This window comes from Benincasa hispida, chromosome 3 (assembly GCF_009727055.1).
Source record: "Benincasa hispida cultivar B227 chromosome 3, ASM972705v1, whole genome shotgun sequence".
Taxonomy (NCBI): domain Eukaryota; kingdom Viridiplantae; phylum Streptophyta; class Magnoliopsida; order Cucurbitales; family Cucurbitaceae; genus Benincasa; species Benincasa hispida.
The window spans coordinates 71969655-72040699 of NC_052351.1; the positions used below are offsets into that span (position 1 = coordinate 71969655).

The following is a 71045-nucleotide window of genomic DNA, read 5'->3' on the forward strand; positions in this document are numbered from 1 at the left end:
AGTTTTTAAATCGTATACCCGGTACATGATTAGTCCTAAATCGTATATGATTAGCCCTAAATCGTGTATCTAGTAAACGAGTGTCAGTCTACCGTGGCAGTCATGCAGCGTTGACTGAGGTAATCGTGTACCCGATACACGATTACGTTAAGTCATATACCGGGTACATGACTTCCTTCTCCATTAAACCGCCACGACCCTCTTCTTCCTCCATCCAAAAGCCTTCTACCTCTTTGCTTCCTCTTCTCTATCCACTCTTTGCTTCCATCTTCTCCATCCAAAATTGTCTGGAAACCTCCTTCGTGCTTCTATCTTGCGTGTCCAAACGTATCATTTTACCTCCATTTAACCGTCCGTCCAAAATCATCCAAAAGCTTCTGCCTTTCTTTGACTGTAGTAAAAATATTTCCCTGCATTGTTTTCCAATATATAATTTTCATATATATATCCTTTTGTTTGCATTTAGACTGAATTTAATGTGTAATTTATGGATCCATGATTTATTTGTTGCGTTGAATCTAGAAATATATGATTATGTTTGTCTATTTGTTTGGCTATTTTTTTGTATGATTAATTTATTGAATGATGATCTATTTGTTAGGTTGAATCTAGAAATATATGTATATGTTTATAAAAATGAAGATTGGTTCATATATATATATTATTTTGTTTGCATTTGGGCTGAATTAAATGTATGATTTATGGATATATTATTTTGTTTTTATTTGGGTTGATTTAAATTTATAGTTGATGGATGATTTAAATGTATAGTTTATGAATCTTAGATTTTGGCTGATTTAAATGTATAGTTTATGAATCTTTATTTGGGTTGATTTAAATGTATAATATTTAGATTTTATATGTTGAACTTAGAAATTGGATTTTGTTGGGTTGACATATTAACATTTTTTTTTTCAACTATAACAGTTGAAAAAATCATAATAAATATGTCAGATGCGTCATGAAGATTTAGTTATTCTTGAACCTAGAAATGATGGAGACAGTGACATTGACGTTAAATTGATAAATTATTTGGAAACGACAGTAGTGGGGAACATAATCTTGAGTTGGTACCGTCGTATATGTTCACCCAAATAGATTGGGAAATTACAAACATGTGAACTAGGGTCTACTTTGGAAGAAAGGAATATAGGTGTAAATAATTGTAGTTTAATCCAGAAAGAAATTGTTTAATACTAAAGAAGATTTATAGCTTCCTATAAAAAATTATTGTGACAGAACACTACGAAATTATTGTAATGGAATAAAATCAAGATCTTAGGTATGTGAGATGTAAATCATGGAGTGATGGTTGTACTTGGAGGTTACGGGCATGTCGGCATAAAACTCATGGGATATTCAAAATCACCAAATTTCAAGGGGAACACTCATGTTTGTTTTCAAAATTGACACAGGATCATTCAAATTTTATGAATATCGAAATCCAAAATTTGGTTAAAGTTGATCCTGGGTACACGTAGCCCTAAAGCAATTAAAAAACAATATGGATATAATGTTAATTATAGACGGGTGTGGCAAGCCAAGAGAAAAGATTGTTGTGTTTGGTGATTGGGAGAAATCATATTCAGAACTTCCATATTGATTGAGTGCTCTTGTTCATTACAACACGAACAGATTGGTTTTTCCTTCCCTCTGATGTGCCAGATACGACTATTTTTTGTCGAGTTTTTTGGTCCTTTGATCCTACAAGAGAAGGGTTTAAACATTGTAGGCCATTAATTCAGATCGATGAAACTCATCTCTACGGAAAGTATAAGGGAAAATTATTGACAGCCTTAATGCAAACGGGCATATATTTCCCCTTGCTTTTGTTATTGTTGAAGGTGAAAATTCATCCAGTTGATCATGATTTTTGTGAGCATTGCGTGAATATGTTACCCAAGAGATGGTATTTGCTTGATAGACATAAGGGCATTATTGTTGCAATTAATAATGAGGAAATTGATTGGAGTGAACCGAGAGCGTACCATCACAATTGCACCCTGAATGCCTTGAATATTTTTCATGACTTGAAAAAATGGACCCAATCACATGACAGTGGGTACCGCTATGGGTGGATGACAAACAATGCAGCTGAATGCATGAATGAGGTTTTCAAAGGTGCTAGAATGTTACCAATTACTTCTTTGGTTAGGCTAACATTTTATCGCACAAAACTGTATTTTGAACGTCGAATACAAGAAATTAGTGAAACATTCGATCGTGGGGACATGTATACAGAATATGCCCTAAGAAAACTTTAAAGATGGGAAAAACGAGCATCTGCGCATAAGGTGACATCTATTGACAGGGAAAGTCAAACTTTTGAAGTACAAACTGGCATAAGTATGATTAAGCTACCATTGTTGCTCTCTCTCGAAGCTTCAATTTTCTTCTTTTCATCTTCTTCTTGAGAGAGATATTTTATGTTGTGAGGATTGATTCATTGAGCTAGAGCTACAACTTGTAAATCCACACTATTGAGAGAGTTGTAATTGTGCCCTTTATTTTTACAAACATTTTGTAAGGGTTGCTCTTGATCTCGGAAAAAGAGTTGTTGCAGCGGTTTGATCCTCAACCGTGGAAATGATCGAGTCTCCCAAAAAAAAATTGTAGCGATTCGACTCTAAGTCGTGGAAATAGCCAAGTTCGTAGTGACATACTCAAGAGGAGCTTGGGAAGTGAACGTAGGCTGATTGTGTCGAACCACTATAAAATTCTTGCTGTCAATTTCTCTATCCCTCTCCTCTCTAATTTTGCAATTAATTTGTTATTATATTTTATTGCTTGAAATTAATTGCAATTTTTGTTCTTGAAATTAATATTCATATTGGATTATTTTGATTGGTTGTTCTTGAATTTCTACTTTCATTATCAATCTCGTTATGAAAACCAATTTGGGTACCTTAAAGTAGTATTATTAATTTCTTGATTATTTTGAGTTGAATTTATTTACATGAATTTATTGTTTAAATTACTTGTTAAAAAAAAGTTTGTTGATTTATTTAATTGGACTCACATTAGTAAAATGTTTTCATTAACTTAAATAAACCAACTATCTCAACTTATAGAGAATGAGGAAGCCAATGCAACAACACACCAAACTATTGATAGTCTTCATTTGAGCATAAAGAATTAGTTTGAAGAAACATGAGATTTTAAAGAGTAATGCAAAGTGAACTGAACATCAACTTTAAGACTACCAAAGAGAAAACAAGTAATTGTCACAAAAATACAAGCATTAGAAGAAGGAGCGTTATACATTAAAATAAAACTATGATCTCCTGAGGGATGACATGCAAATAGTCCTAGGAAAAGTTAATCAAAGTAATGGGTAGAAGAGCTCGAGGGTATGCAACATGGGCTAGAGATTTGCGAGAAACCACCTCACCTATGTCTCCCGGATCACTCCTATTAATTTTTAGGGACTTAAGATATTTTCAACATTTTCATTGAATGTTTCCTTCTTTTTTTTTTCTTTTATTTGTTTACCTTCTTTTGATCTTTATCATGTGAAATCATTGTTCTTTTTTTCTTCGTTTCAACGAAGTTCACTCATTTACTCATCATACATTGGTTTTCTTTTCTCGTTCATTTCTCCAACATCACTCTTTTAAATTAAAACAAAATACTAAAATAGTTTGATCACCAAGGATTCATCACTTATATTTTACAAGAAGCAAAGTTAAAGCTATAGAATAAAACTAGAGCAAGGGAAAACTATATGAAGAAATAGAGAGGGAAAAGATGGAGATTAAGAAAGAAAATATATAATATTAAATTCACATCATTTCCAACTAAATTTTAAGTGTAAAACATTAACCTGTTTGTTTTTTGGAAATGTAGATAATTGGAATATCTAAATGTCCAAAATGTTTAACATCATTTAATAACCATGCTTGTTTGATAGTAATATTTTTTTAAGATATCTAGAAATACATTGATGATTATGTTTATTTTGTAGGATTTCTACTTCAAAATATCTTAAATGTACATAATATTTGAAGAATGTTTTTACGACAATGCATTAATTTTAATTAAATGAATATAATGTGAATTTATATTACATATTTGTTTTTATTAATTTAAATTTTTTTTAGAATTAATATAGTTTTAATTGTTTTTCTTAGCAAAATAATCTATAGTAATATAATATTTTTTATAAAATAAATATTAATTTCAATATTTCAATATTAAAAGAGAATGAATACAATAGTTATCAATAATTTATTCTTTATTGTAAAAATGAAAATGTAACATAAAGCAGAGTTAGTATATATCTATATATATACTATATATTCAACCTATATATGTATAAAAAAGGAAGGGTTAAAAAGAAAAAAAATATGAATGTATCAACATAGAAACTTTAAGAAAAAAAACCCATATATTAATATGGTCATCCATAAATTCTAGGATCCCCTCCATAAAAGCCATTCTAGGATGCTCAGAAATCTCTAATGCTCGATATATTACGTTATTGCCAAACAAACGAGATAATCTAGATAATCAATTTATGAGAATGTTGGATTCCCACAAAACAAATGACTCTTAAAGGAGTTTCTTTCATTTGAAAATTTAGTCACTTTCAAATTGCTTTTGTTTCAAAAGCAAATAAGAATTGAAGTAATTTTCAATTTGGAATTTAAGATCATCTCTACTCAAATCTACAAGTCAAATGACAAATTTAATTATAATAAAATGTGGCTTTTTATAGTTTCTAGATTGATTGAACAAAAAGGAATTTAAGTTTAGGTACAAACTAGATACTCTTAAGAATTGATAAATCAAATAGACATAAATCTAAAAATTTATATTAAACTTATAATTCAAACATTCAAAAAAAAGGATTTATGGTATATAATAAACAAACTAAATTCTTGGATCTTGGAAGAAATTAGCGAGTTGAATGGGTAAGATGAACATTATGGGATCTTCGTTTATTTCTCGTCTTGTAATCGAGTAGTTCATTCTTTAGCTTGATAACTTCTATCAATGGTGCGAAATGGTCAATAGATCGATGCGATACTTTTGTGGTTAAGGACCAATTGAGCTTGGATGCTCGTTTTTGTAATCAATCAAGCGTTATTTCTTATTAGGGTTGGCAAAAATCCCCAGGTCCCACCCCGATCGGGGTGGGGTATCCTCGGTTTGACTGGGGATGGGTCAAACTGGAGATCCTAACCGGGTCCTCGGTCGGGGACGGGGCGGGGCGGGACCAAGAGGGTATCCCCGCCCCAATTAAATTTTTATTTATTATATATATATATATTAATTAAAAATATTTTACATTTATATATATTAAAAAAAGTCGGAGATGGGTCCCAAGGGGGACCCGTTTCCTTGACGGGGAATCCCTGTCCCCGTCCTCGCCTTCAAATTGGTGGGGATCGGGGGGAAATACCCAGCGGGAGGGGAGTCTTCCGCTCCACCTCGGCCCCATTGCCAACCTAACCTATTGTTAAAAATTAAAAATAAATAAATAAATAAATAATCTTTACACATGCTAATGCACTCGAAGTTGCAAAAAATTCGAGCGCTAAGCCATAGACGCGCTACAAAACTGATCTTCCTTTTTTCATTCCGGGCCCTAATTCGCTTTCATCCCTCTAGTCTCTGTTTAACTCTTTCCAATTCCTACAGGTTTTTCTTCTCCCTTTTCAATCTATTCCATGCTTTCGATTTCTTTGCCTGTAATTTTCTCTTGATTTTCGGAGGATCTGCGTAGTCTGTACAACTCTTTGTGATTGAAACTTCATTGCACGCAAGTTGTTTGATAAAATTCCCAAGAATCGATGCCCAGGTCTTGTGCAGGGCTTTCTGTTTTTCATTTTTTTTTTTAAACTTCATTCAACGGCTGAGTAAACGATTTTTATGTTATTTTTCAGTGGAGGAGGAAGTAAACTAGTTGTGCAGAAAAATGCTTCCAAAACGGATGAAGATGGCCATTACAGATAACCCAAAGAAGCTTGCCAACTTGATTGATCTCGTAAATCTTCCTTCAACTCTCAGGGAGTTTGTGGGCCAGTCCCAAATTTCTCGTCTAGGCTGTTTCAAGTGTGTGTGGTCATATATCAAAACCAACAATCTTCAGGTTCTTTTTTTTTTTTTTTTTTTCTTTTTTTTAGATGCATATTGATTTTGCTGCTATCAACCTGACAGAGACCTCCCTTATTTAATCTACTTCCAAATATCTGTTGTAGATTCTACGTTTTGTGCTGGTTAAATTATAGATTAAAAATGGGGAACAGGGTAGGAGAAGATTGATCATATGTTTGAATACTCAAGATGAAAGTTATGAGAAACTGATGGTGGGTCAAGGTCGAAGACAAAATACACTCAATAGAACCATCTTTTTGCAAGGTAAAATTGTATGAGAAAGAGGTTACAAAGAGAGTCTGATAGAACCCAAATAGAACTAGAATGATACTGAAACGTAAAAGAGAGAACAGTTACAAGATAACTCAAGTATTCAAGGTACTTGGAAGTTTGGAACGTCGTCCCCGACTCAAGTCAAAACCATAGAAACTATCTGAGCAATTCTCTACTTTCATCCTTTAGCACTCACCTTATCTGTAACTAATCCCCCCAACAGTATGTTCTAATAATATTCCTAACTACTCCTTGTTGCATTGCTATAGAAGATGAGATCCTCTGAACAATTTTTCAACCATAGGGTCACACCCGTATGAACCCATCTCTCAAGCTTGTCTGCCTTACCACAAATGCCAATAACAAATATTTTTTCTTATTAAATAAGACCAAACCTATGAAGTCCTATTAAGGCTCCCAAAGGACAACCTCTCCTTATGCATAAGGAAATACTTAAATTGTATTATAAACTAAAAATGAGTAAGATGGACGATTTTTGTCCCTCCCAGCAAGCAACCCTTCTACTAAACCTTTATCCATGCCTCTCAAAAAAAAAAAAAAAATAGTTCTTGATTTTACTTGTAAAATAGCCTTTTGATTTTTGCACCAGTTTGCGGTACACTTTATGACTCTCCAAATGTCATATGATATGATCTTGGGAAGCTAGAAGTACTTGAAACTTTAATGAAGGAGCACTTCTTTTGACTTAAGTGTTATAAATATGTTTCTGCTGATCTATAAGTAGCTTTCTTTATTCTGATAAAAGGTCATGGATATGTATTTTTCTTGTCTAGGATCCTACCAACAAGAATGTGGTCATTTGTGATGAGAAGTTAAAGAGTATATTGCTAGGCAAGCCCAAGGTTGAGTTAGCCGAACTTCCTGCACTGATTAAATTACATTTTCCCAAAAATCCCAAGTGAGTTATACTTGTAGTTTAACCTCTGGCAGCTCCAGAGTGACATCTTCACATCGCCAATGCTTAGAATGTTTAGCCTCAATTTTGTATAACTGTCCTACTAGGTCTCTTTCTCAAATATTGTCGGGAAATTATTTGACTTAACTCTCTTTTTGTGCCTCATGTCCTTTTGTATATTATATTTGGCTTCACTTGACATTTTATAATTTTTAAATTTTTGTGCATTGTTCTCAATTAACATGGAATTGATTGGAACTTTTGTACACATATGATGGAACTTTAACAAAAGTTCGAACTTGATCCAAAACTTTTATAATGGAAACAAAAGAGAAGCAGCAAAGCGAATGAGGTGAAACATAATTAAACAATGTTCATCCAATCTTTGGTTCCTATGCATCATATCGTTTCACTCTCATTTGCAATCTCTTCTTTGTTCCCTCTCACTACTGCTCTGTACTGCTATACTGCAATTCATCAATATCATATGGAGCTGTAATTAGCTCGTTGAAAGGAAAATAATTACATTTCAATTGCCAAAATCATTTGGAATTGAACACGGTTTATTTGACTTTTGCTACAAACAATGTTTGATACATTTGTGTGTTCTGCTGTGTTGTCTTCATAAGGCAAGTGTTCGTCAAGAAAGATACGATGTTCATTCTCAAATATGGTGATTCCAACACATTAAAAGACTTATTTTCTTTTCCATGTTTAATTCTAATAACCCTAAAAAAGATCTCATATTTTTCTCTCTACCATAGGCCCCCACTTTCTTCCTCTTTCTCTATTACTCTCTCATCTCTCTTAACAAACCTCCCTCTCTTACCCATCTTCTCTGATGAGCCCAACTAAAGCCAACAGTAGAAATCGACGACCGGAGCATGCATCAATGGCAAAGAGAGGCATTCTTCGTCAACATAGACAAACAAAACAAATATGTTACAGATCCAATGAATGTCTAGAAAGTAAGGACAAACAAATCTGGCCCACAAACGAAACTCCAATAAAGGCAACGAGAACAAAACTCCACATATTGAGATTTATATACTATGTACTACATATACTATGAGAATGTAGAGAATGTAGTACATAGTATATTTAGGGGGTTATTTCTACGTTTTATCTTTAGTTTCAAATATGTCTAGATTTTTTTCAAATAATCTAAAGATGTCATATATCTTAATTTATGCCATAATTTATCATGCGTTAACATTATTGCTATATAATATAAGGTATATATTTGTAAAATACCTAAATATATATGTATATGACAAAAGAACCATTATATATGTTTGAAATAACCTTGTATATATACATAAAAATGAAGAAATTCAAAATGAAAAATGTGATGGTTTGGGCTGAAGAAACTCGAAATAGAGATTGAGAAAAGGGAACAAAAGAAACTAGTAAAAAATTTCCTAAAATGAAAAAACAATATATTAAAAAGAAGATTTGCATTAAATTAATATGAAACAACACAAACAAAATCTCCTAACTCATGAGAATGTAGTTATAAAAAATAGAAAATCTTAAATTAAATGAAAGCAACATAAATTCTTGAATACCATTTTATGAAGTCAAAATCAAGATTCTATTTGTCCCATTGGTTGAAAACTAATGATTTGATCCAAAATTGTAGCTAAAATCTCTCAATGAAATAATTCAAATTTTAGGAAATTTATAAAATTTATAAAATTTATAGGGTAGAAAGAACTTTCAATGTAAAAATCCCTATCCCAAACCTATTTTGTGATTTTCATCCTATATTTTATAAAACTGCAAGTTTCATGATTGAGAGTAGTTGCTAAACTGTTTTTTTTTCTCCTTTAAATATTAAACATATAATATTTTATTAATAATAACTTTCAAACCCCAAATTCCAAATTCCCCCTGCTGTCCAATACTTCAACAGAAGAGAGAACCACTTTGAGTTTGGGTTTATCTCTCTTCATCATACAACAAAAACCTGATGATATACATGACATATTGTTACATGATTATACAATCTCAAACAGAGAAATGTTGAACTCAAAGATCTATATGCAAAGCTGAAGCTTCTCGATCCGAATCAGGGTTGAGATGTAACAAATCGGGGCCGACCTTTGCAAAAAATCTGGAGAGGATGAGTCGTGCAATGTTTTCGGCTGCAACAGCACTGGTCTCAATGGTACTGGCTGCATTCTCAAAAGCATTCACATAGTATAGATGCCGACCATCCAAAATAAAAGGTGCAAATACTTCAGGAGCCTTGAAGTGGGGATATGCAGCCCAATCTATCCGAATGGTCTCCTTTCTTATTCTAACAACCAACAACAAGTCATGTGAGAAAACCAAATACACATAAAGGGAAGGAGAATGGCATGAAAGTTTCTAGGTTAAATTACATGTTTTGTCTCTAACCTTTCAAATGTGTATCTATTTGGTCCAAGAACTTTAGAAAACTAACATAATGATAGGAATGCTATGGGAAAATAATTGAAGTATTAATAACATATTAGCAATTAGTTAAGAAGTTTGTTAGGGATGTTTGGTTATAAATATATGGAGTAGAGGAGGAGGAAGCTAGGCAATATTTTTGGAGTATATGTTAGGATGGCTTGAGAGTATTCCCAAGATTGGGAAGGTCCAAGTACCTCGAACACTTGGTTTATCTTGTAATTCGTTATCATTTATCTTTCAGAATATTTAGGCTCTATCACACAGCTGAAACTCGTCTCTGAACTTTAGAAAGTGTCTAAACTTTAGATTATGTATGTAATAGGTTCTTCAATTTTCAAATTGTTCTCTAATAGGCACTTTCTATATTATTTGACATCCTTTAAAACTCATATATCTATTAGTATTAGACACAAAACTGAAAGTTTTAGACCCTTATTAGGTGCACTATTGAACAAGTATAACAGATCAATTGTACTAAAAAATATGTATAAAAAATATGTATAATAAATCAATTAATCTAAAAAATTGAAAATATGTCCCAGACTATTGGATCCAACATTAAAAGTTTAAGACTTATTAGACACTTTTATAATTAAACCTATATAACACGAACTTAAAAAAGTGTAAACACTAAACATGCAATTTTACTAAGCTTTTAACCAGAATAAATCTTATCTACTGCTCATAAAATTTTAGAATCTAGCTGCCTTTAAAGAAGACCCTCCTTTGTGTATAGCTTCCGGGAAAAAATAAAAAAGAGCATTTAACTAACAACACTGTGTCCTCTAGGTGTTCTCTATCCAAGGCCTTTCCTAATTACTCTATTCAGGAAATTAGCCTGAACTGTAGTATTTTTATTTTCTACTTTCTTTTAATTATGGCTTCTTGTAATTTGAGCATTAGACTCTTTGATGCCTTTCTTCTTTCTAGCACAAACTTATCATTTCGACAGAATCATACTTATACTAACCATATTTTTCCTAAACCATCACTCCAAAATGTGCATAAAGTTTCTCGAAAATAATAACATACAAGAAGATACCGAATGTAAAAAACTTGAATCGACATCCATACAAAATTAAGTAAGCAGAATATTTCAGCAACAACGCATTCCTTCCAAGTTCAAATAAAGAAAAACAGAGATAGAGCATTTAGATTTACCTGAAGATCTTATCCAGTAGGGTATCTTCCATTGGTTTACGAGAGAACATCTTGTAAGTCTTATCGTTCTCATCATGTTGCTTAAGAACTGAAATACTTGAAAATTGTACATTGTCAGTTTCTGTTGTACCCACCAACTTTGGAAGCTTTGATGAAGCCTTCAGGCCAAAGTACCCCTTGCACGAAAAAGAGAAACAAAAGCATCAAGACGTTAGAAGAGATGAAGAGAATGAAGATAAACAATTGGAAATAATAGAACCATTCAAAATCTCAAATATACTCACAGGATCTAAGAGGCCCCTAACAAATGTTGTATGAGTATGCTGCAATTCTCTCTTGGGAATTATAATCGGAGGTGTAAACTCAATGTTCAGCTCATCTAGAGGAGTAGCAACTACAGTAATTTCACATGAATAAATATTTCCCTTGTTAGACTTGACCTCGTAATATTCACCTAGGTAAGAGATTGACTCGATTTCTTCTTGCAAATGTAATGTGCTATCTGAGTGATTTATCAGTCTAGCAGCCATCTGCCAGTTACCACCTTCAACTGACCACAACCCTCCACCTGATCCTGCCAACGAAACTGCCCCAGCAAGTCCACTAATAGAGACACTTTGACCATAGTTAATTCTTGTGATAACCTGCACAGATCAACCGACAACATTTAAAAAAAAAAAAAAAAAAACATAAATTGTTCCATCTGAAGCAAAAAAAAGGGCCTACATCTGTAAAAAAAATAAAAAATAAAAATTATAAAAAAAAGAGGGAACAAGAACAAACAGGATCTCAAGCAACAACCCTACATTGTTTAAAAGTTAAACCATAGTTTGAGTTTTATGCCATTCTATACTTGATTAAGAAATATAGTAAGCGGAGATCCAAGAAGACATTATAATTAAAATTAAAAATTGGAAAAAGAATAGAACACTTAAGTCTGGGCTAGGAATCAGAAATTATCAACTTCACAATGACTTGCTTTGCATGCACAAAATAAATGCATAAATAATTCCACATTCACCACCCATAAATTTATTGATCTCTGAGCTTGAATTTGTAAACCAGAAACAAACATAATATTTACATTTAAAGAAGTCTCAAGATAGCAAAACTTCAGACATAAATAAAGAGATGGATTGATTCATTCTTTCGAGTGAGTGCCCATCACATGCTTCTAGGATGATTGTGTGATTTGTAAATTACTAGTTACATGGAACAAAAAAATGATAAAAATATTGACACTCTACATTAAAGGTTAAAATTAACAATGGAAATATTGATATCAGCAATGCCAAGTTTTGAAATGACAAAAACTCCAACAAATATATTATGAAATACATTTGATATTCTATCATAACTGATGCTGATCATATTACTACTGACACCATCGTAATAGCTTAGTGCTTTTTCTAACTTAGAGTGACTTTGAGATGGCTTTTGGGATAACCACTTCTAAGTAGAGCACTCCTTCTGTAAGCACTTTTAAGAGAAAGTTAATTAAGTGATTCTTCTAAAAGAACTTCAAAGTACTTTATACCCATTTTTAGAATCTCAAAATAACTTTTGATCACCAAATCAAACATAATGAAAATTTGAAATTACCTTTCCAAAAGCGAATGGACCTTTAAAAAATGTCACTAACTAACCAAGATTGTAAGCAAATCTATGAGTTACGTTATACTATACGAGAACTATACCACCATGGTGACAAATACCAAACTGATCAAAAACAATTCTCCATTCGAGGCAAATACTGGTAATCAAATTAGTGTTGAACAAAAGTGTCCGAGGAATTCATGCATAAAAATGAATTGCCAAAGGTTTTGGCTTCAAAAGATTGTGGATCAGAATTTGCTTTGAAACAGTTACATAAATCTTTACGGTATGCCATATCAAGACCTCAAAAATAAGAAATCCTTCATACAGTTCTATAAACTACCCCTGATTCTGGTTTGGAACATTCAGACAAAGTCTTGGAAGCCACTGTTAATGAATATGTACAGTTTCATCTCTGCAGCCTTTCAAAGAGCCGATTTTCTCTCCAAATCTAAATGAAATCAACAAACTTCCTTTGTTTCAATTCAAATTTCACTAAGAAATATCAGAAACTCACACCAAGAGAGCCAATTTTAACACGTTTGATAATAGCTGTTTGTAGCTTTTTACATTCAGGGATATACTCGTATCCAGCAGAACAGAGAAACCTCCTCAACCCCCAAAAGCAATAAATCATCATAAATAATGAACAAAAAGAATCTAACTTAATAATTTATAGAGGTTCATGCGAACAAGAAACGAAAGTCAAAAGTACTTACAGTGACAAGCTCTTGTATTAGCAAGCGAGACAACCGAGCATCAATTAATTCCTCATACAAAGTTCGAGTGGTGAGATTGTGCAAACCAGACCAATTAAGCATCTCATTTACAGTCTCAAAGACAGGCCTAGATTCAAAGCCTTCATAGTACTTCGAGAATCTTTCTACGGCGCTCTGCATCATCAATTCACCAAAAATAGAGAATCAACACTAGGGTACTTTGGAGAACCAGGTCAGATCAACGAAGAAAATGATAAAAACCTCAACAAATTCCTCCATTCTGAGAAGCGAGAAGCCGTATCGGAGGAACATGACGAGCTGATTCCATAGCTCCAAGATCTTATCCAGAAAAGGAACCGTGGATGTGAGGCCGCTCGTGAGGGTTCTAAAGACGAACTTGTGGCCGTCCCAAATGCCGAGAGAGAACGAACCGGAAGAGGAAGGTTTCTTGACAGTAAGATTGAGTAGCTCAGTGAATCTCAAGGCGTGAAGATTCTTGGGGTGCAAGATGGATGCTCCGGCCTCGAATGTGTCACTGGCGATGTTGACAGTGGCCATCCGACCGCCGACGATGTTGTGGCGCTCGAATATCCGAATGTTGAAATCGGTGGAGGCGTTGTACGACGGAGCATATTGCCGGAGGAAGTGGGAGACGGAGGAGCCTCCAATACCGCTGCCGATAATACATACAGTGGGCGGTGGTGGTTGAGTAGTCGCTGGCGGAACGGTGAGAAAGCAGAGGAACAGGGAGACGATGATTGACCAACGCACTACGTACATTTTTCCGATGGTGATGGAGCTTCAAGGAAGAAAGCACTTGATGAAGCTTTTTAATTAACTATTTTTTGTTCAGAATTTTAAGAATTGCAATTAATAAAAAACAAATTAAAAATTAAAAAAAAATGTAAATAAGATTGGGGAATTTTTTTTTTTTAAATAATGTTTTTTTAATAAATAAAGACAAAAATAGGATTGGGGGAAAGTATTTCCAAAAATAGGTGTTTAAATCGTGTACCGGGTACACGATTCCTTGGCCACCTGGCACCCCCAGTCTGGCGTGGCAATCATGTAGGTTTGACTGAGGAAATCATGTACCGGGTACACGATTACCTTATGTCGTGTACCGTATGTCGTGTACCGGGTACACAATTTCCACACATTAAAAGCTCTGCCCCAACCCTTCTTCTTCTTCACTAAAACGGACTCTCATATTCCCTACCGCTGATTTCCCTCGCCCAAATCATCGATCCCTCATCGAAATCGTCGATCCCTCACTGAAATCTTCAAAACTTTGATTTTGCTTGCTTTCAGTCCTTCATTTGATCTTCACCGAATCTAGCGGTTCGTGGTTTCTCGATTTCCTATATTTTTTGCTGTCGAATTTTGCTTGGTATATTTCTTTCTCTAGTTGGGCTGATCTATATTTATATGTATGTTTTGGACTGTTTTTGGGCTGAATTTTGCTTGGTATGTTTTTGTATAAATAGTTATAGTTTAAGTATGTATAAATAGTTATAGTTTATGTATGTATAAATAGTTATAGTTTATGTATGTATGTATTTATAGTTTATGTATAGTTATGTATGTATAGTTTATGTATTTATAGTTTATGTATTTATAGTTTATGTATAATTATGTATGTATAGTTTATGTATTTATGTATATATAGTTATAGTTTATGTATGTATGTATAATTTATTTATGTATAAACTATAGTTTATGTTTATTTATGTATGTATAATTTATGATTATTTTATGTATGTATAATTTATGTATAGTTTATGTATAGTGTATTATATAGTTTATATATGATTGATTTAAACTTCGAAAACTTAGAAAACTTAGAAATTAGAGTTTGTTGGGTTGACATATTAACATATTTTTTTTGTCAACTATAATTGTTGAAAAAAAACATAATAAATATGTCGATGCGTCCTGAAGATTTAGTAATTCTTGAACTTGGAAATGATGGAGATAGTGACATCGATGTTATGAATTATTTGGAAACAATGGTAGTGGTGAACAAGATCTTGAGTTGGTACCGTCGGAAATGTTCAACCAAACATATTGGGAAATGACAAATTCAACATTTGAACTAGGGTCTACTTTGGAAGAAAGGAATGTAGGAGTAGATAACTGTAGTTTAATACAGAAGAGGATGTTATTTAATACCAAAGAAGATTTACAGCTTGCTGTAAAAAAATATTGTGTGACGGAACACTACAAAATTGTCGTAGTGGAATTAAATCAGGACCTTTGGTATGTTAAATGTAAATCCTGTAGTGACGGATGTGCTTGGAGGCTACGGGCATGTCGACGCAAAAGTCATGGGATGTTCGAAATCACAAAACTTCAAGGAGAACACTCATGTTTGTTTTCAGAGTTGACACAGGATCATTCAAAGCTGGATTCAAATTTCATGAGTATCGAAATTCAGAATTTGGTTAGAGCTGATCCTGGAGTACCTGTGGCCCTACTTCAAAAAGCCATTAAAAGACAATATGGCTATAATTTCAATTATAGACGGGTGTGGCAAGCCAAGAGAAAAGCATTAATTGCTGTGTTTGGCGACTGGGAGAAATCATATTCGAAGCTTCCGTATTGGCTGAGTGATGTTGTTCATTACAACCCAGGAACACGAGTAGACTGGTTTTTCCTTCCCTCTGATATGCCAGGTACGACTATTTTTGGACGAGTTTTTTGGTCTTTTGGTCCTGCAAGAGAAGGGTTCAACCATTGTAGGCCATTAATCCAGATTGATGTAACTCATCTATACGGAAAGTATAAAGGGAAATTATTAACAGCCTTACCTGTTGATGCAAACAGACATATATTTTCCCTTGCTTTTGCTATCATAGAAGGTGAGAATTCGTCCAGTTGGTCATGGTTTTTGTGGGCATTGCGTGAATATGTTACCCAAAGAGAGGGTATTTGCTTGATTTTTGACAGACATAAGGACATTCTTGCTACAATTAATAATGAAGAAATTGGTTGGAGTGAACCCAAAGCGTACCACCGATATTGTCTTCACCATGTTGCCAGTAATTTCAATACAAGATACAAATCGAAGCAACTAAAAAATTTGGTGTTTAAGGCCAAAAATCAACACTAAAGGCGTAAGTTCATTCAATGCATGAAAGAATTGAAACAATTGCACCCTGAATGTCTTGAATTTTTTTCAGACATTGACTTAGAAAAATGGACACAGTCACATGACGGTGGGTACCGCTATGGGTGGATGACTAGCAATGCAGCGAATGCATGAACGGCGTTTTTAAAGGTGCTAGAATGTTACCCATTACTTCTTTGGTTAGACTAACATTCTATCGCACAATATTGTATCTTGACACCGAAGACAAGAAATCAGTGAAGCACTCGATCGTTGGGATATATATACAGAATATGCCCTAAAGAAACTGAAGAAGTGGGAAAAACGAGCATCGGCACATACGGTGACATACGGTGACATCCATTGACAAGAAAAGTCAAACTTTCGAAGTACAAACTGGCATAAGTATGATTTCTCCCTACAAAGGACAGCACACCCAAGTTTTAAGCTAGAAAGAAGGGACATGTTCTTATAATAAGTGGCAATCATTCAAGATTCCATACTCTCATGTAATTGCAGTTTGTAATTACATGCGTATGACATACCTACCACTTATTGATGAATGCTACAAATTATCCAATTTCAAGCGTTGTTACGAAGGCCGCTTCCATCTAATTCAACACCCAGATTATTGGCTAGAATTATCATTTACAGAAGTTCGTCCAAATGCGAACTTACTCAGAGAACAAGGTCGGCCAAAAAGTACGTGAATTCATAATGAAATGGATTAGAGAGAAGCAAGCCAAAAAGTGCGATGTACAATTTGTAAAAGAGAAGGACATAAGAGACGCACTTGTCCACACCGTACACTTGGTGCTTCATCGTCTTTGGGTCATTAGAATTTTGATTTTGATTTTTTTTTTTACTTGTATTCTTTGTGTAAATAATAAATTTTCATGTATTTGTATTCTTTATGTATTTATAATGAATTTATGTAATGAATTTATAAACTTGTTTTATGTAATTGTATTTTCTTATGTACTTTTTATGTATCTTTTATGTTATCAATTCTATTATGTAATATAATTTGAACTTTTTAGGTAATGGAGCCTAGTCCTTCTAATCTTGTCCAATTGTACCAACAAAACACTCATCGTTCACAGGCAGTATGGGATAGTTCATCCACTACAGTGTTGAGTTGTCGGAGGAGGGAGGCGACTGCACAGAGTACTATCCCATTTGATCATCGCACCATTCTATACGTTCAGGAGGTGGGTTTTCTTGGGGTTGCACAGATTGGTTTCATCCAGCTCGATTGGCACCTGATTACTACTCTAGTTGAGCGTTGGATCATTCCATACGTTCAGGAGGCGGGTTTTCTTGGGGTTGCACAGATTGGTTTCATCCAGCTCGATTGGCACCTGATTACTACTCTAGTTGAGCGTTGGAGACCAGAGACCCACACATTTCACCTACCCTGTGGGGAATGCACTATTACGCTGCAGGATATAGCCGTACAATTTGGGTTAAGAGTGGACGGGCAACCACTGACCGGCTCACTACAGTATGACTGGAAGAACGTATGTGAAGAGCTCTTAGGTGTTCTACCAGAGGATCTGAAGGGATCAAGATTGAGTATCCCTTGGTTGGCATCCCAATTTCCCGAATTACCTCCGATGCTGACGACATCAGCGTACGTAGGTACGCACGAGCATACATCATGCAGCTTATTGGAGGATTTTTATTTGTCGACAAGTCAAATACTCTGGTGCATCTCATGTTCCTCCCATTATTGTCTGATTTCGAGCACGTTGGTCGTAACTTATGGGGTGGTGCATGTCTTGCATGGTTGTACAGAGAACTTTTGTCGGGCTTCCAATGCACAAGCGTTGGAAATAGTGGGACCACTGATACTATTACAAGTGTGGGCTTTAATAATGATTTCCAATCGTAGCACCACAAGTAACAACTACAGGCCCCAGATCATCGGCCACTTAGTGTCAGGTATTATTTTATTTATATATTTATTTCGTTACCATTTTATGTAAGAATATAAATTAATTGTATTTTTTATAATTTTATATGGAGTGATGTATTAGCTGCCTCTGAACAGTTAGCAAATATATTGCTCGTGTACAGGAAAACATTCGACATGCTGACGCCTAATCAAGTAGTAAATATGTATATAAATGAATATTTAAAAAATTTTATATGTATACTTTTTTTTTGTCAGGTTATTTGGACAGCATACTCACAGATTTGGTCATCATTACCTGATTATTGTCGTGATGATGAAGACATCTGGTTGACTGTTAGCCCTCTTATATGCTTCCATATAGTAGAGTGGTATCATCCAGAACGTGTGCTGAGATAGTTCTGATACGACAAACGATACCTTCGTTGTCCTATACACTCCCAGAATTACACCAGATCGATTTAAGGGGCAAGCACGACCAAGACTGGCGTCGAATCCATGCGGAGTATTTATCCTACTGGCATGGATGACGTGATCGTTGTGCACAGGGAGAATTAACAGATGGGTCAGCTGTATCAGATGACTACTTTTCCTAGTACAATTCGATCACGAGGCGATTTATCTCACCAGACGGCACTTACTATTACTACATGGTATGATATTTCAAATTAGACATTTTCCATATATATAATATGAATATTGTTTAATTTTTTTTTTTATTCTACAGAATAATTTTATCGGCGACGTTCAATAATACTTATATACCGGGTACACGAGTTCACTTGACCGATCAACCAGTCGTCAGCTGACTGGATTAAATGGGCTCCTGTATCGGGTATACGAGTATGCCACATAGAAATCGTGTACCGGGTACACGATTTCACTACCCTAGATCTGTTAATACTTTTCCAAAACACCTATTTATGAAAATATTTCCCCTCCAACCCTATTTTTGTCATTATTTATTAAAAAAATTATTTTTTAAAAAAATTCAAGATTGGGGGTTAACTTTAACAATAACGTAATTTCTTAAGGTAATGGCAAAAATAGGGTACATAGTAAAAAAAAAAAAAAAAACTTTAAAAGTAGAATTAAAGGGAAAAGTATTGACCAGCACAATTGGTGCAATGATACACGATTTAGATTTCTTTAATTTTTATTTAAAAAATTTCTTTCTTATTTGATTTAGTGTCTCAAGATAAAAGGTAATTTTATCAATTCTTTTATTTCAAAATAGAAGTTCACATGAAGCTAAAAGTTTGAATTACAAGCTAAAATTATCTCTCAAATTTTCACCTGGTGGTCGTCTTTGTATTCCTCTGGATTAGTTTTGCCTTATTGTCGTTGTTGTCTACAACGAATACGTCTTCGATCAGTGTCAGCAACAATGAGTCGTCTTGTCTACTGAATAGTATGTCCTACATTACCAAGTTTTGTTCATACACTAAACTCAACTCTAGTAAATTGTGTTGTACTAAATATTGTTGTACATATTGGACAAAATTATTATGTATGATAAAAAAATAATACTGAATAATGTTCATATCATACATTTGATATACATAACATAATAAAACTCTTACCATGCAGTAATAGTAAGCGTCGTATGGTGTGATAAATTGCATCTTGATTGAATCGTACCAAGAAAACTAGTCATCTGATATTGTTGGTCCATTTGTCAATTTTCCTTATGCACAACGATCATGATGTGCACATTAGTATTATATATATTTTGCATAAATTCAACGTCAGTCTTGGCCGTGCTTATCTCTCAAATCAATCTGGTTTAGTACCGATAGTGTATGGCACAATGATGGTACTATTTATTGCGGACTAAACTGTCTCAACACACGATTTGGTTGATGTCAAAATAAATCAGCGGAAACTCAAAATAAGGAAAGAAAGATTTTTCCTAACGCCTATCTTTGGCACTTAAGACTTGATCACATAAATCTCAATAGGATTGAGAGATTGGTAAAAAATAGTCATCTAAATCAGTTAAAAGACAAGTCTTTACCTCCATGTGAATCATGTATTGAGGGAAAAATGACCAAAAGATCTTTTTCAAAAAAAGGTCTTAAAGCCAAATAACCTCTAGAATTTATACATTCAGACCTTTGTGGTCCGATGAATGTTAAAGCTCGGGGAGGATCTGAATATTATGTCAGTTTCATTGATGATTATTCCAGATAGGATTATATTTACCTAATATGTCATAAGTCTGAGACTCTTGAAAAGTTAAAAGAATATAAGACTGAGGTTAAGAATCTATTAGGTAAAAAGATAAAAACCCTTGGATCAGATCGGGGTGGTGAGTATATGGATTTACAATTCCATAACTATTTAGTAGAACATGGAATTCAATCCCAACTCACAGCACCTGGTACACCACAACAGAATGGTGTAACAAAAAAGAGAAATCGAATTCAGAAACACCGTATGAGTTATGGAGAGGATGTAAAGGTAGTTTACGTCATACATAATTTGGGGATGCCCGGCACACATGTTGGTGCAAAACCCTAAGAAGTTGGAACGACATTCAAAGATATGCTTATTTGTAGGATACCCTAAAGAAACAAAAGGTGGTCTATTTTATGATCCTCAAGAAGATAAGGTATTTATTGTTGGATTGTATCATCACGCAGCAGAAGCGACAAGGATCATTAAGCACTCTAATTCATTAATTTTGGCAGAAACGAAAGCATGCTCTAGCAAAAATAAATGGGTTTCAAGTCATACCTTTGTAGTCCTCTTGAAATCTCGATTTCCAGCTGCAAAACTCTCCAAATCTTTGTGCAGACCACCCTAAGATCTTCTCCACTATTTTCTTAGTACTCTAGATTGAGTTATGGGACTCAAAATAAGCTGGAATCAAAGAAACTTGGAGAATAGCTCAACAGCAACCCACTTGAAGAACACTTTCTTCAACCAAATTTTTCAACAAAAAATCTTATGATTGCATTGCCTCAAATTCACTCCAATCTCTTCAATATATTGAAGACCATCATGCCATGAGAATAACTGCATGAGATGCAGATCTTGCTTGGGGTAATTGAAGCTAAAGATGGTGGGTTTAGTGTGAGTTACTTGAAGATGATGATGGAAAAACTCAAATTTTATTTTGTGTTTTTCTTCTTCTTCAACTTTTCAAAAATTGATTTCATAAATAAATTTATTTTCTAAAATTGAAAATGTTATTAATTTTATAAAATTAATTTCATAAATTAATTTATCTAATAAAATCAATAAATAATTCTAATTAAATTAATATCAAATATTAAATTAATTTTACACAAATCCAGCTTCATATATTTAAATCATATTTAAATATTAATTCTCCAATTCCGTTTAATTCTAATTTGAACGTTTCGAATTAACTTATCACGCTACTCTAGAGCTAATCCATTTTCGAGCTAGTATGGGGACCGCGTGGACCTACAGATCATGGGCTCCAACGATCCGAGATTAATCGGCTAAACTCATTAGACCAAACTAACCCCCATTTGTTAACTAATAGGTCACTCCATTAAAGCCCATAGTTGAACTCCCCTCACTGTAGATATAATATGTCCACTCGATATAACCATGATTAGTAAGTTAATCCTTCATAGGTTGTTCGTAATAACGGTTGGGTCGAATCTCTGTTTTATCCCCAAAATTACCTTTTATTCCTTAAGTCCCACTGATCCTCTAATGAACAATTGTTTTGTGATTCAATTAATCAACAAAACCAAGTTCCTTTCGGACCAGTGAAAGGGTGGGGCTCTTTGTTCAAAACCCAGAATTAGCACTTAAGGGAACAACCTCTCTAGTATCCCTAACAGCGGGTAGGAACAAATTTCATCTTGCATCATATGTCCCCAACTATATATCCGGTCTTACCCCTAAAATGGGAGGTTATTGAGTCGGCGCTGTTGAGCCAACCCTCACCTATGCAAATCTAAGGATAATTCCGAATAAATAGGAGTTCATAGTTAGCTCAGGATTAAAGTCAAGTTACCTAGGTCATCGCTTTAAAATAGTCAGACTTAAATAGTAAACAACGTTATAAAGTAAGCGTTACTATTTTCGTGGTCCGGTCTTATATAAACCCTTTTGTACAAGGACACCCCCACTCCTCATGTCCCAACATGAATGAATTAGGATCACTTCATTTGTAGCACTTTACAACTCTTTGTAACAACTACAGAGCATGCCGCATCCAATAGTGTTACCAGAATAAGGAACCCAACCTTATTCATATACTATAGATCATTTTGACTATATACTCGAACTTGATCCACTTTTATGTCTCCACATAAAGTTCAAGTACTCATGTAATAGTCAAGGGACTTTTAGGTTTATTGGATTTCTAATAAGCAAAACATTTGTTCAATAACAACTTATTGAATTTTCAGAATAAGTTCTATTGTTTACAAACCACAAGTTTTAGGATATAAAACCCAACATTTGTATCAACAAATGCTATACTCTTAGAGGAAGATCACATAAGAAATCATCATCCTCGTAGTAAACTAGTATTAGATGAGTTGTCCATGATAGAACATAAAGAATGCATGCACAGCAGAAGCGATGAAGTCGACAACGTTCTAATTGCAATAAAAACAAAAATAAGCATGCAAAAGTGATAGAAAATACAACCTTTGAAGACTCCACTGCAAACTTCCTCTCCCATGCACGAACGACACTAGCAACGGTAAATCCCCGCTATTCTCCTATTGAAGAACACGATTGTGGGATTGTTTTGTTAGTGAAAATAAGGGAATTTCACTATAGAAAGAATGAGAATAAAGGAGAGTTGAGGTGGAAGAGTTTAGGTCAAAAGTTGTGAAAGCATTAGTCTTGCAAATTTAAAAAACAAAGCCATTTATAGAGAAAACACATGCAAAATCCCATTTTCCATGTCTTCCACCTCAAACTCTACTAGCATGTAATCTCTAGGTATCAAGCTTGGGAAGTGCCACTTCAAAGTCCACTTAGTTAGTGGGAAAATCCAACAAATGGATTTTTCTACTAACTAATTTTTTAATTAAAAAAATATAAAAAAATTCAAATTTTAGAAGAAAAATATTTAATTAAAACAATTTCAACTAATAATAAATAAATTTAATATTACATATTAAATTGTCTTTGACACCTAGCTTTGATAATCACATTAATCAAGTTTTAGAAAACACTTTCATGCTAATGATCAAGTATACTCTAAAAAATAATTAATCAATAAATTAATTATTTAATTATAAATTATATCTCATATAAAATACAATTTTCCCTAAAACCCAAATTTGAACAAATTCTTACTTCACCTAGTTCTTCAATTTTGTCTGTATTGAGCTAGCGAGGAGACCCGAGGACCTACGGGATCATGGGCTCCAACGATCCGAGACTAACTGGTCAAACTCTTTAACCTAGTTAATCAAATTCCTTAACTAACAAGACTGTCCACTATATCCTGTAGTTGCACTCCTCTCACTGTAGATATATTATGTGCCCATTTGATATAACCGTCATCAATAAATTGATCCTTCACAGGTTGTTCGTAACCTCAGCTAGGTCAAATATCGAAATACCCCTGAGTTACAACTTTTCTCCTTAAGTACCACTGTCCCTCTAATGAAAAATTGATTTAGGATCATAATCACTAAATCCATTCCCTCTCAGGCCAACGAGAGGATGGGGCCCTTGTTCAAGACCTGGGATCAGCCCTTAAGGGAACAACCTTTCTACTATCTCTAAAATGGGTAGGAGTGAATTCCATCTTGTAAATTTTATGTCCTCAATTATCTACCCGATCTTATCCCTTAAATGGGAGGCATATTGAGCAACGACGCTGGACTTACCCTCATCTGTGCAGATCAATGAACAATCACGAATAAACAGGAGTTTATATATAGCTCAGGATTCAGATCAAGTTATCTAAGTCATCAAATAAGTGAAATTAATCAGTGTTAACAGTAAACGGTGTCAATACGTAACAATGATTATTTCGTGGTCTGTCTTACACAATCTCATTGTGTAGAACACCCCCACTCACATGTCTCTACATAAACAAACTGATCACATTGTTTATGACACTTTACAACATTTGTAACAATCATAAAGCGAGTCGTACTCAATAGTATCTCTATAAATAGGTAACCAACCTAATAAAAGTACTATAGACGGTTTAGGCTATTTTACTCGAACTTGATCAAGTTTATGTCTCCACATAAAGTCCAAGTATTCATGACAATAGGCAAGGGTTCGTAGTTTATTAGATTTAAAGTTATTAAACAATCAACAATACTTGTCTGAATAAACTTCACATATATTTATTGTTTACAAAACTACGAGTTTTAGGACATACAACCCAATAAACTCCCACTTGGACTAAAACTCCTAGTGGGTTACAACAAAGTTGAGTGTTATGAGAGAAAACTAAATACAATAAACTAGGGCATACCATACCCACAATTTCTCCCACTTGCCCTATTTATTCTACCCGTAGTCCTAAACTCTTCAGGTGACCCTCGACAATCTTAGCCAGGAGGGCCTTTGTAAACGGATTAGCAATATTGTCCTCAGACGTTATTTGTCTCACAATAACGTCTCCTCTTAGCACGATCTCTCTGATGAGATGATATTTGCGCTCAATATGTTTTCCACGCGTATGGCTTCTAGGTTCTTTGGAGTTCGCTACTGCCGCACTGTTATCGCAATACAAAGTGATTGGCAGATGCATGTCTGGAACAACTTCTAAATCATTTAGAACTTCCTAAGTCATACTGCTTCCTTGGCTGCTTCACAAGCAGCAACATATTCTGCTTCCATCGTGGAGTCTGCAATGTAGCTCTGCTTAATACTTCTCCATACTACTGCTCCTCCATTTAGAGTGAACATCGATCCCGAAGTAGATCTCCTAGAGTCTATATTGGTCTAAAAATCGAAATCAGTATATCCCATAAGGATCAAATCCTTATTTCAATATACGAGCACGTAGTTCCTCGTTCTCCTAAGATACTTGAGAATATTCTTAACCAGTCCAATGTTCATAACCAGGATTGGACTGATACCTACTGACAATCCCTACTGTAAAGCATATTCTGGACGAGTACATAACATTGCATACATCAAACTTTTGACTGTTGATGCATAGGGAACCCGTCTCATATACTCAACTTCTTGAGGTATCTTAGGACAATGTTCCTTTGACAAATGTATTCCATTACTAAAAGGTAAAATACCACTTTTAGAATCCTGCATCTTAAACCTATACAATACCTTGTCTATCTAAGATGTTTGAGACATGACTAGCATTCTGTTCTTTCGGTTTCGAACTATTTGAATCCCAATAACATACTGCGCCTCTCCAAGATCTTTCATCTGAAATTGGGTTGCTAGTCAATTTTTAATATCAGTTAGATATCCTACATTATTCCCAATAAGTAGGATATCATCTACATACAAAACGAGAAATGCTATAGTGGAGTTGATGATCTTTTTGTATACACACGGTTCATCAACGTTCTGTTCAAAGCCATAAGATTTGACTGCAGTATCAAATCTTATATTCCATGATCTTGATGCCTGTTTCAATACATAAATAGATCTCTTCAGTTTGCAATATATGATATTTTACTCCACTTCTTGATTTTGCTCAGTTAAATGTTTTATTTGCTTTACCACAAACCAATAAACATAAAATCCCTGGTTATTTGGATGTAACTTAAGCATGTATGTGGTGACATACAAGTGGATTATATCTTAAGTGATAACCAAAATGGTCTGTAGTATACGGACATAGGAGGAAAACCTTATCCTGGTAATGCTACGAATGCGGCTCGCTTGTGGAATAGTCACAAGGGTTGTGACTTGTCACAAATGGTCTGATCCTGATCATTCGTGTAAGAGATATGCGAGTGGAGGTGTCCTATACAAAGAGTTTGTATAAGACCTGATCATGAAGTGTTAACTTCTCGTTATATAACACCGTTCATGAGAGAGACTTCACTTCACAAGGATGACCATAGGTAACATGACCTCAATCCTGAGTGAGTTGGGAACTCCTGCCATTGAGGGCGGTCATTTTATTTAGATGGGTGAGAGTGGCCAGGTCGCCGACTCAAATCTACCACTTTGGGGATTCGTCTAATTTGGGAGCTGGGAACTCAGCTACACAAGATGGAATTCATTCATTCCCCAAAGCAAGGGTAAATAGATAGACAACTCCCTTAAGGGTTGATTCTAGGGCTTGATTGATGTGGCGCCACACACCTTCTCTTGGCCCGAGAGATGTTCACACATAGTTAGACTATGTTGTATTGTTCATTAGAGGGATCAATGGTACTTAAGGAGTGAGATGTAACTACATGGGCAAAACGGTAAATTGGCCCAACTGTACTTATAAGCATCTGTGAAGGGTCATCGTACTCATGATTGGTTATATCCGATGGACACAGAAATATATCCGTGGTAAGAAGAGTTCAGCTGTTGGTCTTTAGTAAAATGCCTGGCAGTTAACGGATGGTGGATCTCGTGGCTAAAGAGTTTAGTCAGCTATTCACGTACTGTTGGAGCTTCGAGCCACAGGTCCATAAGGTCCCCTTGGCAGCTTGAATAAAGTTGAGAATTAGTTTTTGGGTCAGTTTGAAATGTTCAAATTGACAAGAGGGAGTTCGATTATATATGATATAATTGAACTGGTTAATTATATATAATATAATTGACTAAATGTATGAGATATATTATTTTGGAGGAAATTGGATATAAATATGATTTATATCAAGTAGAGGAGAAATTACTATAGTAGATATATGATATCAAATTATAGGTTAAGAATATAATATGATTATATTCATTATTTAATTAAATAGACGGTTATGAGATAATTGGCCGAGAATTTCTCCTAAATCGTGCGAAAGTGGGAAGATTGAATTCGGTTTTTGTAACTGAAGAATAAAATGAATTTTTTTTTTCATTTTGTGAGATACGCAAGAAAATTGCTCACGATGTGTTTCCAAACAATCGCTTAACGTTGAGAGCCTAAACGATAACGTCCATCATCCTAAACGATCGCACACCCGCACACTAAACGATCGCATACAATTTTTAAACAATCACTTACCTTTTCTAAACCATCGCTTAGCGCATCGAGTAAACCTAAACTATCACTTACTATTTGCTAGATGATCGCTTAGTAAAACATATACGATTGTGTACCTTTTCCTAAACGACAAGCACCCGACTATACGATAGTCATCTATTATCTCCCACTTGCTTGTTCGTTCTACACGATCATTTTTTCCTCCTCCCTCTACCAATTCCATCAAAGTCCACTCTTTGGATTCTCACTTCGAGAATACCGAGGACTTCGAGTGGTGGTGTCGTCCCCGGTTGTTGTTTGTTCGTGCGCTGTCGTTCGTGTAGACGATTGTGGTGCTGCTAAGCGACTGATTGCTGGGCGATAAGGAGCGTAAAGGAGTTCTCTTCCGCTGGATTGAGTTCGAGTGAAGATTGTCTTCAACTGGTACGTTTACTCAATCTGTTGTATTTTAATTTTTAAAGCATGCCCATAATTAGTGTTATCTATTTGTTAGAATGTATGTGTGGTAATTCGATCACAATGAAATCGGTAAGATCTGCATGTGCTCATGGATACTCTTGTTCAAGAGTTCCTTCAGCCTTGACATCCATTTGCCAAATTTAATAATTATAAAAAGTGGCAATGGACAAGAGTATCCTGATTGATTTGACCATAGCAACAAGTGAGAAAGTTTCTTCATAGTCCACCCCCTCAACCTGGGTATAACCTTTTGTTACTAACCGGGCTTTATAGGTTTGTACCTTCCCCGTATGGTCTCTTTTACGCTTGTAGATCCATTTACAACCGATAGGTCTTATCTCATTCGGTTTATTTACAAGTTCCCAAAATAAATTAAAGTACACAGACTCTATTTCAAGGTCTATGGTTTGATCCACTGATCTCAATCAACATCATCCATTGCCTGTTTATATGTTAATGGATCTTCTAAGCCATCATCAGGTATATTGACTTCGATTTCAGTTAAACCCATATAGCGGTCAGGCTGTCTCACAACCCTTCCACTACGTCGAGGCTCTCTCAACTCTTGAGTAGGATGTGATGGACCAGACGTCCTTGATCTATCTACAACTCTTATTGATGAGCAAGGTTGATCAACAACTTTTGTTGATTCATCTGTAGCATTATTTGAAATCTCTTCCAATACTAGTTTACTGTGGGGTTTATGATCTCGAATGTGGTATTCCTCTAGGAATGTGGCATTTGTTGATACAATTATCTTATCATCCTGAGGATCATAAAACTGACCACCTCTCGTTCCTATAGGTTAACCTACAAATAGACATAATTTTGAATGATGTTCCAATTTCTTAGGATTTTGCACCAACACGTATGTCAGGCAACCCTGAATCCGGAAATGACATAATAGCTTTACGTCCTGTCCATAACTCATAAGGTGTTTTTTAAACACTCTTAGAGGGAACGTTATTCAAAATGTAAGTTGCAATCTCTACTGCATACCCCTATAACGAGTTAGGCAACTAAGCATAACTCATCATGGACCGAACCATGTCTAACAATGTTCTGTTTCTCCGTTCAAATACGCCGTTTTGCGGAGGTGTTCCCGGTGTAGAGAGTTGTGACTGAATCTCGTGTTCTATCATATAGTCCTGGAATTTCAAGTCCAAATACTCCCCACCTCGATTTGATCGAAGTGTCTTAATAGATTTACCTAATTGGTTCTCAACCTCGATCTTAAATTCCTTGAACTTTTCAAGAGCTTCAGACTTAAAATGAATTAGGTAAATGTAACCGTACCTAGAATAATCATCTATAAAGCTAATGAAATGTTCATAACCTCCCCGTGCTTTAACACTCATCGGTCCCCAGAGGTCCGAATGCATGAACTCTAAGGTTTCTTTGGCTCGAAGACCTTTTCCAGAAAAAGAACATTTTGTCATTTTTCCTTTGAGAGAGACTCATATGGCGGTAAAGAGACATCTTCTAACTTGTTTAGAAGTCCACTTTTAGCCAACCTCTCAATCCTATTGAGATTAATGTGGCCAAATCTCAAGTGCCAAAGATAGGTACTCTGAGAAATGAGTTGCCTTTTTCTTTGAGTTTCAGCTGTTTTAAACATTTTTATATTATATACAGCTTCAACTTTAGATGGTTTAAACTTATATAAGTTACTTTCTAAGTTTTCAGAACAGATTTGTATACCTCTTTTTGTAATGAACGCTTCATTAAGACAAAAATTTACTTTGTACAAATCTTCCAACAAATAGGAAATAGACATCAAATTTCTTTTATAAGAAGGTACATAAAGAACATTTTCTAAATACAGATATCTATTTCTAAAAGTTAACTCAACAACTCCCACTGCTTTTGCTGAGATATGCTCCCTTGATCCAACCCAGAGACTAATCTCATCATCTTCAAGCTGCCTCTAGGAACTAGTTTCCTAAGAAGAATAACAAACATGAATAGTAGCCCTTGAATCCAATATCTAGGTAGAATCTTCATTCTCCACTATACATGTTTCAATAACCAGTAAATCTAATTTACCTTGTCTTTCTTTTTCAGCTTTCTTCTCGACAAGATATTAGGGCAATTTCTTTTCCAATGCCTATTTTCGTTGCAATGGAAACATTTTCCTTTGACAACTTTCTTTTTACCTTTCTGTGCAGTTGGAGCCTTCCCTTTCCCAATTTCATTCTTTTTCTGAATAGAAAGAAGGGCCAGATTTACTCCTAGAAGACAAATTTTTCTGAGATTTCCTCTTTGAAGTGGAAGCAACATTTGTTTCCACCCCTGAACCTTTATTTTCCAATAAAGATTCATAAATCTAGAGTTCGTTGAGAAAAGTTGTCAAGTTATACTCTATCTTATTCATCATTGCATTCGTTTTGGATCGAAAATAGCTCTTTGGAAGAGAATGCATGATGAATCCAACTTGACTCTTTTCATTCATGACGGCTCTGTCTACTTCTGCAATATTGAAGTGAACCATCATATTCAAAGCATGTTCCTTTATGGAGGTTCCTTCCTTCATTTTGCAGTTGTAAACGAATTTAATTGCGTTATGCATGACAAATGTGGACGATTGTCCAAAAAGGCCCTGCAAAGAGTCCATGATCTCTTTTGCAGTAGCTAACTTCTCGTATTTCTTAGACAATACATCAGATACACTGGCTAAAATATAAACTCGAGTCTTCTCATTAGCTTTGACCCATCTATCATACGCATCTCGAACTATTTGGTTTGTGTTGGGACCAGGGGATGGAGGACACTCCTCTGTTAAAACAAATCGAATATCATCTATTACTAGTATCGTGTTTATATTCGATTTTCAAGTTCCATAATTATCGCCGTTAAGTTTTTCAAAATCTAGTAGTTGTATAATGGATTTCGACATTGCTGAAAAAGTAAACAAATTAATTAGAGAATTGATTTAACTCTTTTTAATCCAATTTATTTAGCAAAAAATAATGTACCCGTTCTCATTATTATTTTGTTACGATACTTCAATAAGTCAAAATAGCCCCCATCGAAGGGTAGTCAACTACTCTTTCACTAAATCAAGACATTCTTGACTAAATACTAATAACAGAATAACTCTTATCTTTATAGTACTTAGTTACCGTTTATTTGGTCAAGATCTTTACTAATACTTAGTAAGTCTTGTAAGTGTATACCCACCACTTTTGAATTATAGAGATCGGAATCAAACAAGCCCTCAAAGGAGAAATAATTGTCTGAAAACAGACATAAGTAACCCTGTAACGACCCGACCCCCTAGGACTTACGTTAGACCGTTACTAAAATACATGCATGCATGACACTTAAAACGACACTTCTTTATGTTGAAATAAATGCTAAATAGATACGAAAGTTCAAAAGCCCTTTATTAAATGCAAATGTCAAAAACAAAATTAGGGTACCCATAAATCATAAAGGTTAATAAATAAATATAAAAAAACAATTCTTACTAACAAGTTCGAACATCAAAACTAACATTAAAGGAAATATGAAAACAACTTTAAATCTCGTTATGCGGAAGCGTAAAAACTAGTCCCAGTGGCTCGATCACGGATTTCACTTGTCCATCGCCGGTGCATCTCTACCCTTACCTGAAACAACAACATGAGAAATGATGAGTATAAAATACTCAGTAAGAAACCCTACTACTGGGGTCAGGCTGGGCATCTATGTCCTCTAGATACCCATTTATGGCACATATACACATGAAAGAAGAAGGAGACTGAGTCCTATCCTATTGTAGTTAAGCATGCCCCCTACCTCTGGTGAATCCCGAAGAAGACACAAACTGGTGAATCCCGAAGGAAACACAAACTGGTAAATCCCAAAGGAATCACAAACTGGTGAATCCCGAAGGAAACACAAACTGGTGAATCTCGAAGGAAACACAAACTAGTGAATCCCGAAGGAAACACAAACTGGTGAATCCCAAAGGAATCACAAACTGGTGAATCCTGAAGGAAACACAAACTGGTGAATCTCGAAGGAAACACAAACTGGTGAATCCCGAAGGAAACACAAACTGGTGAATCCCAAAGGAATCACAAACTGGTGAATCCCGAAGGAAACACAAACTGGTGAATCTCGAAGGAAACACAAACTGGTGAATCCCGAAGGAAACACAAAATCTAAAGGGGCATCTAACTAATCAGTAAGGACAGTCACACGACCTCAACATCAAAATCACCACCGTACGAATCAATGACATATATATAATCCTCGATACCATGGCTCTACCACATACACATATACCTCAACAGCATGTTCTACAACATTCAAGTATGCATTAACATCATAGTTCTACAACATTCATGTATGCCTCAACATCATCAGATCATATACAATCATATGGAAACACATACCACCCCATACTAACATTCAAGTATTTATGTGTATATTTAAACAATTCAGATCTCATGCCAGAACATATTTTGGTTCAGATCATACTATCATTCAACATGCTAACATTTACCATAACATACACTCATCATGCTAGCATACAACTAAAGTCTGGCCCGTGGGCAGTTCCAATAGTAAGATTACTCACCTTAATCGAAATTCCACAGATAAACTCAGACAACCAAATGATGACCGCGGTTTACAACCATTAAATTTCAGTCCAACAATAATTGCGAAATCTCATATTCAAATCCACAATACCCAAAAGCTTACCCAAAGAACTTGATCAACAACCACTCCCAAGATTCGACTCCAAAATCTCCTTCTAACAGAGTTTAAATCCCAATGAACAACGACTTGGAACCTTAAAGATACAAGGGTTAAGTCAAACTTAATTCAGTAATCAAAGCGTGCCCACAAATCAACAATAAAGACCATAATTCTTACCAAAACTCTTGCCGAACGATCTTGAATCCGTTGGACAGTTGCTGCTGTGATTTCCCAAGCTCAAATCTAAAATCAAAATAATGCGACTAATTTAATCCTTAATCCAACTTAGAGGGCATCCAAAATCTTTCAAGAAACCTAACCACCAAAATAGATCTTCCAAAATCTAAGAGTCAAGCGCGGCAGTCAGAAGGCTATAGCGGCGATAGTACGCGATGGTCAGGAGGCTAGAGCGGCAGCGGCATTTGTGGCTAGAAGCGGCAGGCTGAACTAGTCGGATCGAGCGGCAACGACTCAGATGGCTCCTCCGGTTAGCGAGATCGGTGCGACTCCGTCGGCGGCTCTTCGGCTGGGCGAGCGGTGCAACTCCGACGGCGACTCCCCGGCTGGGCGAGCGTTGCGAGATCGGGTTTGGGCAGTGAGGGAGGCAATGGTGAGATCGAATTTGGGCAGTGAGGGAGGTGGCAGCGAGATCGGGTTTGGCTCGTGCGGCAAAGGGAGGTCGTGACTGGTAGGAGGAAATTTGGGGGAGAAGGGTTTCGTGTATGAGGGAGAAGGGATAAGTTTCTTTTTATTTTATGATAATAATAAATAATAATAATTACTAAAAAGGAAAATAGTATAATTACATTTAAATCATTTTCTTAATCCACTTTATACTATTTATTTTCTTTCCTTTTCAAAAGAAAATTAATTCCTGCCATTAATTTTCAAATTGAATTTCAAAAATTGAATAATTTTCACGTCAATACTTAAATTTTCGCACTTATACTTGAAATCCAAAATTCCAAAAATGCCCTCCAAGTAAGGACAATTACTGAATTTCCAAATAATAAAGTTACTGAAAATTACATTATTATTAATAAAAAAATTGTGGGATGTTACATTCCATTTCTAAGGTTCACGATGTTCTGAATCCTATGTTACAACCCTCCGAAAGGATAGTCGTCGCTAAACGACTAGCAAAGGGTCACATAAAGCCAACCAACAAACGCGACATAGGAATCAATGGAAGAGACAGTAGGACGTGTTGACACACACCCTTCACCCACTTACTATGAACTACTTCTCCTATTCACCTTATTATTGACCCGTGCAAACACTTTCCGAAAGAAGGTTGCCGCTAATAGCAACTCGAAGCCGAGCATGGATCTCATGGTGTGAACTCTTAAAGACGTGAGAGCTAGAAATAATATATCTCATATACTATTAATCTCCTACTGAAGTGTTCTATTTTATAAAAGATTGGGTATTTACTTGGTTATTAACTAGCTAATATTAAACAACCTAAGTCTAAGTGATTTTTCCTTAGTATAACTCTTATACCGGGATTAACCTATAAAATATGTCCATAACTAGGATGGATATCTCGTATCCGAAAACTAGCAGTTCGCCCTGTCAATGTCTAGATGATAAACCAATTTTATTACCTTACACCACTTATGCATGCTCATAAAACTAGGGTTATTGACTTAGATGCCAATATGATCTCTAGGTACGAGGTGTTCCGTAAACCGTCAACTTAAGTATCCCCAATCTTAGACAAGATCACCCCGGGTAAGTAAACAACTCTTGTTTTACAAGTAATCGACCTATTCTAACTCTTAAAAAAGGCGATTGAATTGCACCGTTAACCATACGTGAGCATGCATTTTATCTTTGTTATAGATTTTAAAAGTCTAGGTTATTTTATAACAATTATAAAATAAAATATAACATTTATAATCCTAGAACATCCATCTATAACATGCTTCATTAAACAAACATGCTTTAATATAACACTTATATTAAAACCTGGCATGCATATTACATATATTATAACACTTATAACATATAACAAATGCATGCCACATGCTTATTCTATGGTAGGGTTTTTTTAAAAACTATACTGCATACTTTATGCACACATAGTCAAACAATATTATACATCACATGCATAACAAGTAAACAACACTAAAGTGGACCGGTTTTGGCATTAAAAGCAAACCAACAACTAAATTATTACATAATTCAGCAAGTAGTTCCCTCGAACCGACTTCAAACACTTTAAACCAACCCAAAAACCACTCGAACTGGCTTGAAAACACCAAAAACCAGGTTGAACCGATCAAACCGGCTCAACTAGGTCAACTGGACTAGTCCAGACCATCTAGACCGGTTGGTCAACGCGCCCACACGAAGTCAACACATGGAACACGCGGGTCAACGGGGCTGCTGAAGGAACTGGGTCACACGCGAGGAACGAGGAAAAAAACCAATCGAGGATCGAGTCAAGCCGGACCGCCGGGTTCTCGAGTCTGTGAGCTTTTCTCCACCAAATTGAAGTTGTCCTCTTTCCCGAAACTGAGCAATTATAGCCTAAAAATGACTCTAAAGACTCTAGCAAAATTACAGACCCTTTATCATACATTAAAGCTCATATACATGTGAGCAATTACAAATTTCAACAAGAAATTAAATGAAAACTAATGCCAAAACCGTAATGTATCAACTTTAGTCAACCAAACATTCATCACATGAATTAACACCCACCAAAATGCAATAGAACGTTATAAGCATGCTCCGATACCATTTGATGGAACATAAAGAACGCATGCACAACAGAAGCAATGAAATCGACAACGTTCTAATTGTAATAAAAACAAGAATAAGCATGCAAAGGGATGGATAAAATACAACCTTTGAAGACTCCAGCGCAAACTTCCTCTCTCGTGCACGAACGACACCACCAATTGTAAATCCCCACTATTCTCCGGTTGAAGAACACGGTTGTGGGACCGTTTTGTTAGTGAAAATAAGGGGATTTCACTATAGAAAGAATGAGAGTAAAGGAGAGTTGAGGTGGAAGAGTTTAGGTCAAAAGTTGTGGAAGCATTAGTCTTGCAAATTTCAAAAACAAAGTCATTTATAGAGAAAACACATGCAAAATCCCATTTTTCATGTCTTCCACATCAAACTCCACTAGCATGTAATCTCTAGGTGTCAAGCTTGGGAAGTGCCACTTCAAATTCCACTTAGTTAGTGGGAAAATCCAACAATTGGATTTTTCCACCAACTAATTTTTTAATAAAAAAATGAAAAAAAATTTTCAAATTTTAGAAAAAATATTTAATTAAAACAATTTTAATTAAATAAAATAAACAAATTTAATATCACATATTAAATTGTCTTTGACACCTAACTTTGATTAATCACATTAATCAAGTTTTAGAAAACACTTTCATGTTATGATTAAGTATACTCTAAAGAATAATTAATTAATAAATTAATTATTTAATTTAAACTATATCTCATATAAAATATAATTTTTCCTAAAACCCAAATTTGAACATTTCAAATTCTTACTTCACCTAGTTCTTTAATTTTGTCCGTATTGAGCTAGCAAGGAGACCCGATGGACCTACAGATCATGGGATCCAATGATCCAAGACTAACTGGTCAAACTCTTTAACCTAGTTAATCAATATTCGTTAACTAATAGGACTATCCACTATAGCCTGTAGTTGCACTCCCCTCACTGTAGATATGTTTGTTTTTATTTGATATAACCGTCATCAATAAGTTGATCCTTCACAGGTTGTTCGTAACCTCAACTAGGTTAAATACTGAAATACTCTTAAGTTACATCTTTTCTACTTAAGTACCACTGTATCTCTAATGAAAAATTGATTTAGAACATAATCACTAAATCCATTCCCTCTTAGGCCAACGAGAGGATGGGGGCCCTTGTTCAAAACCTAGGACCAGCCCTTACGGAAACAACCTTTTTACTATCCCTAAAATGGGTAGAAGTGAATTCCATCTTACAATTTCTATGTCCCCAGCTATCTACCCAGTCTTATCCCTGAAATGGGAGGCATATTGAGTAGCGACGCTGGGCTTACTTTCACTTATGCAGATCAAGGGACAATCGTGAATAAACAGAATTTTATAGACAGCTCAGAATTCAGATCAAGTTATCTAGATCATCAAGAAGTGAAACTAATATGTGTTAACAGTAAACGGTGTTAATACGTAACAGTGATTATTTCATGGTTTGTCTTACACAATCTTATCGTGTAGAATACCCCCGCTCACATGTCTCTACATGAACGAATTGATTACATTGTTTATGATACTTTACAACATTTGTAACAATCATAAAGCGGGCCGTATTCAATATTATCTCAAGAAATAGGTACCCAACCTAATCCAAGTACTATAGACGGTTTAGGCTATTTTACTCAAACTTGATCAAATTTATGTCTCCACATAAAGTCCAAGTATTCATGACAATAGCCAAGGGTTCGTAGTTTATTGGATTTAGAGTTATTAAATAATCAATAACATTTGTCTGAATAAACTTCATATATGTTTATTGTTTACAAAACTACGAATTTTAGGACATACAACCCAACAGTCCAGAAAATCTACAGATAAATCGACAAGAGTTGTTGATCAAGTTGGTCCTTCAACAAGAGTTGTTACTCCATCACATCCTTCTCATGAGTTGAGAATGCCTCGACGTAGTGGGAGGGTTGTTCAACAGCCTGACCACTATATGGGTTTAACAGAAACTTATGTCATCATACCTGATGATGGGCTTAGAGGACCCATTTACCTTTAAACAGACAATGGACAATGTAGATAGAGATCAATGGATAAGAGCCATGGACCTTGAAATAGAGTCGATGTGCTTCAATTCTATTTGGAACTTGTAGATCAACCAGATGGGGGTAAAACCTATTGGTTGCAAGTGGATGTACAAGAAAAAGCGAGACAAAACTGATAAGGTGCAAACCGATGAAGCCAGACTCATGGCAAAAGGTTTTACCCAAAGAGAGAGGATAGACTATAAAGAAACCTTATCTCCAGTTGCCATGATTAAATCTATTAGAATACTTTTATCTATTGTTGCTTTCTATGATTATGAAATCTGGCAAATAGATGTCAAGACAACCTTCTTGAATGGTCATCTTGACGAAAGTATTTACATGTCTCAACTAGAAGAATTTATTGAACAAAGCCTGGAGCAAAAAGTTTGCAAGCTTAATAGACCCATTTGTGGATTAAAACAGGCATCTCGATTCTGGAATATAAGATTTGATACTGCGATCAAATCTTATAGCCTTGAATAGAATGTTGACGAACCTTGTGTTTACAAGAAGATAGTCAACAAGACTGTAGTTTTCTTGGTCTTTTATGTTGATGATATCCTGCTCAATAGGAATGAGACAGGATTCCTTGCTGACGTAAAGAAATGGCTAGCATTGTAATTTCAAATGAAATATTTGGAAGATGCACAATATGTTTTTGGAATCCAAATTGTTCGAAATTGCAAGAACAGAACACACTAGTGCTATCTCAAACATCTCATATTGACAAGACGTTGTCAAGATATAACATGTAAAATTCTAAAAAGGGTATGCTACCTTTTAAACACGAAATTCATTTATCTAAGGAACAGTGTCCTAAGATATCTCAAGAAATTGAGGATGAAAAGAAATCCTTATGCATCAGTAGTGGGGAGCTTGATGTACGTTATGTTATGTACACGTCCCGACATATGCTTTGCAGTTGGAATCGTCAGCAGGTTTCAGTCCAACCCTGGATATAGCAATTGGACTGTTGTTAAGAACATCCCCAAGTTTCTTTAGATAACGAAAGACTATATGCTTGTGTATGATCCTAAGGATTTGATCCTTACAGGATACACTGATTCTGATTTTCAGACTGGTGTTGATTATAGGAAATCTACTTCAGGATCAGTATTCACTCTCAACGGAGGAGCTATAGTGTGGGGAAGCATTGATGCGTTGTGAATGTGATGAAATAATGGTATGAAATTGCGGTGGTGGATTATGCGTTACACATGCAAGTTTTTCTAGTAAAACCTAAGTATAAATCTTACTAGGTTTCCTGGTAAGTCCAGGGTCGAACACATGGACTACTGAGATATTATATATTGGTAAATTTTGATTCCTTTGTGGTGACAAATACAAAAAAGTGGTTGATGTGTTGTTTTAAGTATAGATTCTATGCGGCAGAATTGAGTAAAGAGTTGATGAAAGTGAGTTACAATGAGTATACAAGGAACGGGTTGATAAGGGGTTTAGCTAACACTTCCTAAGATTGCATTCAAGTTATGCGATCATGCTACACACATACAACAACATGTCATCTCTCAATGCAAATACCATAGTTCCTAATTCTAGGACGCATGCGATGTATACGATAATGTCGATAGGACTTATATCTAAGCCTCTATTCTTGTCTATGCGATGATGAATGATACACACATACACAAGGTGACCGCATACTATCATATCCTATTTCTAGGGTGCATGCGATGTATAATAACAAACAAAACTTATCTCTAAGTCTCTATTTCTTGCTTATGCGGTTTTAATCTGACTCTCTCAAGCCTAGATTCTAACCTGACTCTCTCAAGTCTAGGTTCTTTCTTTAGATTACTCTTTCAAGTATCTCTAAAGGGTGAAGGACGCATACATAAGACAAAATGATCGCATAAAGTGAAGATCTTAGGTCATGCTAGCTAAGTGCTTCTCAACCCATTCAGAAATTTAGCTACTCATGTGAAATGTGAAGAGAATGAACAGATGTTAAGATGCAAATTCCATTTTATAAATAAAGTCAGAATACAAAACAACAATGGAAAGTAGGGATAAGAAGCCCAGTAGCAATGTCTTGCTTCCCGAGGCTATTACACTGTCTTTTACTATACTCTTTCCAGAAGAATATCCTTGCTTTCGCAAGTGTCGGTCCTCTCTCCTTTTTCAGCACTTCCCGACAGTCTTTCGAGCTAACCAGGAATGATCTCTCGGTGTCTTCTTCTCTTCGCTCGCCTCTGCCTCTAAGTATATGAACAACTACAGACTAATGGCTAACTAATTGTATATTCTATCTTCTATGTATATGGCGAACTGTGTAGAATTTGAACTCCTTTAATGGTGGTGGCCTTGGGTATTTATAGAGCTTCAAGGTGAAGAACTTTTCTCTCTAATGATTGCAATGATGGGAGGTCATTAAATCTTCTGTCTGATGCGCCGATTAATGGTCACCGAAAAGTTGAATGTACTTGCTATAGTGTGTCGTTAACGACTTGTCAACTAAATTCGGATTCGACCGTCATCAGCTTTCCGTCCCATCACGATTTATTATGCTTTCACTTTGATGTGTCATCTTTATGCGGCCACCTTCTTGAGCGAATTTTCGTGAGCGCATTCGATCGCATGATTTTGCAGTTGCAATCTTTTAGTGTGTGCGGTCAGCTGAATTCTTTGGATCGCAATTTGCTTTGTGCCAACGCATTTTCCTGCACAAAATAAGTAAATTAGCTATTTTAATGTGATGAGCGCATGCGATCGCAATATTCTCAACTTAATGCTTTTGGACACGATTTTGCATATTTTTACCGTCACATTCTCACATTGTTTTATATCTTTGCATTGTAATAACATACATTCTGCCCATTATCAAGCATTAAACAGAGTTGTATTGTTGATTCCACCATGGAAGCTGAATATGTAGCTTCATGTGAAGCAGTTAAAGATGTAGTATGACTTAAAAAGTTCCTGAAGGATTTGGAAGTGGTTCCAAATATGCATCTATTGATCACCCTATATTATGATAATAGTGGAGCAGTTGCTAACTCAAAGGAACCGAGGAGCCATAAATGCAAAAAACACATCGAGTGAAAGTACTATCTCATCAGGGAGATAGTACACAAATGAGACGTGATAATCACAAAAATAGCATCTGAACATAATCTTGTTGATCCATTTATGAAGGACCTTACGGCTAAAGTGTTCGAGGGTCACCTGGTCGGATGGGGACTACAAGCTTTATAAATCTAAGGCAAGTGGGGGAATGTCAAGGGTATAATGATGCCTTAGTTTATTGTATTTTCTCTTTTTTCAACATTGTATATTTGTATATATCTGTAACCCACTAGAGTTTTTAGTCCAAGTGGGAGATTGTTGGGAATGTTCTAAAACTCGCAGTTGGTATTTTTGGAAACATATTCTATTTATCAATAAAAGTATTCTTCAATACAACGTTTGTTGAAAATTGCATTATGTTATAGAATCCAATAAACGAATCCATAACTATAATATGAATACTTTAACTTTATGTAGAGACATAAAAGAGGATCAAGTTATAGTATATAACCAAAAAGGTCTATAAGTATATGGATGAGATTGGGTACCTCATCCTGGGGACACTATGAATGCGGCCTACTTTATATACTAATACAAACGATATGATCACAAAATCGTTCGTGTGGAGACATGCAAGTGGAAACATCCTATGCAAAAGATGTTTGCATAAGACCGAACCACGAAATAGTCACTTTTCTTTATAACAACCGTTTACTATTAAAACTGACAATTTCAAATTAGAAGACCTAGGGTAACCCGATCTTAATCCTGAGCTAACTATGAACTCCTATTTTTTCGGGATTATCCTTTAATCTGCATAGGTGAGAGTAGTCTAACAACACTGCTAAATAAGACTCCTATTTTGAGGATAAGACCAGATAGATAGTTGGGGACATAACTTTGCAATATGGAATTCACTTCTACCTGATTTAGGGTTAGTAGATGGGTTATTCTATTAAGCATTGATGCCTTGCTTGAACAACAGGGCTCCGCCTTCTCATGGAAGAGAAGGTTATGATTTATAAGTTTGGACTATAAATCAATTGTTCAATGAAGGATCAGTGGGAGCTTAAGGAGCAAGATATACTTACAGGGGTAAAACGGTAATCTTTGACCCATTTGTAAATACAAACGACCTGTGAAGGATTGACTTATCGATTATGATTAAAATAAACAGAAATATATCTACAGTGAGAAGAGTGCAACTATCGAGCTATAGTGGAATGTCTTAGTAGTTAACGAATAGTAATTAATTCGGTTTAAAGAGTTTAACCAATTAATTACAAGTCGTTGGAGCTCATGATCTGTAGGTCCATAAGATCCCTTTACTAGCTTGTAATTTGGATTAGTAAATTGAGTAATTTTGATAAGATTTGAAATTAAGATTTAGAATTTGAAATGTTCAAATTCAATTAGGGTTTCTTTTTATTGTATTTGATATAATTAAAATGTTTAATTTTTATCGAAATTAAACAAAATTGGAGAAACGATTAATGTTTAAAATATGATTTAAATATTAATTGTATAATATTAATTTCATTATGATGGTATTTTTTATTTATTAATTTAATATTAGATATTAAATTAACAAAATTAATTAAAAGGTTTAATTAATTAGTTTTATTTTGGAAATCTCCACTATGATTTGAACTACCTTATTCACTCAACTTTGTTTTCTCCATGAAGTAGGAGTTGGCCTTCATGCAAGCCATGAATTTGCATGGTAAAAGCTCTATAAATTGAAGTGCTGAGTTGAATAATGATTCATGCTTACGAGAACTTCAAAAAGAACTTTGCAGAAACCTCCAAACCCTCTTCAAATCTTATATACGTCCAACTCAATTTAGTATTTCTACCACACATTCCTTGCAAGAGAATAGTAGAGAAGATCTTTGTGGTTGTCTACTTGAAGATTGAAGCTCTTTCACGTAGAACTCAGCTGGACTTGAAGAGGATACTTCAAAGGTATTGTGCTTAGCAAACCCTCTTCTGTAACTGTTACTTTGAAACATGTTTAACTCAAATTAAGTATAATTAGAGTGCTTATTGATTCTATTTTCTCCGCTGTACGTTAATATACAACAGTTCATGCATTTAGATTTTTTAAAATCTTCAAAGAAAAAAAAACCTTTCAAACCCTCTCAATTCTGAGTTTCCACCACTCAATCCAAGACTGAGAATAGTAGAGAAGACTCTCTTGGTGGTCTACTGAGAAATTTGAAGATCAATTTCGTGGATTAAGCAAGGAGCAAGTTGAAATCTTCAAAGGTATACATGATGAAACCCTTTTCTGTTTAAAATCTTATTTTAGCATGCTTTTGACTCAAATTAAGTGTAATTAGAGTGCTTAATGATTCTGTTAGCTTCTGTTTTATGCATTTTTACTCTATCACCTCATACACAGACCAATGCCATGAAAATGTACTTATAGTGTTGTTTGTCTTCTATTTCAACCTCAGAGACCGTGCTCAGATTTGCAAGTTTCAGTACCTCGCCATATGCGTTAACAAGAGCATATGATCCTTTCGATGACCATTGTTCGTACACCAGTGCGTACCCTCTTGCACGGTAAGCCCATCTATAGCTTATATTCATCCTATAATCTTGCCAGACATCATATATCCCTTGGATGGCATGTTCGACCAACTTGATTGTATTTGGACTTGATTACATGCCTCAATATTCTCATCTAGTGAAGACATAATGGAAATATTATGTGTTAGAATGGTTGTTAACCCAAAGTTTTGACTGGTTGGAATGGTTTGAATTGTTGGATTGCACTGTTACTATAGACTATATGTGTCTACTCCATGACTTTCATGAGGCGTAACAGATAAAGCAATGACATCCGGGATTGCCTTCTAAAAAGAAGCTAAGATCTTCATCGTCGACTATGTCAATTGAGGGAGTTGGGACCAATAGACTGTAACAATATTTAATGTGTATATCAAACATATCTGGATCAATATTCAGCCATGGTGTAGAATACTCATTAAATCACTACATGTTATATCATTTATGATCTTCAGACCTTTCATATGACCTCCAATATAATTGCTTTTGGACTAGTCATTCCCCAAAATCGTATAAAGATGCAAATTAGCGTCATCGATCTGCAATCGAAAAATTGACAATTGGATTCAAATTGCTATTAAAGTAAGCGACCACTTAGTAAGTAATATGCAATCACCCAACAAGTTCTAGGAGTTCACCTATGAAACTATAGAAGATCGTCTAGTATATTATAAGTGATCGCCCAGTAAGTTCTAAGCGATCGCCCATATTAATGTAAGAGATTGTTTAGTTATATATAAGAGACCGTTTATATAATACTAAACGACCGCTTACATTATGATGAGCAGTCTCCTATCTTTATGAAAGCGATCTGGTAAGAAAAATACTTCATAGACACTTACATTCTCTCAGTTTTTTGTTCCGACGAACAATCTTGCTCTATACCCAAAGATAAAATAAACTGAACGATCGATGAAAATGATCGACAATGAGAATGTTGGAGTGAAACTCTGAGAGAACAATGGGAGAAGAAGTTGAGGAGCTCGACTAAAAGTATCGTGAATAATTGAGAGTGACCTTCCATTACTTGCTTCATTCTTAATATCAATAACATTCAATGATATTGGTAGAATATTAGCTGAGAATAAATGTTTTGGTTGAATGTTGGTATTGCATCTAATACAATCGCTAAAGAAATAGGAAGAAAGTAGGGGATTGAGAAGAGATTTAAAATGTGGGATAAAATTGATATTTCACATGGTAAAAAGGTCAGCTATTGAAAAATTTCTAGAAAGAGAGAGGTAATCCATACTAAAGTTTTTTGTTTTTGAGATTATTTTATGAAAATTTCCAAAAAGATATTAAGAGAAGAAAAAATCTTTTCAACTAAACTCCTCGTTTCCCTCTCTATCTATGAATCTACGTAAGAACCTGAAAAATGCACCAACACAAATTCACTCCCTTTGTAATGAAACCCTAGAAATCCATTCATTTCCCCCTTTTTCTCTACTCTTTATCCCTCCCCTTTAATTCCCAGCACACAATTTTGTCTTCAATCCTACTGTTTCTCTCACTTCTTGACTCCAATACCGGAATTTTGAATGTTGTTTCCAGATTTCCAACCTGGGCTGCTTCCATCTTCTTTGAATTCGCTGATTCCGAGCTTTGATTTTGCCTCTCCAAGGCTGGCGAGTATTCGTATCAACAAGTATTAATGGCAGATCCGCCAAGTATCTGCCGAGTTATCACTGTTTTTGATCAATTGGTGTATAGGGTTAACTTGCTGCTGCGACGTTTGACCAACAATAAAGCATGCTGATCGTGCTCCGAGTGCATCTTCCTTCTGATATCCCCATTGTAGGCTGTGAACTCACACCCTACCTGCTCCTCCGCCGCCCGGACACCTCCGTCACTACTGATGATGTGCCTGAGTCGGCTCCGGTTGATGGTTTTTTTCTGAAATACAAATGGTAACGGTACCTCCCCATTTCATATCGTTTTTCTTTGAGGCTTCTACTTCTGGGTTTTGTATTTGGTGTGTCCGGAGGCTGGTTTGTGATCGAGGTTTCAACGTGGTGTTGCCCAAGTTTTTTCCTTATCTTTGTCAATGGCTGCATGCTTTGTTCGCGATTGGGTTTTTGAGCTTTTACACTTGTGCTAGTATCTTTCTGTGCGTGACATGCCCATTTTCTTTTATTACAATTCATATTTGTTAATTCTTCATTTCATATTGAACGCCCTGTACTTATTCGTTTTTTGCCATTTTTTCTCTCCCTATGGAGTTAATATTGAATATATCTTGGAAGCTTGAAAGTCAAATGGAAATGCATCAATACCAAAGACATTCTTGATTAACCTGAGACTATGAAGCTCGTCAGTTGTTAAAACTAGGATGACTATGACAGCTTATGTCATGGTAGAATCCAAGCTTCTGATAATTTCTAGTGAAGAGCCCTGGAGCATAAAAGAATTCAGATTGTATGTCTTCTTTGTAGTGATACTGATTAAATGATAAACATTTCTCTTTTCTATATGGGAAATTAACAAGCATACTGGAATTTAGATCCTCACCCCATGACTTCGAAATGAATGACAGATATTTTTCAAGATGTCCATGTAGTTTCACATCATTGTGCAGCTTCTACATCTCATTATTACTGTCAACCTTTCTCCAATAATTATATCATTCACAGAAACCAGTGGATTTCATCATCTTTTTGTCATCCATTGACCTTCATTATGCTGTGTTCTTGGTATGAACTATATATATATTTGATGAGAAACATTCAATCATAGTTTCATTGATATATGAAATTATAGAAGGGGCAACATGTGTCGTGAGAGATTACATAATGCTATTCCATTGAGTTGTAAGAGATGTAAGATTGTAATTACACAAAAAGGAAGTAAATTTACACCTTGAAAGATATGTATACAAAAGGTGATAAAAAAATTGAGTGAATTCCGTTTCTCTATCTTCAAGGATATGATGGTTCCATTCATTTCATTCTTGGTATGAACTATGAGGGTTAAATTGGCCCCTGTATATGGGCAAAATGGGGGATGTGTCTTTTTTCTCAAAGATAAGGATTTGAGCAACATAAGGGACCTATGGTAGAATATTAGAGCATGGCACTCGCACTCATACGCTAAGTTGAGATGTCCTCAATAGAGGATCAAGCGGGGGTTAAGTTAGGAATTAGGAACAGGAGAGCAACTTGTACTGGTTATGGGGCTTTAGATTGGAGTCTTTCGTGGGTAACATGGTTATGGTGCTGCCTTTTCCAAATCAACAATGAAACTGTCCAGCATGTTCTCTTTGATTGTCCCTTTACAAAAGGGATTTGGTTGGAGATTTTTTACAGCCTTCAATTTGCCCGTGGCTCTCACTAATGACATTTAGAGTTGGCTTCGATAATTGTTCATTGATCTACCTTTCACAGCCACTAAAAATGTTGATGGATTTGCAATATTTGTGCTGTTGTTGAAGATTTGAGATGAAAGAAATGCAAGAATCATTGGGATAAGAGCAAGACTTCAAAGGACATTATAGACGCTGTCATCATTGATACATTTTTTTTTGGTGCAAAGATATATCGGCTTTAAAAAGCCATAGTTATTCTTTCCTTATTGCAAATTGGAAACACCTTTCCCTTTTGTATCTTTAGATATTTCATTCAATCAATGGAGTTGTTTCTTATTAAAAAAAAAAAAAGGAAAAAAAAAAGAAGAAAGAAGAAAAGATTGGAGTTCTTCGTTCACTTTTACTTTCCTAAAAGTAGTGTCATTCCTAACCAAGTGCTCATAGCAATGAGCCAATTGAGATGTATATGACAAGGAAAAGGAGGCACCGTTTTGAGATAGATTTTGGAGAAGATGCTTTGGAAAAAAAATGTTTAGCTTCAAATGGAGATTTTTATTATATTCTCTTCTACCAATCATGTTATTATAGAAAATAAAAAATAAAAAAATAAAAGAAGAAGAAGAAGAAGAAGAAAGACCTGTGAGGAATGATCTTCAACTATTGAGGACTTGGGCAGAACAATCCCCAAGACTACCAACTAAATACCTAACTGACAAATGATCCCTTTTTCATTTATTCCATTTCCAGTATTTTTCTTTCTAGTTCGTTGTAGAAGTGGGGAGAAACATCACGTGATGACTGATGGGTACCGTCCAATTGTGAATGTAGTAAGCTTAGAGCTTGGATATGTATATGTGTGTGCACACGGGCACGTGTGTTAAAGAAATAAAAATCCTCGTTATTTTCCGAGAAAAGATTTGCTTACTCATGGGCGATTCCATTATGACAGAATTTTGTTGTTTGTTTATCCACAATGTTTTTAGATTAAAGTTCTTATTTGAAAAAGGGATCGGATTGGATAAACTATCCTTGCTTTAGTATGCATTCATATGCTATATGCATTATCTGTGGCCGTTTCCTATTGAAAGAAGTAATCTATTTCTGGCATTTTCACTATTTTTATTCTGCAATTCTTTTCTGTTGCAGGTACCGGGTCCAAAATGATCGAAATGTTGCCATATGTAGTGTACATCCTTCTGTGCAAGCAACCTTGCAATGCTTAGGTTGTCTTAAAGCAAAAATACCTGTTGCTAAAAGTTATCATTGCTCAACTAAGTGTTTCTCGGATGCATGGCAACATCACCGTGCGCTGCATGATCGTGCGACAAGTGCTGTGAGTGATAATGTAAATGAGGATGAAGAGTTATTTGGACGCTACAATAACGCAGGTCCTGGAGTGATCAATGCTAACTTATCTGGTACAGTATCAAGTACTAGCTTGACCAACGGTTCAACTCCTTTTTATCCTTCATCCACTACGCAAAGGAGTGGTGGTGAGACTTGGTTTGAAGTTGGACGATCTAAAACATACACTCCATCAGCTGATGACATTGGCCATGTCCTCAAGTTTGAGTGTGTTGTGGTAGATGCAGAGTCAAAATTGCCTTCTGGACCAGTTAACACTTTACTAACTTCTCGTGTGATTCCAGCTCCATCCCCCAGTCCACGCTGTTTAATCCCTGTTAGTGGTGTTGATGCGATTGGGCAATTGGATTCTAGTGGTCGTTCTTTATCTTCTGGTTCTTTCACAGTGCTCTCATACAACATTCTTGCTGATGTATATGCGACAAGTGAATCATACAGCTATTGTCCTTCATGGGCTCTTTCCTGGGCATACCGCCGACAGAATTTGTTACGAGAAATAGTTGGGTATCATGCAGATATTGTTTGTCTTCAGGAGGTATGATGAGACATGGTGCATTTTTTTTCCTAAAACCAAGTGAGTTTTGTTTACTAGCACTCAAAAGGGATTTTCATGTTGTGTTTGAATGCAAAATCTATTGTTTCTTGAAAGAGACCATAGAGATAAATCCCTCTCTGTCTTCATCCCTTTTTGTGGTGTATCACTGTCACGGTTTACTGCATGGAACTTGTTAGAATCACCTCCGTTTTCAAGGACTTGTGAACTTCTGAAACAGCGATCTGATAGGATTAGGAGGATGCTACGTATGATAAAATATTTTATTTTTTTGTGCAGGTCCAAAGCAATCATTTTGAGGCATTTTTTGCACCTGAACTTGACAAACATGGCTATCAAGCTCTGTATAAGAGAAAGACAAATGAGGTTTCTGTCTTAATTGTTTTATTACTTTTAACTTCCTACTTTCTCTCTTGACTTTTGTTTTTTGGGCTCCATCTCTCTTTTTTTCCTGTGCTGTTTGGTCCTCTCATGATCCTTGCTGTTGAACCTTTTAGGTTTACAGTGGAAACACACAAACAATTGATGGTTGTGCAACATTTTTCCGTAGAGACAGATTTGCACATGTCAAGAAATATGAGGTTTTGAATTTATATATATATACTTTTTTTTTTTCTTTTCTTTTCCAGTTTTTATGTTTAATTTATATCTAAGAGAGCTTTATGCTTGCGTTCAGGTTGAGTTTAATAAGGCTGCCCAGTCGTTGACTGATGCTCAAATTCCCACTGCACAAAAGAAGAGTACTTTAACACGATTAGCTAAGGTAGACTCTTGTTCCTAGGTTGATCTCTGAGTTAATTCTGTGATTTCTATTTTATTTTCCTCATATACTTTGTTTCTGTTCTAGCCATAATCAGTTTAACCATATTATCTGCGTAGGATAATGTTGCACTGATAGTGGTTCTTGAAGCAAAATTTGGTAATCAGGGAGCTGATAATCTGGGGAAAAGGCAGCTTCTCTGTGTGGTAAGATTTCTTTTTTTGCCTTTTACTCAACATTCTTTCCAACGAGTGATGGTATACACTTCCTCAAGTAGTGTATACCTTATACACTTCCTCATGTAGTGTATACCTTGTGGGAAAAAGCACTTTATGATTAGTTCTTTTTGTTTTGAATCTAAATATTTGTTTGGCCTCCGATGGTATACAACTTCTTGGTGGTTCAAAAGCCCAAGAAATTCTTTTATATTTATAAAGGAAAGATAAAAGGATCCCAATTTAGCTTAATATCTTGTAAAGAGAAAGTAGTAAAGGCCTCGGAAGGAGAACCATGTTGGTGCTTTCAATCTGGCGGAGTCATAATGGTCAAGCCATGGAAGATGTTTGTTTTATGAAGTTCTCAAATTTCTTTCCATCCACAATTCCAACAGAAGAGCTTAGTCATGTTGATCTGTAATAAATGAGATTTGGAAGCTAAATAACACCCATGAATAAGCTGATGAATATTATCCTTCAACTTGGGAGAGACCACCCAAGAAAACTTAAATGTAGAAGACAACTTATCTTATGCCTGCAATTCAACGGATTTGGCTGAAGAATGAAGAACAAATGGTAAATAAATTTCCGTTCTCCAAAAAAAAAAGAACAATCTGAATGCATGAGAGTGAAAAAAGGAAGTTTCCTTTGAAGAACCTCCGATGTATTACGACAGGACTGCCATTTAATAATATATCTGTAGAAGAATCTTTTCCTGTTCTACTAAGTTATGAACCAAATAATTTGGAGAGTACTTTTTAGTGGTTGCTTATCTCTCGTAGAGGTTTATAATCTTTAACTTTGGTTAGTTACAAAATTCCATTTTTTTTTATCAACTGATAAAACCATGCTACTGTCTGATACTCTTTCAAACAGATTTTGACCATTTTTTGGTGGATTCTTCTGTTCAGGCCAATACTCATGTTAATGATCATCAGGATTTAAAAGATGTCAAGCTGTGGCAGGTGCTTCCCCCAACCCTCGACCCATTTTTTTTAAAACAAAAGCAAAAGTTAAAAAAAAAGGGGAAAGATTTAGAAACTTCTTGCTCTAAATATACTTATTGGAAAGCAGGTGTCGACTCTTCTGAAAGGACTGGAGAAAATAGCTGTTAGTGCTGACATTCCAATGTTGGTCTGTGGCGATTTCAATTCTGTTCCTGGAAGGTTTGTCTTCTGCACTGATGAATTTTGCTCCCTAAGAATGCTGGCGTTCTTTTTATGGTCTTTGTGGATATTATTTTTGCTGCTTAGTTTTACCACCGAAATTTATTACAGTGCTCCTCATTCACTTCTTGCAATGGGGAAGGTAGAACCATCACATCCAGACCTGGCAGTTGATCCTCTCAACTTATTTCGCCCACCTAGCAAGCTGATTCATAAGCTTCAACTGGTAATATTTTTCCTTGCATAATGCTTTAAAATTTTAGTTCTATTAGTTTTTTACTCTTCATTTCTCTTTGCCTCTCTTCTTTTCTGTATTTATTTTTTAAAAAAAGTAATTTTAATACGATGTTAACGTTAGCTTGGGGCTACATTTACATTCCTCTTCTAGAAGGCTTATGGCCTTATTCTAATTTTCCAGCAAACTGTTACAGGTTAGTGCTTATTCATCCTTTGCAAGAATGGGTGTTAGTATTGGATCAGAGAAACAAAGGAAGAGACTTGACCCAACAACAAATGAACCCTTGTTTACAAACTGTACTAGAGATTTCATTGGCACCCTAGACTACATATTTTATACCGGTAAGCTTTTAGACGCCAAGTATGATTGGCTCTGCTCTTTATTTATTTATTTACTACCTTTTTGTATTGATGATACTTCTTTAAAAACAATTTCCGTTTGTTTCATCATTTCTCTTGTTCCTTCTTGTTTACAGTGGACTCCTTAACAGTTGAGTCTTTATTAGAGCTTCTGGATGAGGAAAGCATGAGGAAAAACACGGCACTTCCCTCGCCAGAGTGGTCTTCTGATCACGTGGCCCTACTTGCTCAGTTCTGCTGCAAGCCTCGAATTAGACGCTGATACTTCGATGCAGGTAAATCCATCTTTTCATCCTTCTCCATATTCAACTTTACTTCTTCCCTATTGTGTGACCACGTTAATTTTTAGCTCATCAATCTCTAGTTGATTAAGCTAAACTGAGGTTCTAGTTATGTCCTGGATGGTAAGTTTGCTAGTTGTTGAAGTGATATTTGTTGTTTAAGCTTTCTACAAACTTGGCATTAGTGATCAGTATGAACTTGGCTGGCTCCTCAAGTTATTGGTTTGGAAAATTTGTATTTCATTATAGAAGTTTCTATTATCTGAGATGATTCCTTTTTTAGGCATTTTAGAGGGCCCATTTCATAATGTTTAGGGTTTCTATTTTCTTTCTAACTTTTTGTTTCTCATTTTTCAAGAAATTGACTTGTTTGATAACTGTCTCATTTCTTGTTTCAATTTTAAGAAACCTTTCCCAAAAAGGGACCAAATTTGAGAAATTTCCGTTCCGTCTTATTTTATATATTTCAGTTTCTTAAATGTATCCATTGGAACCTCTGCCGTCTTGGTTTTAAGACATGCATCAAAATTCATCTAGATCATGGTCTTCAATTCGAGTCTAAGTTAAGTCAGTTTGGTTTTTATTTTTTATTTTTAATATTTCTTTTATTTCTTAATTTTTCTATATTTGTATATTAGTATAAATTTTAATTTTGAACTTTGCTATTTAGATTTATATTTTTTTTTAATTTCAAAATTTTAAATTTTCAATATATATATTTAAATTTTTTAATTTCTGAATTTTAAATTTTAAATTTGAATGTTTATATATTATTTTATGATTTTTATTTTTAGTACATTTGAAACCGATGAGAATTTTACAATATATAAATTTTCTTCCCAAATTCACTTAGTTTTACTCTAATATTTTACAATCACAACACATAATAGAATTGAGTTGAATTTTAGTCAAATCGTTTAAGATAAATGACTAGAGTGAAAAATATTATTGTAGATAAAATTTAAGGAACATTTAAATGATGGGAACAATATTATTATTGTGGTTAATTTTATATCGAGACTTGTATTAGATAATGTAGTTTTTTTATATTTACTTTTTATTTTAATGCATGTTATATATCTTTTATTTTACATAATTAAATTATATTTAAACTATAAAATAAGAGAAAAGGATAGGAAAAAAAAGTTTGTCTATAACTTTTTTCCAAGAAACTTGTAGAAATAATTATCAAACATGTTTTTGTTTTTAGTTTTTAAAATATAGAAAACAAGAAACAAGATTTGGGAAATAAGAAATAGAAACGTTATCAAATGAGCCTTTTAACTTTTGCTAGGACATTAAACAAAATGTTCTTTTCCCCCAATCTTTTTTCCAAGATACGGAATTTAATTGTTTTTTAGTTGCTCTAAAAATTGAATGAATTGAATCCACATGTTTTTTTCTTTTAATATTATTATTAATGCTTTTTTTTTTCTGGAGTTCAACTAATGGCTAATTTACTGATCATAGAGAAATTTGTGTGTTTCTGTATTTGGTTTTATATAATCAGTGTTATAATTCTTGAATTAATGGTTGTTTGTAGTATAGATCTGGAGACATTCAAGACAGATTGATGCAATGAAATGGTGTTGGAAACAGATATAAGTTCTTGTAAGGAAGGATAAGATTGGTCAGCATGTTGTTTCCCAAGTAATTCTTTTAAAACAGGAACCATTCTCTGACCAAATCTACTCCTATATTTTCATTTATTTCATTGGAAAAGAAAATTTAGTACCCTCCCTCCATTTTTACTTCTGATGTCAACGGGCTCAATATGAAAAGAAATCAAAAGCCATCATTCTCTCCTCTTCCATTTGTATTCATTTTGCTCCCACCAAATGATGATGGTCTTTCAATCTATATAGAATTTTTTCCTTTTCCTTTTTTTGTTTTCTTCTTTCTGGACATGGAAGCATTTTTTTTTGGTATCCGTGAGTGTTTGGGCCAAGTTACGCACACTTTGACTAATCTTATAGGACAACTTATCTGACCCTACACCATTAGGGTGTCAAAAAAACTCCAGGGAGCTAAATTTTAGAGTATAGGAACTGCATCGTTAAATATGAAATTATAGGGACTAAATTGTTGTAATTTCATGAAACAGGGATAGATGTTTCAAATTAAAGTTTAGGTGCTATATTGGTACTTTCATGTTTGGGGCCAATATGTTCTCTAACTGTTTGATATTCTCAATTTTATTTTTAATGTATTAAAAGTTTTCATTCAGGGCATTTAAAAAAGTTAAATTTATCGCAAATCGTTAAATTAATATGTGACTGTTATTTTGGATACTGCGAATCATTAAATTAGTGTTCAATTAATATGTGACTGTTATTTAGGTACTTGACAAATGATTTAGATTAAGGACGGTCGAGTGATAAGGTTATATTATAGAAAATATTTTGAACTTTGCGACTTGTTTTTGATAATATTCTTGAATTGTGCATCGTTGCATTAATAGCTTCCTTCTTAGGATCTATTTCTATTCATTTCCAATTTTACTTCTCTTCTTTTCTTCAATATTTTCCTATTTAGATTTAGAGATTTTGGCACCCACTTAAAAATTTTACTAGTCAACAATTAGGAGTGTACGTGGGTTGGGTTGAAGATGTTTTTAGGACTAACCTGAAAATTAGGTTGGTTGGGTTAACAACCTAAATGACCCAAATAAAGTCTTTAATCCAACCCAATTCTTAAAATTCGGGTTTAGTTGGGTTATTGGGTTATAACTTATTTTTTCTTTTTAATTAAAAATAAGTAAATTTATAAACAACACATGACTAATAACTAAAATCTCAAATTTCAAATACTAAATATTAAATATGATATTTATTGCAAATTTTAAACAAAGATAAATATCATAACAATTTTAAAAGAAAAATATTAAAAAATCACAAAGTAATCAAATTTTAAACAAAGATGTATATATATATATATATATATATATAATTCGGGTTGGGTTGGGTAAACCTAATTTTTTTTTAACCAACCTACGATACAACCCAATCCAACAGAAACAGAAAAAATTGAACCCAATTCAACTCAAAAACAAAACTAATCTATCTCAACCCTTATATTTTGGGTTGGGTAGTCTGAGTTATTTGGGTTGTCGGGTTGTTTGAACACCCCTAGTCAACACTACCATTTTTTTTTTCCGAGTTTCTTCTTTTTCCATGAGTTTTTTTTTCCCTCTAGTTGCTGTGTTTAGAGTGGTTGTTGGGCATGTGTTTACACAAGAGGTTGTGGGCTAGTCAGAAAGAGATACGAGTGGTCGTCAGAGTATCAGATGTGGGTTTTCCCTTGCGAGGGATGTGAGTTTGGAGCATCAGATCTGTGGGTTCTGAGTGTGAGAGAAGGAGATCGGTAGTAGAGAGAGAGAGAGAGAGCGGAGTTCCAGTTCCATATCGGTGATTTCATACCTATTGTTATGGTGGTTGCCATGTCGTTGGTTTAGTTTTAACCTTCTTTAAGAGGGGTATTTCAGTGTTATTCCACTGTTATATTAAGTTTTAAGTTTGTCATTCACATTTTACTTCAGAAAAAGCTGCTGAAAATTTGGAAGCAAAAAATGATCAAACAAACGAAGAGGCTCGTGGCTACCATGTTTAAAGAATATGTGAATGCTTCTACTTCTTTCTCTCTTGATACTCATATTTTTTCCACCTTTTAGGGTTATCCAATGTGAGTTACCAATTTATCCATTTAGCCAAGAATGATTTTTGTCTAACTAATATTTTTATTTCATAAATGCTTAGTAATATTTCATCATTAGATTTCAGCAACATTTTGTGAAATTTTTAACCTTTTAATTGATTGTCTCTCATTTTTTAATTTGGTAATTTTTTAAAATAAAAATATATCATTTTAAGATTTATTATTAATTATGTAAGGATTTTATTTTTTGAAATGTCATTAATTATATTATCTCTAGTCAATAAATCTTCATAATATTTAATTCTTTTCTTAGTAACATCATTTTTTGATTTTGTTTTTGTAATTTATTAATTTTGGTTGATATTCATTTAATGCAAGATGTTTTAAATTAATGTTTCTTTATTTTTAGAAGATTTCATTTATTTTCTTCAATATTCCTAGTTGAAAATCGATCAAATCTCCATTAAGATCTCAAATATATGTTGAATATATTAGTAATATACTAGAAATAGTAAATATACATCACACATACCATGATTTATTTTTGGTGTGTTTACAAATATATTGGAAAATGTAAATATATAACGTATATATTGTTTGGTGCATCTATATTGTTTGGTATATAAGACGATAAATTGTACAAATTCTCTTGTTCACACATTTATTAAATATACCTTGGTTTATTTATAGAAAATTCAAATATTTACTACTGTAAATATTTAACATACTTTATTTTTTCTATCGAAGCTTTTTATGCATTCCTACTTTTATTTATAAGGTCAATGATTTTCGATTTTTTTAAGAAACAGTCATTACTTGTGTAGGTTTTGAAAATAAAATAGTTTTGGGAAGTTCATAAGGGCAAGAAACTTCTCTTATATGCTTCATTTGGTTTGTGTGTGTATATATATATATATAAATATGTACACATGCATGCGTGCACGTGCGCACACACGCACCACACACACATACACGTGCGAGCATACATACACACATACAAACACATACACGTGTGCACACACACATGTAGAATATATAGATACACGTATGTGTATATATATATACATACACATACACACACGCACACGAAGGAGGTGTGTGCATGGTCAACAGATGTGGGTGCGACGGTATGGGCTAGGTGCGCACACCGGTAGTGCCAAGGCCTGCTTGGGCATATTGATCCGAGCAACTCTAGGCTTAAGGATCATTGTGGAAGGCTGGAGATTCACAAGTGCCACATGGCACCATCATGGTCGGTCAAAGAAGAACATGTGGCGGCATACCTCTAAACAAGGTGACAGTATTAGAGTCAAAACTTAAAAAAAACGGAGTGGGAAAAAGAGGTGTAGATGGGAAGGTGCAAACTTTTAAGGTTAGACTAGTGGCGAAGGGTTATACTCAGGTGGAGATAGTAGATTATGATGAAACTTTCTCACATGTTGCCATGTTAAAATCAATTCGAATTTTGTTGGAAACAACAGGACCCTCAAAACGACGAATAGTAAACAGTCAAGGCACGACGGTCAAGCAAAGAGCAAAACCTGCAAAACATAAACCCGTTATAGGTTGAGTCGTGGAGCTCACTCTCTTTAAGACGTTTTGTGGCTTTGCCCAAGTATGCAAGCAAGTCTACAAATTGCCACTTGTCCCAAGATAAAACAGCCAAAGAAACTCGATTGGAAATGCATTGTTACCGACCAGAACATATACCATTTCTAACCCATTGCTCGGAAAACTAAAATGGAAGAGATAGGAGAGGAAAAATGGAATGAAGTGAAAATGAGTTGTGTTTTCGAATTGTTGAAGGCCACACCTTTTATAGGCCTTCAGCGTGGAACGAAAAAGGTGGTGAGCCTCAGAACGTGCACATATGAATTGCTTACGCGGACGAAATGCAAACGGGGAGGATCTTTTCTTTTCTTTTCCTCTTTTTTTCGATTAAAGAAAAATTAAAAAAATAATTAAAAAAATAATATTTTTATTAAAAATAATAATCACACATGCGCCTCGCCACACTCGACCAGGCGACGGCGTGAGTGTGGGACGTCTACCAAACCCACATTGGTCTATCTCCTTATTCCCTCCAAAACATGGGTACCCCTGGTGCCTAAACCTAAAACTCAAGATTAGAGTACATAAGGGAGACTTCCAATATCAAATTTTACAATGTGGGATTCTCTAACCAAAAAGTTGGTTCCCTCTTGTTTTGAAAGTTAAATTTTCAACCAACAAATTCTCTTGTCCATTGCCACATATTATGACTATGAGATATGGAAAATTGATGTCAAAACTGCTTTTTTGAACGATAATTTTGATGAGAATATCTATATGAAATAGCCAGAGGGATTCATCGAATAAGATCAAGAGCAAAAAGTTTGCAACTTAATCGGTCTATTTGTCGATTGAAACAAGCATCTAGATCTTAGAATATAAGTTTTGATAATGCGATCAAACATTATGGCTTTGACCTGAATATTGATGAAACTTGCGTCTACAAGAAGATTATCAACAATTTTATAGCTTTCCTTGTGTTGTATGTGGTTGATATCCTACTCATTAGGAATGATGTAGGTTTACTAATTAGTGTAAAGAATTGGTTGCCTACTCAATTCCAAATGAAAGATTTGGGTGAAATACAATTTATTCTTGGGATTCAAATTATTAGGAACCACAAGAACAAAATGTTACCTTGTATCACACATTGTATATTGACAAAATGCCTGTAAGATATTTGATACATAATTTCAAGAAGGGTTTACTACCTTTCAGGCATGTAATTACTTTGTCTAAGGAACAATGTCTTAAGAAACCTCAAATGGTTAAGGAAATGAGACAGATTCATTACGCATCAGCTGTGGGTAGCCTAATGTATGTCATGTTGTGTACTAGGCCAAACATATGCTATATAGTTGAGATTGTCAATAAATATCATTCTAATCCATGATTAGATCATTGGACTACAGTTAAAACAATCCTCAAGGATCTTAAGAGAACGAAGGATAATATGTTTGCGTATAACATTAAGGATTTATTCCTTACAGGATACACTGACCCTAATTTCAGACTGATAGGGATTCTAGGAAATCCACATCAGGATAAGTATTCACTCTTAACAGAGGAGCTATAGTATGGTAGAACATTAAGAAAAGATGCATTGCTGACTCTACCACGAAGGCAGAGTATATAACTACTTGTAAAGTTGCTAAAGACGCTCGATGGCTTAGGAAGTTCTTGAAAGATCTAGAGGTGGTTCCAAATATGTCATTCTCTATGATCCTTTATTCTTATAATAGCGGTGTTGGAAAATTCCAAAGAATTTACAAGTCACAAGAGAGAAAAGCACATAGAGCGCAAATATCATTTGATATGGAAGATTGTACAATGATGAGAGGTGATCGTCACAAAGATAGCTTTTGTAAACCCCGAATTCTAAATTTCCTAGACATGTATGTTTAGCCAAAGGAATGATATATTAAATATCTAGTAAGTGAAAATCCATGTTATTTATAGGAGTTGTGGAGAAAGGAAAAGAAAAACATATTAAATAGGGAAGCTCACTTATTGGTTTGGCTGGAGGCACTAAATATGGGGTGACGTGGCAGTTAATCCTTGAACTCGGGAGGCGGCAGGAAGATTAAAAGGAAGAGGAACTTCGAAAGCTTGGTTTTGGCAATATACATGAGCAAATTTAGTGAAATTGGTGCCATTTGAAAGCCGGAAGAATCTAGTTTTCGAGGTTGTCTTGCCGGAGAAAAAATGCAGGAGAAGAAGAACAAAAAGTGAGGAATTTGCAGAAGAGACAAAATCTCGGATTAATCAAGGCCTGAGGTGAAGATTGGAAGCTTCAGGCCAAATCATGAGGAATTTTTGGCTAAAATTTTGAGGTAAGAAAGTTAATTAGATTTTAAACAAGTTTGTAGAAGGAAGTTTCTTGAAAAGAGTTCAGGATTTTGAGTTATGAATTTTTGAAGTTGAAACAGAGAATCTGTGCAGAAGCAGACAATTGCTTGGGAAGAACAAGCAAACAGCTCACCGTGAAGCGCGAGAGCGAGATGAGGAGGATGAGGATCTCACTTAAGATGATAATCCCGCTGATTTTGTGATGAGGATCTCGCTCAAGAAGGACATCTCGCTAGAAATTTGGGCTGAATCTCGTCGGTATGGTGAGTATCGCTAGGTTGAAGTTTGTTAAAGAAATACTTGATCTCGCTCATGAGGATGAATTCACTCATAATGGTTGTCTCGCTAGCAATGTGGTTTTGTTGAAGAAAGTTCTATTAGTAAATGAACTATTTGAGGTATTCTGCTAAGAATTCTAAGGAATTTAACCAGGAATTATGTCCTTTCAGGCCAAGAAGAGCTAGGAGAGGCGTATAACCCGTTAAGAGTCCCAACGAGCTGTGAGTGACTATATGATGATTTAATGTTTTAAGGATTTAGAAACTATGATTTCTTTGAAGTTATTTCTCATGCTAAGTGTTTAAATGAAGTGCCAAGCAACATATGTTTAAAGCTATTTCTCATGCTAAGCAAAACATGTTTTTCATGGAAATTGACATGATTTAAATATGTTATCTTGTCCAAATACTTTCAGCATATTTTAGTAACTTCATTTTTATGATGAACTAGTATGATGGATGAACTAGTTTGATGATTTGAGCACTAAACCTTAGTTTTCAGCTAAATGCTTATAACTAGTTATACGACGGATATTGAAGGACAATGAGAAGGTATCCTAAGGATACTGAAGGACAATGAGAAAGTATCCTAGTTAAGTACCTAAGGTATGACGGTACTAAGTTATAAGCACGTGCACGTAAGTAATACGACATCGAGGGACTGAGCAAAGTTAGTCTCATGCTAAATTTTATAGGATTCCAAGCAACTTATTTCTATGATTGAAAGCATGATCAACGCATGATGTTTACTAATGTATGAGTTTTCCAAGTATGTTTTCCATGTCTAATGCATGCTAATGGTTTTTACAAGCTAGTTCAACATGATTTAAGCCAACTTATTTTACAAAGTATGAAGCATGCGTTAGGGTTAAAGCTAAGGTGGAATGAAGCTTGATGTACTATGTTTTAAATACCTAAGGTTGTCAAAGTACACGCGTTGGTATTCCTAAACATAATGAAAAGGGATACTGAAGATAGGGAAGGTATCCTAAAGAGTTTTCTATGCTATATTTGAAAACTATTCTTTTAATGCTCTTCAATAACTTGATAGCTTAGGTGAGCCGGATACTGAAGGTAAGGAAGGTATCTGAATAAATATACCTAAGGTGTTGACGGTACATAGAAAACTCCACATGCATGTAGGTAGTTCTGAATGAGAGGTCGAAGTATGGGTCTCCTAGGCCATATGCCAGCTAAGAGAGGCCGAAGTATGGGTCTCTTGGCCAGTAACAGACGTTGGGAGTTAGAGCGATGTATGCTCGTTCTCAACTAGGGAATAATGATGTCTAATGGTGTTTAAGAGTTGTTATCAATATTTATGTATAAAGGAAGTTGCTTGAGATACCCATCGGTATATTTGAAGAGATCGACGTAGGGATTTCTTTCTAGCCATAGTTTAACATGAACAGGTCGAAGTAGAGGTCTCATCTGGCCATGGCTTGGCGTTGGGAATTAGAGCGATGAATGTTCATTCTTAACTAAGATTCAAGTTTCGGATACAATGGTTTTAAAGGTTTTATGTACACGTTTGCTTGGTATATTTTAGTTCCAGTATTATGCTTTCGAGGTTTTAGTTTAAGCATGAGATTTATGTTTTATTAAGTCACTCACTGGGCTTCTAGCTCATGTTTTCAAATGTTTTCCTTTCAGGTAGCGGTCAGTTCCCAAAAGACTTTTCTGCTGCTGCTCTGCCACTCAAAGAAACAGGTTGAAGGAAGCGTAATTGAAGACCTGTATTAGTTAGTACACATGTGTCTGTCTAGTGACTAGTATTCTTGATGGGGCTAAGTTGTAATATCCATGTATAAACAATGTTGTGAAACCCTGTAATGTAAATGTGTTAAGTTCTGAGTTAATATGTATGTATTCAGGGTTTGAGCAAAATTTAACAGGTAAGATAGGCAGTAAGTGCCAGCAAAAGGGTTGGTAACTGCTGCAGTCACCATTCCATCCAGGTTAGGAGGGTAATCTGGTAAGGGGTGTGACAGCTTCGAAGCACAACATAGTCGATCCATTTACAAAGGCTCTCTCGATTAAAGTATTTGAGGGTCATCTAGAGAGTCTAGGGCAAGTGGGAGATGTTACTGGATATAGTGGATGTCCTAGTTTATTGTATTGTTGGACTTTAATATATTGTACACCCTATTAGCTTTAGGAAAAGTGGGAGATTGTTGGGATTTATGTCCTAAATCTCGTGGTTTATAATGTATATACAAAGTATTTTTTTTTAATAAAATAAGACGCTATTTTATTTGTCATTTATACTGCCTAACTCAATCCAATAAACTAAGATTCAATGTTATTTTATATATTGAACAGTATGTGATAGACATACAAAGGGATCATATTCAAGTAATAACCTAAGTGGTCTGAGGTATATGGATAAAGTTGGGTGCCTTATCCGAGTGACACTATAGAAACGACCCACTTCGTAATCATTACAAACGATGTGATCCAAATCCTTCATGTGGAGATGCGTGGAGATATCCTATACAAAAAGTTTGTATAAGACTGGACGGCGAAATAATTAATCTCTTTTTATATAAGATATAATTAATATAATGTATATAGACACATTAATATGAAAGAGTAATATATTTGAATAAGATTCAAATATTGATTATGTGAACGAGATTCATATAAAAGACTATAAGTTAAAATTAATGTGAAAGAGATTCATACTAAAAATATAGGTTATGAGAGAGATATGAATTTAAATATGATTCAAAATATGGGTTTATTTAAATATAAGATATCTAAATTTAATTAATTAAATAATTAAATTATTTTAAATTAAGTTAAATTTATTTTTAATTTAAAGAATCATGTTAGCTTCCCTTTGTAGGGGAGTTATGGAGGGTTTTGGATTCCGATTCCCCTAGACAGAGCAATTTGTTTTGGGTGCGAATGATGCGGGAGTTGGTTGAAAATTAGGATTTTGGAACCCTAATTTGAGAAGATCATGACAAAATATTTATCATGAAGATAAGAAATTTAAAATTATTGTAATTTTATTTGTATTCTAAAATGCCAAATCCAATCTATTATTGTTTTTTAATTTAATAATGGATGGGATATATGTATTAAATTATTTTAATTTATATGTTGCATAAAATGTGTCATATAGATTAAAATCTCACCATAGGTTAAGCATGTCATGCATCATATTTAAATATAATTGTTATATTTAATGTTTAGGAATTTTCCTAAAATATATGAATGCATGAAAATTAATATATAGTTTTCATTATTTGTAATATAAAAGTTCTATTTAATGAAAACTATATGCATGATAATTACTATATAGTTTGCATGTTATAATATAAGAGTTATATTATATGATTTAATGTATGGTTAAAAACATGCTTATTATATAGTTTTTCATTATCTTTAGTATATGAGTTATATTGTGTATGTTAATGAAAATAGTTATATTTAGTTAATAATTTTATCATAAATGCATATAATAAGTTTTAATTCATTAATATATCTATATAAAAGTTATATTGTATACTTAATGAATGAAAAATTAGAATTGCATGATAGCTTAATAAGATAATTTATTTTAAATGGTTTAAAATTTGATTAATTAATCTTTAATTTTATTTTTAAAAGTGTGTGGGGGTGGCACACCAAAAAATAAAAAGGCAAGTAAGCGATTTACTTGAGGTGGGGATGGTCAATGGGTGGCTGACATCTTCATGGGCCACAAAGTGGATGATTAACAACATGCCTTCGCACATAGCTACGATAGGCAGGCCATGGACAAGGCATCAATACACCAATAGGCGAGGGTGGGCGCACGATGCTGGGATGGGCATTAGTGAGCATAGAAACATGCACGGGCATGGTCAGACGCAACAAGACATCAGGCATTGGGAAGGCCCTAGCACGCACTAGGCAATATATGCGTGGGTGCAAGCTCACGTAGGTGGGACCATGCGCGTAGAGGGACCCACGCAGCAGCATGCATGCATGCAAGGCTGCATGCACGTCACAAGGTTGTTTTCAGAGATGGAAACATGCAAGGTTCAAGGCAATGAGGGTGTGAGAGAGTGTACCTTTGATCACATGTAGGAGTGGAAGCCAAATTTGGAGGCCATCAGATGGCACGACTGATAGCATACCTTGGTACACAACCAAGACAAGCAGGGCACAGATAGGTCATCAGCACACCAACGAGCATGGGTGGATGCATGATGATAGGATGAGGATTGGTGGGTGCAAAGGCATGCATGGACATGGTTGGACGCAACAAGGCACTAGGCACACGCCAAGCACATAGGTGTTGACAGAGCACACGAGGGAGCAAGCACACGTAAGCGGTCGCGTGTGCAGAGGGATGCACATGACAGTGTGTGCATTGGCGCATGGGTGCACATGACAGGCAGAGTGACTAATGCGTAGGCACGCATGCGGGTAGTGTCAGCAGACCGTTGAACGATCGACGTGAACCATTGATGCCGAATCTCCTCTCCAAACTTTGTGGGAATTTTCAGAGAAGGAAAGTGATTAAGTGGCTGGTATGCTGAGAAGCTGAGAGTGAGGGAGCTTGAGTGGTGTACAAGTCAAGTTCCTAAGTTTAAGCAAGTTTGACTTGGCCACTTGCTATTTTTTAGTGAGTAGAAATTACTTGGAGAAAAAGAATAGCAAATCAATTATACTATTCTTAGGTTGCCACTTTCCAAAGTATCTCAACTACCCCTAGAGGAGAATAATGAAGCATTGGGAGGAGAATAATGAAGCATTACATACTCTCATTGAAATCTTTAGTACTAGATTTGTAGATGTCTAGAGTCTGCAACAAAAATATTGTTGGAGCATACACAGGTTAAAGAAAAGCATGAGTCAATGTTAAATAATGAGACCTATTTCAAGGGACTGAGATAGGAAAAATTGTAATTGACTCAGAAATGTGAAGACATGAGGACCCAAATAAACAATGTCATGGAAAGGATAAGGACAATGGCCAAAAGAGTTAGGGGCATTCGCCTATTAGAGGCATGAGCTTAGTAGAGACATATTCTCATTGCAAACTAATTTAAAGGAATTAGGGGAATCTTTAGCAAAGTTATGCAGAGATTCGTTGCACTTTGGTAATTTCTTTTAAGATATTTTATAGTTTTGAGTATGTGTATACGTTGTTTTGTTCTAGTTATTTCATTTCCTAAAGTTTAAAATCTTTAGTTTTGCACAACAACTAAGCCATTATTGCTCCATTTCATGTTCATCCATTTGCAATTCCTTCTACATGTTCTATCATAATCTGTTTTGGGAAAAAGAAGAGGGTGGTTATAATAATTAATGATAAAAAAAAGAAAAGAAAAAAGGGTCTTACATAGCTTTAATGAATTGTCGTTAAAAATAACTCACTTTCAAATCGATATCCTTACCAAACTAGAGTGCAATCAAGAATCATGAGTGAGCATGATAGTTATAAAAACGAATCATTAAGGCAAGATATTGAGAGAGCAGATGACAAAAATTGTGGAGTTACTCATTGTGGGAAAAGGAAAGTTTGTAGTTGAAGCTCCACCAGTGAGTAAGGAGTCCAGGGATTAGAGGATACCTCGCTATATCCTCTTGGGCTCACTCCACAAATACCTCAGCATCATGGCATTTCAACTGCTTAGGCACTTCCAATCCTTGTATAGCCATGGAGCCAGTTCAATCACCATATCCGAAAAGGAATCATTTTATATGGTAAGGAGGAGCGAGGTAGAAGATTCTTTTATAAACATGATAATAGAAGAAGGAAAACCCTCAAATAGTTTGATCAAGTTTCAACCATTGGTGATTTTGTTCAAGGAGCAAGCCTCGCCCAATTCGTCCCCTTTGTAAGTTGCACAACCTCTGACTGACTACTCAAATTCCTACTTATACATAGATAACAAAGCAGTGCCATGAAAATTATGGTGGCCAAATCCCTGATGAGGAAACTGTTGGGATTGGTGTCCTAATTCTCTCAGAGTCTCGTTGTTTGTAATGATACACATTGTTTGATGAATAAAATAATTGTTATTTCATTATGGCATTTACTCATATGCAATAAACAAAGCTCCATGGTTATCTTATATGAACTCAAGTATGTATATGTGATACAAGTGAATCATGCCTTAAGTGATAACCTAAATAGGTATGTAGTATAAGGATTAAGGTTGAATACCTGATCCTAGTGACACTACAAATACAACCCGCTTTATAGAGGTTTACAAGTGTTGTAAACTACTACAGATGGTAGATCCTAACCATTCATGTGGAGACGTGCAAGCGAGGTTATCCTATACAAAGAGTTTGTATAAAATCGGACCACGAGATGACTAGACTTTGTATATAACGCCATTGATACTAGAAACTTACATCTCACATAAACGACCATAGGTGACACGACCTCAATCCTGAGTGTTTTGGGAACTCCTGCCTTTGAGGGCGGTCATTTGATTAGTATGGGTGAGAGTGGCCAGATTGCCAACTCAACATGCATACCTTTTTTGGAGGCCTGTCTAATTTGGGAGTTGGGAACTCAATTCACAAGATAGAATTCACTTCTTTTCCAAAGTAAGGATAAGTAGAGAGATTGTTCCCTTAAGGGCTGATTCCGAGGCCTGAACATAGTGGTCACAGCTTCTCTTTGGAAGAGAGGACTCAATCATAGTAGGACTATGACTTATGTTCATTAGAGGGATCAGTACTATTTAAGGAGTTAGATGTAACTATAGGGGCATAACGATTATTGGCCGAGCTTTACTTATGAGCGATCTGTGAAGGGTTGTCGCACTACTGATTGGTTCAGATGGACACATAATATATCTGTGGTAAGGAGAGTTCAGTTGTCAATCTTTAGTGGAGTGCCTGGTAGTTAACGGATGGTGGATCCCGTGACTAAAGAGTTTAGTCAGTTATTCACGTACCGTTGAAGCTTCGAGCTACAAGTCCATAAGGTCCCCTTGGTAGCTCAATGGATTTAGTTGAGGATCAGTTCTTGGTGGTGATTTGAAATGTTCAAATTGACAAGAGGTAATTCGATTATATATGATATGATCGGTATGATGTATGAGATACATCTAGTGGAAACTGATGTAAATGAGATTTACATTAAGTGTCATGGAATAGGAAAAGAGCTATGGTTTATATGTTTCATAAGATGAAATATTAAAACTATAGGTTATAAATATAGTATGATAATTTGGTTATCATTTATATTTATAATAATATTAATTATTAGATAATTAATTCATTTTCTCTAATAACCAATTGAGTGGGAGGTTATTGGTGGTTTCATGGTAACCGTGAGATAAAAAGAAAAAATATTTTCCTATTTTTAGTAAGGTTTAGTTTTGTAAGCTTGAGATTTTTTTGTCTCGAAATCTCACGGAAGTTGTCAAGTAAATAGGATTTATTAAGCGACAGCTTGGATTAACTAAACAATCGTGTAGTGTTTTGTAGGCGACAGATACTTAGCTAAGAAATGAGCTAAACAATCGCTTAGCTTTTGCTAGACGATCACTTAGCTCTTGCTAAACGATTGGGCATCGACCTATACGATAGGTTCAGTCTTCTCTCACTTCCTCAATCGTTTACACGATTTTTGTTTCTTTCGTCTTCTGCCTCAATCCAAGTCCACAGAGAGCCCACCCTCTAGATTCTCACACCAAGAATACCAATGTAGCCTTCTTGGTGGTGTCATATGTTCGTTCTCCATGTGTCGCTGGGCATGCGTTGGATATGCAATATGCGTCTAAGAATGTATGCAATGACCATGCGTTCCTGCCACAATTTTTCTTGCTTTCTCGCCAAGTATAAAGAGATCGCAAGTTTCTTGGGTGATCCGAGGTCGAACTCAGGGACTTGTAGCTAAATGTTGTGAGTAATGTGTTTGTGACGAAGAATAAAAGAATATTGAAGGTTATGGGCTAAGCGCTACTCCTACTCCTAACTAACAGATTAAGCAGTGGAAGTATGACTATGAGAGTTAGAGACACGACAACTGTTAACACGTAATAAGATGCATGGGAAAATAGATAAAATGGCGGGGATCATCAGTAAGCTTGATCGCAAGGGTAACCCCAGCCAATGCAAGCTATACGATTATGCTATACACACTTGACGAAGACGCATGCGATGAATATGTGATAGTGTTGATAGAACTTATGTCTAAGTCTCTATTCTTGCTCACGTGCTCTCACACATAAACAAGATGACCGCATACCACCTTATCCTACTTCTGGACGCATGCGATGTGACCGCATCCTATAGGGTGCATGCGCTGTGTAATAGAAAACAGAGTTTATCTCTAAGCCTCTATTCTTGCTTATGCGATCCAGTCTGACTCTCTTAAGCCTAGATTTGGTTTTTAGACCACTCTCTCAAGTATGCCTAAATGATGAATGATGCGCTCATAAGACAAGGTAATCACATAAACATGGTTGACATAAGATTATTCCTATCTCTAGGAACACTGCTTACTTTGCTTAATGCGTTCAACTACTTACCCTCCCGGGCAGTTGGTCGCTGCTGATTCTACTCATAGACAAACATTGTGTTCGCTTATAGACAAGTGTTGCTACAGCTTCACACTAGGCAAATAGGATTTTCTCACAACACTCACGCAACGCACACCTCTCGATGGTTTGCTACATGCTTCAATGTCTATGCCTCATGATTAAATATGTGATACTCTAGCAGTCTTACTTAGTGGTGCAATGAAAGTAAAGGATGCTAAGTAAATGAAGATGGAGATGGAATCAAAGGAAAATATAGAAATGCATTGATCACAAAATGTATTAATCTCTTAAGCCATAATGTAATACGATACAAAGATAGAATAGATATGGAGGGTCAGATGGAAGCAATGTCTTGCTTCTATCAGATGTGTGTCAAGGCTGCCGGTGGTGCCATGGACGGGGGGTGGAGTAGTCTCTCTCAAGATCTAACTCCGGCGGAGCTTCGGTCGTCACTTGGAATGGTTGAAGGGATGAAGAACTCTCAAGACTGTCTTCTCATGCTTTGGTCTAGATCACAAGGATCTGTCCGAAGGTAGAAGCTTAGATGCCTTCAGGCAGAAAACCCTGGATATCTGAAGTTGTGCTCCAAGACTTCTATTTATAGAGCTTGATCACCGACAACATTAATGGTCCCTCTCTGAAATTCTGCAGCTACCGGCGTGATAGACCTGCTCTGAATCTCTGTTGCTAACGACGTGATAGACCTGCTCTGAATCTTTGCTGCTAATAGCGTGGTAGGTGAAATGTCAACATCACCTTGGGAGTAATGCGTTCATGCTTGGTTTCCGAAGTATCATCGCATTCCATCAACCTTGTGATCATCCCTCTATTATGGTTATACTCTGTAGCCACAACCTCTATGCGATGGACGCATGCGGTTAATGGCCGTAACATCCATGCGTCGAGCGTATGCGACGCCTCTGTGATGGCGAGATTCACCGCATGTGATCGATTCCTACGTTAGCTACAAAAATAGACAATTGGACGCAAAGTAACACATAATAGTGGGTTAGCCGAGATTCTTAATATCGATCGACGCAAGCTCGTTTTCTCATGAATTCTTAGTACAATCACGAATATTATACTTAGAATCATGCTTGTCCTCAAGCATGTTTTACATTTAAGAAATTCATAATTCACCCACTGGCTTTCCTTTGCGATGACCAGCCTCTCAGAATATACTCATACCTCTAACCTTGGCAGCAATGCTCTCCTCATCTTCGGCTACTTCTTCAAAGAAATCTTTTTTAAGCTTAAATAAGGCAAGCCTCTGCTCAAAAACTTTTTACTCATGCCCCACAACTTTGCGTTTAGCTTTTAACAATGCATCCATTTAAATCGATTCAAAGCTTTGCGATTTATTATTAGAGTGAAGCGTTGAACTTAGTTACGCTCTTCATTTTGGCTTGCCCCCACGTGTGTCATGCGGACAGCCAACTTCGGTTGCGTGCCATATTCAACTCAACTCTCGTCTTGGCTTAATTTGGCTTGCGCCAGACAGAGGAGTTGCGCTTATGCGTTGATCTTGGCCACTTACCTTCATTTTGGCTTACCTCCACGGGTATCATGCGGACATCTAACTACAGATAAGTGCCTTTCACAACTTAACTTTTATCAACATGGGTTTTCCATTGCATTGTTAATGGAGTTGTTATTCTCAAAATTTTTTTTTTTGTAGAAGATAGAAAGGTCGAAAATAAATACCTCACCCCCAAATTTAAAATGTGGCAATGTCCTCATTGCCAAAAGATTAAAATAAGTTATGCGATGGTCATGGAATGCATTGTAAAGAAAGTTTGAAAGAAAGCTAGCAAACCCCTACTTCGAGAAATATTTCATGAGGTGACTATTTTAAGACTAAGTTGACTTAAGAAATAGAAGAATAATTTTTCATCATTGAAATCGTACTTGGATAAGAAACAGAATGCGGTAATTTACTAAATTTATCTATGTCAAATGATTGCGGTAATTAAAGAGGATGTGGTGATAAAACTTTGAAGACTAAAATGTAATGTGATAGTGCAAAATTGGAAATAAAGATAAGGAAGAGTACATCCCCAAATTTTGCGTTGTCGCCTGCATTGTATTGACGCATCCATCTTTGCGGCAATCACTCTTCTTTGGGTTGCAGTGATGGAATAAGATAAGTGCTTCTTCACGTAATATCTCCGCAATCCAGCACCTCGATCGTTGTAAGAAAAACAAGGAGAGGGTCAAATTATTTTAAACAAAATAAAAGTCGATATCGATTTTTTTTTTTTTTGTATAATAACGATAGTGATAGTAAAGTAAGGATAAATCAGAATTGAAAAGATAGTGAAAATTCTGAGTAGTGGAGAAAAGAGTTGAAGACTTGAGGTTTCCCAAAACTCGGCGTCTCTGATAAGTTACGATCATTTGATAATGCAGGGACTACCTACTTCCTTCTTCATTCAAAGTCTCTTAGTTTCACGGAGTCGACTTAGCGATGCCAGTCTTCTCCAGGTATGTCTTTACTCGCTGCCCATTGACTTTGAATATGTTGGTTCCGTTGTCATTTGATAATTCCATCGCACCATGCGGAAGTACTTGTCGAATTATGAACGGTCCGGACCAACGTGACTTTAACTTTCCCGGGAAGAGTCGCAGACGTGAATTGAAAAGCAAGACTTTTTGCCCGACTTGGAGGTTCTTATAGCATATGCATTGATCATGCCAGTGCTTGGTACGCTCTTTATAAATCTTCGTATTTTCATATGTGTTGTTCCTCCATTCTTCTAGCTCGACCAGTTGCATTTTTCGCGCTTCCCCTGCCTTCTTCAAATCAAAATTCAGCTTCTTTACCGCCCACAGTGCCTTATATTCCAGCTCCAAAGGCAAGTGACACGCCTTACCAAATACCAGCGCATAGGGGGACATACCTATGGGTGTTTTAAATGTGGTCCGGTATGCCCATAATGCATCGTCAAGCTTTGTTGCCCAATCTTTTCGTGAAGGCTTTACTACCTTCTCAAGTATCAATTTAATTTCTCAATTGGACACTTCAGCTTGGCCATTCGTTTGCGGATGGTATGCAGTGGCGACTTTGTGAAGGATATTGTACTTACGCAGCAACTCCTTGATATCGTGATTGACAAAGTGTGATCCTTCATCACTTATGATGGCACGGGGAGTGCCAAAACAAGTGAAAATATTTTTCTTCAGGAACTGGGAGACTACCGCCGCATCACTTGCGGCGCATGTTGTTGCCTCTACCCACTTGGAGACATAGTCGACGGCTAATAAAATATAGTGCTTATCGTTTGAAGGAGGGAATGGTCTCATGAAATCAATCCCCCATACGTCAAATAGTTCCAGCTCAAAGATAGTGTTCATTGGCATTGCGTTCTTTCATGAAATGTTGTCTGTGCGCTGACACCGATCACATTTCATTGCGTAGTTGGAAACATCCTTAAACAATGAAGGCCAAAAGAATCCACTTTGCAAAACTTTGGCTACAGTACGCTGCCCTCCAAAGTACCTACCATATGGTGAGTCGTGGCATTGTGACAATATGCGTTGTTGAGCAGCATCTGGTACGTATAATCGAATGATTTGTTTTGCACCTCTTTTATATA

At 35.4% G+C, this 71045-nt stretch overlaps 3 protein-coding genes and 1 long non-coding RNA gene across 7 annotated transcripts; 3 read left to right on the top strand and 1 right to left on the bottom strand.

The window, feature by feature from the left end:
* Positions 1-5486: 5486 nt before the first annotated feature.
* Positions 5487-7529, top strand: LOC120073322 (upstream activation factor subunit spp27). The gene is made up of 3 exons (XM_039026093.1): positions 5487-5643; positions 5889-6094; positions 7167-7529. The coding sequence occupies exons 2-3, from the start codon at positions 5921-5923 to the stop codon at positions 7293-7295; spliced, it is 303 nt and encodes a 100-aa protein (XP_038882021.1). The 5' UTR covers positions 5487-5643; positions 5889-5920; the 3' UTR covers positions 7296-7529.
* A 1574-nt stretch (positions 7530-9103) lies between these two features.
* On the bottom strand, positions 9104-14056 carry LOC120073321 (farnesylcysteine lyase). The gene is made up of 5 exons (XM_039026091.1): positions 13468-14056; positions 13207-13380; positions 11176-11535; positions 10892-11067; positions 9104-9590 (listed from the first exon to the last, which is right to left on the bottom strand). Exons 1-5 carry the CDS (start codon positions 13984-13986, stop codon positions 9320-9322), a joined length of 1500 nt encoding a protein of 499 aa, XP_038882019.1. The 5' UTR covers positions 13987-14056; the 3' UTR covers positions 9104-9319.
* A 4063-nt stretch (positions 14057-18119) lies between these two features.
* Positions 18120-20200, top strand: LOC120074346. Its single transcript, XR_005480960.1, has 3 exons — positions 18120-18259; positions 18489-18883; positions 18958-20200. It is a non-coding gene; the product is annotated as an uncharacterized LOC120074346 (long non-coding RNA).
* Positions 20201-44188: 23988 nt separating this feature from the next.
* On the top strand, positions 44189-60642 carry LOC120073293 (carbon catabolite repressor protein 4 homolog 1-like). 4 transcript variants are annotated; one of them, XM_039026045.1, is made up of 12 exons: positions 44192-44782; positions 47323-48076; positions 48374-48460; positions 48592-48675; positions 48771-48857; positions 48974-49060; positions 49981-50034; positions 50144-50235; positions 50347-50461; positions 50667-50814; positions 50949-51107; positions 60596-60642. In XM_039026045.1, exons 1-11 carry the CDS (start codon positions 44625-44627, stop codon positions 51092-51094), a joined length of 1812 nt encoding a protein of 603 aa, XP_038881973.1. In that variant the 5' UTR covers positions 44192-44624; the 3' UTR covers positions 51095-51107; positions 60596-60642. The 4 variants fall into 4 exon arrangements, with proteins under 4 accessions (XP_038881974.1, XP_038881973.1, XP_038881972.1 ...); XM_039026044.1 differs by lacking the exon at positions 60596-60642 and adding an exon at positions 52657-52998; XM_039026043.1 differs by lacking the exon at positions 60596-60642 and adding an exon at positions 52662-52998 and having other exon boundaries at positions 44193-44782.
* Positions 60643-71045: the final 10403 nt, after the last annotated feature.

Coding starts and splice junctions, on each gene's coding strand:
- LOC120073322 (XM_039026093.1), top strand. CDS start 5,921: ATGCTTCCAAAACGGATGAAGATGGCCATTACAGATAACCCAAAGAAG. Junction 6,095..7,166: donor TCAAAACCAACAATCTTCAG/GTTCTTTTTTTT, acceptor TTTCTTGTCTAG/GATCCTACCAACAAGAATGT.
- LOC120073321 (XM_039026091.1), bottom strand. CDS start 13,986: ATGTACGTAGTGCGTTGGTCAATCATCGTCTCCCTGTTCCTCTGCTTT. Junction 13,381..13,467: donor GAATGGAGGAATTTGTTGAG/GTTTTTATCATT, acceptor TTGATGATGCAG/AGCGCCGTAGAAAGATTCTC. Junction 11,536..13,206: donor TAATACAAGAGCTTGTCACT/GTAAGTACTTTT, acceptor TGATCTGTGCAG/GTTATCACAAGAATTAACTA.
- LOC120073293 (XM_039026045.1), top strand. CDS start 44,625: ATGCTGATCGTGCTCCGAGTGCATCTTCCTTCTGATATCCCCATTGTA. Junction 48,077..48,373: donor ATATTGTTTGTCTTCAGGAG/GTATGATGAGAC, acceptor TTTTTTGTGCAG/GTCCAAAGCAATCATTTTGA. Junction 50,035..50,143: donor AAGATGTCAAGCTGTGGCAG/GTGCTTCCCCCA, acceptor ATTGGAAAGCAG/GTGTCGACTCTTCTGAAAGG.